The 72089-nt window shown below is 38.6% G+C and overlaps 1 long non-coding RNA gene and 2 pseudogenes across 1 annotated transcript; 1 reads left to right on the top strand and 2 right to left on the bottom strand.

The window, feature by feature from the left end:
- Positions 1-6698: 6698 nt before the first annotated feature.
- Positions 6699-7408, bottom strand: LOC101606574 (annotated as a pseudogene).
- An 8582-nt stretch (positions 7409-15990) lies between these two features.
- Positions 15991-21063, bottom strand: LOC101602601 (annotated as a pseudogene).
- A 15290-nt stretch (positions 21064-36353) lies between these two features.
- Positions 36354-66547, top strand: LOC123459567. Its single transcript, XR_006636339.1, has 8 exons — positions 36354-36409; positions 37462-37539; positions 51748-51864; positions 52230-52273; positions 53233-53338; positions 53909-53944; positions 54087-54196; positions 66467-66547. It is a non-coding gene; the product is annotated as an uncharacterized LOC123459567 (long non-coding RNA).
- Positions 66548-72089: the final 5542 nt, after the last annotated feature.

The raw sequence follows: 72089 nt of genomic DNA, 5'->3' as shown, positions 1-72089 counted from the left end.
AGAGATATTGCAGTACTGAGCACTCCTGTCACTTTTTTCCGGCACTGTGATGCCTTCTGAGTCATCCCAAGGTCAATGCCATCTGAAAAAGAGAAGATTCTCTACCAAAAGGGAGAGTTGCATTAATATAAGGGTATTAATATAAGGGTATTAAGAGAAGTGTTTACTGGGAAGTTTGATAAGCATAGTGTATACATTTAGCCATTGTCTGTTGATTTTTGATCTTGCATTGTTGCAGTCTTTCTTTACTATGCCCTCTGTTTGCAGTAAGAATAGTTACTGTGTGCTATTGTGTGTATGCAATTTGTGTTTTGATATAGAAGGCTCATAGTTAAGAGATTTTCTGGAGTTTCAGGTGAGACTTTGGAGTACTAAACAGTATTGCTATTGGTAAAGAGTATGGGGAATTTTTAAGTTGCAGAATGAGGTATGTTGCCTAGAGTGTGTAGGGATATTATAGTCTGTTCACATTCATGCTGATTTCTGCCATCTGCTGTAGTAAGTAAGAGATGATGTTTAGCCTCTGCTCCACTATCATGAAGCTTCCCATCAATACTGTCAGCCAAGATGTTTATCTAGGCTACTTTTGGTTGGTTGTATTCTTCCAGCAATGTGAAGGAAACTGCAATTGTTAATTGTTTGTGTTTAAAATACAATTGAACTCTTATATGATTATATGATCTGAATCACCTTTCTCACTTCTGTGTTCAGGATAGGCTACATTAGGTGCTTGTATTTTGTGCATTTGGATTTCAAGATACCTGGTCATCAATCTAAGCTCCTAGAGGAAAGACAAATACTCTCCAAGTACACATTACTATTTTTAACTGCATTTGCTAAGATAAGTACATTATTTCATTTCTCTCTATTTCCTCATTTTAATGGATACACTGTAGTTGATCATAATGTAGATACATTATAATCTATCATAGCGTATATTGTTAATATATTCCTTCATCACATATTATACATACACATATGCACAAACATACAAACACACACCTCTGGTGTTATACTAAAGAATGTCATCTACCTTTTGGTGAGACAGAGTCTCACATTGAACTAGTGCTCACCAGCTAGGCTACACTTGGTAGTCAGTGAGCCCCAGAGAGCCTCCCGACTTCTCTGCTTTCCCAGTGCTATGACTACAAGAGTGGGCTGCCATACCTGACACTTGTCTGTGGGTACTGAGAATCAAAATCAGTTCATGCTTTCAACAAAATTTCTTTATCCACTGAGCTATCTTTCTGGCCCTTTCTTTGCCCACTCTGCTTTCTGAAAGTTAAAACTTCCTACTTGCCTTGCAACATTCAGCAGAATAGGAACCTATGCATACATATGCACATAGCTCAAACAAGCACAAAGGACCCAGTGTCAAATCTCCAAGCAGACCAGGCTCACCCAAGCTCAGCCTCTGTGGGCCCTGCAAAGTAAATGCTGTTGCTTCCTTCTCTCCTTTGGAGCAAATTAGGAATTCTATTAATTTGCATAAAATGATATTTTTTTAAAAAGGTTTTGGCTCACCGTCCAAAAAGTACTTTACAGATTCAGGCTTTTCCTCCTAATATTTATTTTATATTGTCTGAAAATTCTTATACTTGAATATATTGATATAAGTCACATATCATCTACAATGAAATATATGCCTTTATACTGTGAATAATTCTTCCCTTCCCATGTTTAAAAATGTATTCTTTGAGATGGAGAGATGGCTTAGCAGTTAAGGCACATGCCTGTGAAGTCTAATGACCCAGGTTCAATTCTTCAGATGCCACGTAAGCCAGACACACAATGGTGGCACATACATCCAGAGTTTGTTTGCAGTGGCTAGAGGCCCTGGTGTGCCCATTCTTTCTCTCCCTCTCTCTGTCTCTAATAAATAAATAAAAAATAAAATCTTTTTAAAAAATGCATTCTTCATCATTTTCCAAACAATTTTATTCTTTGTAACCTTTTCTAATTACTTAATAAAAGGTCCTGACTATTTTTTTTAGAAGAAACAAATGTTGTACCTTATTCTTTCCACTTTTTCAGAAACTTACTTTTATATATCTTTTCTTTTTTAAATATTTTATTTATTTACCTGAGAGAGAGAAAGAGAATGGGCACACCAGGGCCTCTAGCCACTACAAACAAACTCCAGATGCATGTGCCACCATGTACATCTGGCTTATGTGGGTACTGGAGAATTGAATCTAGGTCCTTAGACTTCACAGGCAACCACCTTAACTGCTAAGCAATCCTTCCACCCCATATCTTTTCTTTAAAAGGAGAAAGAACACTCTTCTAAGTACCACAAGGATCAGGTTCATCTGCTTCCTGCTTAAGAATATGTAGAGATTAATATTAGTGGATGGCTAGGATTTTTAAGAGCAAGCTATTCAAAAAGGCTTTGATCTGAGTAGTCAGTCATCCCTGAATATAGAAGTAAGCCATGCTAGTACTGCACACATGTTCACATTGTCTTATTTATTCTTAATGAAATGATGTAGGTATTGGCTAACGTACTTCCATCTTATGACATTTTTTGTAGAGTTTGTCCGTGACATATGTAGTCATGCTTTTCATACTTTTTTATGAATGAATACTAAACTCATTTTAGTGGTATTAAAATACTACTTAAAAAGTGTACATGCATATGTTCAAAATATATAATACTCTAATATTTCCATGTAGAAAAAAACCACAAATTGTTTTTTACAATCAACATTTTTAGTATGCTACGATCTTCCCTTTCTTGTGTCATGTATAAATGATCATTTTAAATCATCTAGTCAATAACTGACCCCCATTTTTCTTTGTTTGTTTTTTGTTTTTGTTTTCTAAGGTAGGTTCTTGCTATAGCCTAACCTGACCTGGAATTTCCTATGTAGTCTCAGGCTGGCCTCACACTCTCAGAAATCTTCCTACCTCTGCCTCCCAAGTGCTGGGATTAAAGGCGTGTACACCACCATGCCTAAACAACCCACATTTTTATTGTTTTACTGATCTTTCAATATCTGTTGTTTTATGTTTAATCTTTGACAGTTTTCTACACTGTTTGTGTGTACATACATGCTGACTGTCTTGACTAGTAAAGATAAGATTCCTCAAACATAAGTCACAAGTATTTCCTCTCCCCAAATTACCAAGATAGAAAAGCAAGTTCAGGGCAGAAACAATTCAGGCACATTAGGGTTCCTGTAGGGTCTGAGGCATGGAATACATTGATGATTAACATGAGTGTGTTGAGAGAATGACATTTTTTAAATTTATTTTTGATATTTTCATATATATATATATATAAGGTAGGGTCTCACTCTAGCACAGGCTGACCTGGAATTCACTCTGTATTCTCAGGCTGGCCTCAAACTCATGGCGATCCTCCTACCTCTGCCTCTCAAGTGCTAGAATTAAAGGTGTGCACCACCACACCTGGCATACATGTATATTTTGATCATATCTATCTGTCTATCTATCTATCTGTCTGTCTATCTATCTATCTATCTATCTATCTATCTATCTATCTATCTATCTATCTATCTATCTTACCCTGCATTGTCCTCTTCCATCCTTGTTAGTCTTTTTGTTCTTATTTCTTACCAGTGCCTATACCATGGAAGAGAATAATTTCTCTTCCCCCTGAAACCTTTAACTGTCATTAGCTCATTAGACAGTGGACTGGCCTCAACCTCCCCCTTCTTTATATGACAGAATGCTGTCTGCCCTCATCACATGCAGGTCTTATGCAGGCAAGCATAGCTAGTCAGAATCCATGAGTGCAATAGTCTTGTAATGTCTGGGAGCTATAGTTCTTCCTTGTTCATCCCCATCCTCTAGCTGTTATATTCTTTCTGTCTCATTTGAGATGTGCTCTGAGCCCTGAAAGAGATGCTATATATGTTCCATGAAGGATCTAGCACTTATCAGTCACTTATGTTCAGTGCTTAAGTAGTCATGATTCTCTACATAAACCAGAGAGGAGCATAGGTTTGAGAGAAGGAAGTAGTCTTATAAATAAGTACTAGAAACCCAAGAACACCTGTCTACTATTTCAGTAGTGCATCCTGAGCTTTTACCATGGCCAAATTAATAGATGGCAATTTTAATACTTAATGGAGAGAGACTGGAGGAATTCCCATTAAGATCAGGAACAAGACAGGGTTGTCCTCTCTCACCTCTGCTTTTCAATATAGTACTGGAGGTCCTCGCTCAAGCAATAAGGCAAGAGAAGGAAATAAAAGGGATACAATTTGGAAAGGAAGAAGTTAGCTCCATTCGCTGATGACATGATTGTAAGAGATGCAAGAGACTCCATCTCAAAACTCCTGAAGGTGATTAACTCCTATAGCAAAGTAGCAGGATACAAAACCAATGCACAAAAAATTTTAATTTATTTTTGCCAGACAATGCTATACTTAGTGGCTCCAGCTTCTTTATTATATATAAAGAATTTTAAGGCCAAGTCTTAGAAAAAGATAGGGAAAAAAACTGAACATTACATTTTTATTCATTCTCATATTAGAGTCTGAAACAATTGACCACACTTCCATTGCACATAAAAACAATTCTATGCTCCATGCAAATTACACAAAGTGCAGCATGCATATAGTGAAGAGGTACTATGATTCAAAAATTTGCAATAGAACTGGAGAGATGGGTTAGTGGTTAAACACGTGCCTGTAAAGCCTAAGGACACATGATTCACTGTCCAGGACCCATGTAAGCAAAGCATACAAAGTGGCACAAACACATAAAATTGCACATGTGTACAAGGTGTGGCATGCATCTGGAGTTAAATTGCAGTGGCTGGAGGCCCTGGTGCACCAATTCTCTCTCACTCTTGTTCTCTCACATAAAAAGGCCAGTCTGTTGGCCTTTCCTCAAAAATATTCAAAAAATTTTGAAGTAAACTGGAGAGGAGTTTAGCAGGGTTAATAGTAGAGTGCTTGCCTAGGGTGTGAGCAGGCTTGTATTTGATCCTAAGCAATGTAAAAAATAAAATCAACCAACCCAGAAATATGTATTTAAAATAAAGAGTATATTTTGGGAAAATAGAAGACATAAACTATAATGTGTGTTCTTCTTCTTTCTTCTTTTTTTATTTTTTAACTTTTTAAATAAATACTTGCTATATTCATATCTTAAAACATAAATCAACTGTTCAAAGGCAACAATTAGATTTACAAAACATTTAACTTCCTAAGAAAAAATTATTTATTCATTATACAGCAGTTAAGAATAAACCTGCTTTAAGATTCCAAACTTGACAAACATGTGATAAGTTTTATAAAGTACCCAACCAAGATATAACTTTACATATAACAGAGACTTATTCCCTAACCTGAAGCTATTTATCATAAAACTTTCTCATTGTTATTCACTCACTTCCACCTCCAAAATAATCCCTGACAATAAAATAGTGGTTCTCGACTAGGGGTGACTTTGTCCACTAGGGGACATTTGATAATGTTTCAGTTGTGCTTGTCTTAGCAGAAAGGGGTGCTAAATGACATTTAATATGTAGAGGGCAGGCACTATCAAACATTCAATTCAGAGGATGACCCCACAACAAAGCATCCAGACCAAATGCTGACAGAGACAAATGTTTTAACTTATGTAGAGGACCAATCCCATCTTATGAGTAACATCTCTTCCACTTAGAGTTGGCTGCTAAATGGCAAATAGAATTTAAAATTCAACTAATTATCATTACCAAAAGTAACAGTTAAATAAATACTTGCTTGTTAAATTTATGTAGCAAAATGATTCCCAGTATAGTCAAGTACCAAAACAACTTAGAATGAAAGAAAGTAGGGAATATAGTTGGTCCACATCTAATAGTTAAGTCAACATATATTGAAAATATTTTAAAACATTTTTTGCAACTGTACTGTATACATGTGTATACTTTTTCTTGCCCCTCTCTCCTAAACAGCACAGGATAACAACTATTCACACTGTATTAGGTATTATAAGTACTCTAGAAAATATAGGAAGTGTAAAGGAGGATGTGTGAAGTTATATGCAAATACTGTCATAGTATAGAAGAAATTGGAGCATCCAGATTTTTTTTTTTGTTTGTTATGAAGGAACTCCTGAAATCAGTCACGTATGAAGACTGAAGGATGCTGACTGGATACCACTTACTCTCCTTTGAACCTGCTCTGCCTTTTCCCTTCTTTCTTAGGATAGCTGCAGGCACGAAGGGCATTCAACATCCCGTGGCTTCAGGCCTTCTAGACAACCACACTATCACTGAGCTACCTATGTAGCCCTGCTCTACCAGTTTAATTGGAGAATGAGGACTGTTTTGAAGTAGCTATGTAAACTGTTTCCTTTGCTTATTTTTCTAGGCTATAATAAAATTGAATAATATATAAAGTACCTAGAAATTGGTAAAATGTTCTGAAAATGTCAAAATGTAAATAGTTTTACTTATTTCTTCAAGTTTGTCATGCCCATTAATTTTCTACTGATTAAATTGTTTTATTTGCTGTATCCATTTTACAATAGCCCTTCAAATGTTTTACAAACAGCAGAGCACATATAAGAGTTAATACAAAATTATAAGCCAGTTGTTTTTTTTTTTTTATAATCCACACAAATTCTCATTGAAAAGTATCTGTATCATAAGAGGGACCCCAATATAAAACAAACAAAAAAAATCCCACTCTTATTAGGTAAAGAAATTTATCAGTAATCATTCCCTTATGCATTCACATCCTATGTTTTTTCTAATGACCAACAAACTGATTTAAATGGTTAAAGTTATCCCACCATTTAAAGATAAAAGTATCTACAGTAATTTTAAACCACGAACGTAACTTAATTTCACCACTGGCTGCTTTTTTCATAATTTCTTTCAGTTCTTCCTTTGACACATAGAAATAGCTTTTGATCTCATTGGAATCTGGATACAAGATTACATTCTTCCTCAAAAATAAGATATAATCAATTTCCTGTCACCCCAGATGCCATCTTATTGTGCCATATAGTAAATTTGCATTAAATCCTTCATTTCACCTGGATGAACTTCTTCCAAGGTTATTCCCAGTTTAACTTTCAAATACCTCTGTGCTGCTCAACTTATACCAATGCCATTATTTTCTTCAAGATGGCCTGGATTACTTAATGGATGACTACAGCAACTGTTGGTAAAACAACCTGGAAAGGTAATTTTAGCATCTGATCTCTGCTGTGCCAAAAGCTTATTTTCATTGTTCAGTAAAAAGATGCTAAAAGCTCAATGTAATAATCCTTTGTCAATGTTTTCATTTAGGTAACAATTCTTCTTGGTGCCAGCCACAATTTCATTGTCATTTTCATCAATAAGAATACACATCTCTGCCAGAAGTTGAACTTGTTGCTCATTGATATGGTTGGTATTTATTTCAGGCATTGTGACAAAATGTCTGATCTGTCCTAGAATGCTGCATGTCTGGCGCAAAACACTGTTTTCTTTTGATGATAACAATGTTCTGCTAAAAAAAAAAAAACATAAAGCTCTATTTAAATCACCTAGTTTTATATTTTGTTTGTCATATATGATGAAACAAAAAGATCTAGGAAGTGTAAGTCATTCTCTGATGCATTGGGTTTGGTCTACATGATTACTCTGCAAAGTTTCCTGCAACTGTCCTGAATATTATAATAAGTAATTAAAAGAAAGTATAAAAACCCAAGTTAATTTTTTTTTTTTTTTTGGTTTTTCAAGGTAGGGTCTCACTCTGGCCCAGGCTGACCTGGAATTCACTATGCAGTCTCAGGGTGGCCTTGAACTGATGGCAATCCTCCTACCTCTGCCTCCCAAGTGCTAGGATTAAAGATGTGCACCACCACGCCCAGCACCCAAGTTAATTTATAAAATATTTTTTCCTTGTAACTTCACCTTTTTCTTCTGGTCTCTTTCCATAGCACTGTGGCCCAGGTCTCAGAAGTGTTCCAGTTACACATGGCAACCTGTCTGCATGAGACATGACATGAGCACTGTCTCTCATTCATACCATAGGATGTGGTGTATGCTTTAAGGGAGTTGGATCATCTCATTCTTCAGAATGTCATGTACATCTTCCCAACTTTGATATGTGTCAAGATCCTTTGTCCAGCACAACCTGGAAACTCTCTGCATTAGTAAGTGCCATGACATGGTGGGTAAGAAAAATTTACTAAGGTCAAACAAAGACAAATAAATGAAATATACTGAAACAAAATACAAAGAGACAGTGAGTGAGTTTCCAAACAAAGGATTGCACCACTTTTATCACATAAAGGGAAAGTTATTTAGTGTTAACTCATGGGCCATATGTGCAGTCTCCATGTATGGATGGATAGATATTTCAAAATCTTATTAAGTAATAAATTTTCAGTGCAAGCTGTTTTTCTTGAGCCTTTGCTTATGGATTGAACACCATGGATCATTAGGAATTAGACTCCAAATTTTTATGTATGATATCATAATTCTCTGCAGTCATACTCTATGTAGTCATGATCTGGTTTAGTGTGGAGAATTTCTTTTATTTTTGCCTTTTGTGTGTAAAGATCATCAAGGTCAAGTCATTGATAATAGATGAAGATCTGTTTTCTGAAGGAGTTTTAGAGTTGAGTGGGACAATCAAGGGAGTCTAGGTTTGTATTACTCACTTGCCATAGGGACCACAAAGTATAAAAGACTTGAGTGTCATTGTAGAGAGTATATATAGGGGTTATTGTGAATGATCAAAGGCCACACTGTGCCTTGGATCAACAGGTAGTGATGGCTGATATCTCAGAAATAATCTGGAGCTTAATGACCTGTAGTCTGGAAGATATCAATATGACATAAATAAGCAAGGGCCAGTGAGGTGGATGAAGAGTCCAGTGGCTAGACTCAAGAGTGGTAGTAATATGGAAAGCCAGCTCCATGTCTCTTACATAAAATCCATTTCTCAGAGGCTTTCCCTCCCCTTTGAATCAGATGTCTACCTTCTTAGCTTTTCAACTCATCCCATTCTATCCCTGTTTGATGGTCATAGTTATGACATTCTTTTACCAAGGTCAACAGGTAATACCTTGGGGCAGCTTATTGGATTGAGAGATCAAAAAAAAGGGGGCAATGGAGGGCTTTGTTTTTAGGAGATACTTGGATGTTAACAGCAATGAAAATAAGGTAGCACCTGCTGGCCTAGTTAGCCAGAAGACAATAGGAGGCATGAGTTCTATATTGTTGTAGTTATCTTTCATTGCTGGGACAAAGAACCCAACCAAAAGCTTCTGATAGGAGGAAAGGATTCATTTGGCGTACAAACTTTAGGGAAAACTTCATAATGGAAGAGGAAAGTGTGGTATAAGCATAGGCTTAACATCACCTCCTTGCCACAGAAGGTGAAGAATACCAGAATGAGACTGACCTGAATTTTATTAAGGGGAAGCTGGCTATCATGCCTCTAAGCCCACCTCCAACAACACACCTCCTCCATCAAGTCTCCACATCCCAAATTGCCATAATCTGTGAATCAAGCATACAAAACACATAGGTTTGTAAGGGATAACTGACTCAAACCACCACCAAAAGGATGAAGGCTCCTGAGGAGTTAAGGTACAAGAGAAACTCCAGGGCTTGAGAAATGGCTTAGCAGTTAAACGCTTGCCTATGAAGCCTGAGGACCCTGATTCGAGGCTCGATTCCCCAGGGCCCACATTAGCCAGCTGCACAAGGGGGCGCACACATCTGGAGTTCGTTTGTGGTGGCTGGAGGCCCTGGCGCGCCCATTCTCTGTCTCTATCTGCCTCTTTCTCTCCCTCTCTGTCACTCTTAAATAAATAAAAATGAACAAAAAAATTTAAAAAAATAAAAAAAGAGGAACTCCAGGTAGAAAAATAAGTGGTTAGTTATTCCAAAAAAGTAAGGTATTTGAGATATGAAAATAGCTAATAGCCATGAACGGGTCAAAAATGAATTGAAGCTTAGGACTGTGGAATTTATGTACCAAGGCTGTTAATTTTCCTAATATAGGTAGAACTTTTGTTGGGTTTATTAAAATAAAATGTTGGTCATCAGAGAGGGAGGGGATTTAAATTCTTTTGAAAAGAGGCATAATCTTGCCAATAATATAAATGCAAATTCATTTCTCTTTCTTACATCTCCTTACTTACCAGTTGTGGGTACAGTCTTATCAAATATAATCCTCTTAATCCAGGATCCCTTATGCTAATACCATTGGCCACAGGAAAAAATGTTTATTCTTATGGTTACTCTTTCCTCATGTATCTTTACCTCTATGGTAGATAAAACAGAAATAATCTCTTTCTCTCTTTCCTTTTCTTTCCTTCCCTTCTTTCCTCCACCACCAATTCCAAGACAACCTACAAATGACATGGCATATACACATGATATGCCTGATAAAACTCCAGATAAAAACTCTTAATTCAATTAACTAGGATGCCAACTTACTGAAATCTATCTCCTTAATAATAAGAGGTCAGACTTGATGCTGGGTTTGTTCTAGTAGTGAATGATGGCCTTTAATAGTTTCTTCCACTAATATAACATGCCAGTATAGGAAATGACACTCTGTATCTATCAGAAGTCCAGTCTTGAAGATTGTTCTAATATAGAGAGGAGTGATGCAGAATATTAAAAGTACAGGTGTTGCTAAGTGGTTAAAGTTATTTGCTGGCAAACCCTAATGGCCTGCATTCAGTTCCCCAGTACCCATGTAAAAAGTCAGAAGCACAAAGTGGTATATGCATTGGGAGTTCATTTGTAGTTACAAAAGACCCTGGTGTACCCATTCTCAATCTCTCTCCACTTTCTCTCCTAGCTCATATTTCTCTATCTTTCTCTTAATTATAAACAATTAAAAAATAAAGGCCAGTTAGGGGCAAAGTAACCTAAGAATTCTGTGTTTCATGTATGAGTTATGTAAGAGATCATTTAGGAGTTATATTAGCCCTTTGGGATTTTCCAAAATTTTACAATACATACTGGTGTGAGATTAATATTAATTTTAGAAGGCATCATTTATATCCTGAGTGGTATTTTAAATGAAAGTCCAGCGATTATTAATATTAGTCACCAGGGTAGCCTGAAGCAAGGAATAATGTATTTCATGGAGAAAATTGTGATGTCTGAGCCTCTCCCTGTTTTAGTGAGGAATGATTTTATTCTTCAAGTGAAGGTATCTACTAGTACTATTAGATACTTGAAACCTATGCATGGAAGTGGTGTGTAAAACCTATCTACCAGTTTTCCCTGTCATAGTACAGATAGATGAATTATATAGCAAGATGGGGTTTGAAGGAACCCTTAGATTTTGCCTAACAAGTAGTATAAGCTTTAGAAATAGCTTCACCATCTGGGGAATTCTTGGTCCCATCAAGAAAGAGGCTTATAACAGTTGGAAGGCTTTGGCCCCAAAATATGTGGCTTGATGAAAATTTTTCAGGATCCTCCAGTGGTAGGATTCAGTGAATAATAGTTTATTCTGTAGCCTTTATAACCATTTGTGGTTGTTTGAATAAGAATGTATGTCCCCTAAAGCCTAAAAAATTAATTAATGTATTTATTTTCTTTTTTTTTTTTCAAAAGTTGTAGCCTTATATCCCCTTCCTTAAGTCCCACTTTCCCTGAAGACTCTCCTCAGTAAGGTTATTGGTGTTCACTACTGGGTAAATAAGGTCTCAGTCAGTTTGGGGGAGGGGCTGTGCCTTACGATATTTTTACCTACCCTGTGGCTCTTACAATCTTACTGACCCTCATCTACAATGTTCCATGAGCCTTGGCAGGTCTGCTATCAGTCTAGATTAATACTGAGTCCTCTGCAGGCTCTGTGTTTCTGATTCAGTGTGCTTTTATCAACCACAGTGCCTGTTACTTTTTGCTGGAACTGGTTGTCAGTCTAGCAGCGGGAGCAATAGTGGTGTACCACTTCCTCTATAATTTCTCTTGTGTTCCAGAAGAGGTGGTAGTGGTGGCACATCTTATGGTAGGCAATTGGCTATATGTTTTGGGGAGTGTTGAGGTAGGGTCTCACTCTGGTCCAGGCTGACCTGGAATTAACCATGTAGTCTCAGGGTGGCCTTGAACTCATGCTGATCCTCCTACCTCTGCCTCCTGAGTGCTGTGATTAAAGGTATGTGCCACCATGCCTGACCCAGCTGGCTATCTTTTCTTGTTGTGTTGATGGGTCTTGAGTCTTCTGAGATTTCCCTGGCATCTATAAAATAAAACAGATTCTCCAACCAAGATTGAGAATTACATGGAGTAAAGATATATGCATATTTATTTGAGAGTTTTTGGTATGTAAGCCCACTCTTATTCAGCAAACCTACTGTTCTCTGGAACAGATGTCTCTTTGGAATCTATGAGTTTCCTGGCCATGGGATTCTGACTTGGTTTCTTGTACCAGATATGAGTTCTCCCCCACTTATCAGGTCTCATGTCCAATCATAAAACAGTTGGTTGACCATGAAGGCTGTGTGTCACTATTGTATGAGTTTGTACTTCTTGCTGAGCTGGCTGATTTTGTAAATTACAGGGTCCCCTGCTTATTCATGCTGTCAGTAGCTATTGTCCCTCAGCCACTCCCATAGCATTTTCCAACACTTACAAGGGCTAGCCTGGAGGGAACTGGTTTTCTTATCACTTCTAGGGTGGTATTCCAATATCCTTTGACTTCAGCCTGAGGTATCTTCAGTAATAAGGTCTTACCTTTTAGCTCTGTAAAGTAATCAAGTGTCATAGCAAATGCCTGTATTGTTTGAGGAATCTCACTGGTCTCCCAGAACCAGGGATTTTTGGTTAAGTTTAAGAAGGCTGCTGGATCAGGTGTCAGTGGTGGTAGATCTTTTAGTGCAGCCCTACTGGGTGTGTAAAGAGTCAGTTTGAGCTCTGTTTGTGTTTGTTAGATGTTGGTGCTAGTTGTTGCTGACAATTGTATTTCTCTCTGCTGTGTGTGTTGAAGTGAATCAGTTTCCTCCACCATTGATATGTTTACATCTGTAAGTCGGAAATATACCCTTTCCTCCAATAAGCTGCTTCCGGTTGGATGTTTGTCCCAGCAATGAATAAGTAACTGAAATACCATCAAAGTAGAATGATAACAAACCCTGATATACATAAGACTTTTGAGTTTCTGGGGAGTGTTCTGTGGGCCCGGGAAAGTAACATTAGGAACTAAGGCAGAAGAGTAGAGTATCTAAACTGCCTGATTAGCTTATTGATATGCTTGGTTATAGCCCCAAGAAATGTTGGAATGATATTTATTATGGTTTTTGCTAAGTAAAACAGCCACTGGGAGTAGAGACCAGGTGGCTCCTACTATAGCCAAAATTTTATCTATGTTTAATCAGGGTACTTCAGGCAGTGAGGGAGCCCCTCCTTCAGATGGCTATGTGTCATATGAAAAGTATAGGATTAATCTGAATAATTGCAAAATCTTATTCCTACATTAAGATGAACAATCCTAATCACAGCAAGTAGTGGTGATATTTGGGATGATGTGGAATGACCTGGAAGGGCCTCATAGTTTATGATTTTTATAAAATGTACTATTGCACAGTCCAAGAATCTACGTCATATCGCCTTTAAACAGCTAAGATCTGTAAATAAGGTGTCCTTAGTAAGAAAATGTAGAATCTTATAAGCTTACTGCATCTCTGTGGGTATGGCCAGTTGTTTTTGAACATGAATGTTGTATAGAGATATCAGGGATAGGAAGTGGGAGTGTGGTAGCAGGATTTTATTTGATGAGGTTTTAATTTGATGAGATCCCTGATGAGGTAACTTTTTTTTTTTTTTACTTATTTTATGTTTTAAATTTGTTTATTTGAGGAGAAAGAGAATATAGGTAAGTCCTCTAGCCACTGTAAACAAACTCCAGATACATGTGTCACTTTGTACATCTGGGTTTACATGAGTATTGGGAAATCAAGTTCAGGCTAGCTGGCTTTGTATGCAAGTACTGTTAACCACTCAGTTATTTACCTAGCCTTAATTAACTTGCCTTTTAACAATCCTACAGATACAGTTCTATTTGGCTCACTAAACAACAGCATCAAATAGCACCTCTTGAAGCTGGAGAGATTACTCAGTGGTTAAGGCCAAGCCAAAGGATCCAGGTTTAATTCTCTAGTATGCACATAAAGCCAGAAGCACAAAATGGTGCAGGTGTCTGGAATTTGCAGTGGATAAAGGCCATGGCATGTTCTCTCTCTCTCTCTCTCTCTCTCTCTCTCTCTCTCTCTCTCTCTCTCTCTCTCTCACACACACACACACACACACACACACACAAACACACACACACACTGCCTTTCTTTTCTCTCTCAAATAAATAAATAAACAATTTAAAAATAGCACTTCTTCATGCCCAGTTTCTTCAGTTATGTCTGTCATTCCTCTGTTGTTTTCCATGGGACCTCATCTGCTAGCTTGTTTGAACCAATCCTGCAGGAAGTGATTTCCCTCATATTGCTTCAGATTATGCATATTTTTGAAGTAGGCTGTGGGTGCAGTTCCAATCTGCTGAACTGAATATTTACATAGAGAATGACAAAGAAATGCTGTCTCTAAGCCAAGCTGAGGCAATTAAAATGCCAGTAGGAGAGTGAGTGGATGTATGCAACAAGCTTTATTGTATGGCAACAACCATAATTATAACAAAGACACAAACAATCTGGCAGGCTTAATTACAAGGAACAACAGTAGCTGATGAGGGCTGAATTCAAAGGGTTTAAGTATGTTGGGTCTGTCTCTATCCATAACTGAGAGTGTCCTAGACTGAATGATTGTTTATTGAAAGTTTAGTAGTAACCCGAGATCTGTTGTGTTGAGGAAGGAACAGGGCAGGCTGATAACAGAAGCAGTGTTTAACTGTCTTGACTGACCACAGTGTTTGTGGATGAACTCCCACACTGGGTACTCTTAGATCCCCTATTCCCAGTCACCCAAGTATTTTCTCAGTCTCCAAGATAGCCATGCATTTGAGTAAAGTTTATTTACTATATAATTCCCAGAAGCAAGAGATTTCGCCCTAATTCCCTCTTTCATAATTTGGCCCAACTTCTGTTGGGGATTGGGTCGGCAAGAAGCCACAACCAGATCACTTGCACAGAGACCATGTGGAAGTGACCTACTCTGCATACAGTCTTATCCACTTGTTCGTATAGCCAACCATCTAGGAACTGCACAGATTGCTTAATAGTTAGACACACTTGTTCTGGTTTTAGAGGAAGGGGGAGGAAGTGGGTTAAGCCCTTTTGTTATCTTGGGTTAGAGTATTGTCATCTACCTGAGGATTTTCTTCCCTGTCTGCCTAGCCAAGGAAACTGTCTAACTCCTATAGTATTTTACCTTCACCCCAATCAGGGGCCACACTAATTGCTGTTAGGGAAATAGGTGGAGTGAAGAAAGTTTCTAACTGCTTCATTCTGAAAGAGGGTAATGTTAGTTCACAGTAGTCAGAGTTGTTCTGGAGAGTGGGCCATCTAAGAACCTATACTCTGGCCTTGTAGTCAACTTATAGGTTGTTGTATAAATCCTTATATTTTTTCCCATTTGGAGCTATAGCTGAAACAAATACAAGGAAGTGTTAGTAAAACCTTATTAAAAGATTGAAGCTCATTTCAAGTATGGAAGGTTTAATGTTGTGAGTTGAGGATGGTGTGCAGCCTTGTTAGTGGTGGCAAGTGATCAACTTCTTTTTTGTTTTTTAATAATAAGCATCCCTTTATTTGCTGACTGCCATTACAAAACCCGATTACATTAGCAACAAAAAAGTGTTTTCTTGAGTTGATGTCAGAGGCAGTGACTTCCCAAATGTAAAACAGTGTACAACATCAATATTAAAATGTTAAATTTTATGTTGACTTGGCCATTTTGATCTTCTGAACAATTTATTTGAGCAAAATAAGGTAAAGGATTACATTAATTTTATCTTCAGGAACATAAAGGTCTAATTATTCAAACAGTTTTATTATAAAACTAAACTCTGAAGGTGTCTACAGAGTTGGCTTTTTATTTCTTTTTCTCTCTTTAAATCAGTAGTCTAACAAGGATTAGAAAAGATAAAACTCTATTCAGTGTTTCTGACAAAGTAGAAAGGGTGAAAACGTAAATAAGGCTTTAATTTGGCAAAATATAATACAATGCCTTTTGTTATCCTCAAATGAACAGTTTCCCATTACTTTATTCCAAAATCTGGTAGTGTTACTTCTCCTTTGTGAGTTGTTGGTTTACTTTCTGAAGCAACTGCTGTAACTGTATTGAGGTCTGATTGAGACTTACTGACATTGTCTCCTTCTCAGAAGACTCCATTTCTGAGGAAACATCACTATTCTCAATTACAGTAGTGTCTCCAGTAGCTTTTACTAAATTTTTTTTTTTTTTTTTAAATTTTGAGAGCGACAGACACAGAGAGAAAGACAGATAGAGGGAGAGAGAGAATGGGCATGCCAGGGCTTCCAGCCTCTGCAAACGAACTCCAGACACGTGCGCCCCCTTGTGCATCTGGCTAACGTGGGACCTGGGGAACTGAGCCTCGAACCGGGGTCCTTAGGCTTCACAGGCAAGCGCTTAACCACTAAGCCATCTCTCCAGCCCTTTACTTTTTTAGATGAATAAGTTCCAGTGACTTTTGTGCCTTACACAAATCACCAGCTACCTTCTGTCTTTTACTTTGTTTACTTTTAAGTTTTTTGAGTGTCTCCTTTAACTCTGTCTTCAACCCTCTGACTTCTGTTACATAAGTAGATCGTTCAATTTCTGCCTTCTCTAGTTCCATTTCCAGATGCTCTCGTTCTCTTATCAAATTTTCAGTATCCTTATTTTCTCTTATTAATTGTTCTAGCTCTTGTTCTGAAGATGTAAGGGAGGACTGCATCTGTTTAATAGTCTTTTGTGTTTCATCAATCTTAATTTTCCATTTATTTTCTTCTTGCTCCACACTTCTCTTCAGCTTCCATAAAATCCCTTCTGTTTCTACAAGGACAGGTTTGTATTTTTCACATTATAGCTGTAGTAGTGTGTACATTTCATCAGCTTCTTTCAACTTGTACTCTAGGACCTTAACCTCCTCTGAACCTGAAATTCCAGCGGCACTTTCTTTTGCCTTCTTTTCAAATCTAAACAACCGTTCACTGTAACTCAAATTAGAAGGGACAGATACCCCCAGAGACAATCCTTTGAGGACTTTTTTAGCCTCCCATTCAACAGTTTCCACATGCTGTTGTCTTTCACTGTTAGTAACTCCTCATGGGTAGGGAAACATGATTCCTGTTGGTAGTTCTGCTTAAGTTGTTCAATGTGGAATTTAATCAATTTATTTTCATCTTGTACCTCCTGTAGTAGCTTGGTTTGGCTAGAAAGATCACTCTCTTTCTCTCTTAGCACACCTTCTATTCTCTTCATTTTATTTTCTTTTTCTTTCAGCACAATTTCAAGTTCTTCAAATCGTGCTGTAGAACATGCCTCTTGCAAGTTATGTTGTGCTACTTCTTGAACATGTGCCTTTAAAGATTTATTTCCTTCTCAAAGATCCTGTATCCATTTCTCTTTATCAGCTAGGTCTTTCTCCTTCTAAACCAGCCTTCATAGTATTCATCTGTTCCTCCTTTCCTTTTAATAAGTTCTGAAGCTCCTGAACTTGAGAAGTAGCAGATAACTGTTGAACCTTTTCAAGCTGGACATTTCCTATTTCTTCTTTTAGAGCCTCTATTTCCTATTTCAAAGCCTGAACAGTTTTCTCCTTATTAGAAACTTTGAGAAGTTCAACTTCTAGAAGTTCTTCCATAGACTTAATCGTTCCATCTTTCTCATGAATCACTCTCCTAAGTTCTTCAACTAGAAATGCAAAAAAACCTGATCATTTTGCTTGGCTTTCAAGTCTTGAATTTCTTTTGTCAAGGCTGAATTTTCTGTTCTTATGAAATTCAGTTCCCCCTCTTTAGTGGCCACCTGAATAAGTCCAATTTCAAGTAATTCTTCTACAGTCTTTAACTTTCCATCCTTTTCTTGAATCCATTTGTCCATTTGTTCCATAACATCTTTATTAGGCTGTTCAGAAACAAGAGTCTGTAGCTTCTGAACTTCTAACTTTAATGCTTTGTTTTGGTCATTCAGAATCTTAAATTCTTCCATTTTATTAGAAATTTCACATTGCCGCTGCTCTTCAAGCAACCTTATTTTATCATCCTTAGCATGAACACTTTTTTGTATCTTCTCCATTTCATGTGCTGCAGCAGCATGCTCATTTGTCAGGGCCTACAATTTTGTACTTCAGCTTTTAATAAGAAATTCATATTCTGTATATCCTTAAGTTCCTCCTCTTTACTTGTTAAGTGATCATGCTCAGTCTGTTTTATCTGCTTGTCCTTTTCTGCAATCACTTTATGAAATTCTTCTGCTAGAACTGAAGTGGAGGTCTGAACTGCTATCTGGGAATGGAATTGTTGAACTTGAGCTTTCAAAGCCTCATTCTGTTCCAAAATATCCTGAACCTGCATCTGTAGCGACTCTTCTTTGCTGGCCCTCTTGGGCTCTGACTCCATGAACTGCATCAGTCTCTGCTCCTGCTGCTGCTTTGACACCAGGGTGTCTGTAAGCTTGCTGTGCAGGTTCTGTACTTCATTTTCTTTAGCCACAAATTTACTCTGTAAATCTTGCTGTGCAGCTTCATGTTCTGCTGTTCTTTTCTGGATGTAACTCTGAACTTCTTCCCACCTCCTCTCAGCTTCTTGAAGCTGGACCTTCAGCTGTGAAACTGCTTGCTCAGCATTCTTCTTCTGGACTTCCTCTTGCTGTAACTTTCCTGTTTTCTCATTCAGCTCACTCACCAACCTACCATAATCCTGGCGTAGTTTATTTAGTTCTGCAGACTGCTTGCTTTCCAGCTGGTTTGTAGTGTTGCTGACAGCATCTCTCAGAATACCATTTTCCTGCTTCAAGTTAGCTATCTCTGCTTCCATCTGCTCCCAAACCTGCTGGAACTTCATCTGCATCTGTTGGGTCTCTTGATAACTGACATGCATTTTGTTCTGAAATACATTATGTTCCTTTTCTAATGTTCCAATCCGATCTTTCATCCTTGCTATAACTACACTGCTTCATTCTTTCTCTGCCAGCATCTCCTGGGTTAAAAGCGTACAGCGCTCCTTTGTAGCAGCAGCATCTTCCTTGACAGCAGGCAGCAACTGCTCCTTTTCCTCAAGCTGATACAGAAGTGCAGTCAACTCTCCTTTACTCGACTTTTTCAAAGCATCTTGTATCACGCCAGACTTCTCCTTCAGCAGGTCTACAACACAAAGTGCCTTCTCTTCAAAAAACAACATTGTCTTCAAGGACAGAAGGAAATCTTTAAGTTTCACTTCAGCATTTTCTTTGTCAGTTTCAATCTTCAGTTTTTTGGCCCCAGATTTCTGCATCCCTTCTACTTGGTCAGGTTTAATCAGATCAATAATTTCTCTCTTATTTGAGTTAGCATTATCCATTAAAGGAATATAAGTAGTGGCATGAATAAGGGATTCACCTACCAAGACATTTTCTGTCTTCTGCTTCTTTGATGAAACTTTCTTCTTTCCTGAGATACCATCTTGCTTAGTCTCTTGATAAAAGGATAATACTTCTTGCTTTTTTGAAGGTATAATGAGAGTTTCCACTTTTTTATCCTGGTCATCAGTTCAATTTTTAGACTTCTTCTGCCATGGTTTCTTCTTTGAGGCAGCTGCTTCAGAAGAGGGTGGGGTGGGCTGTTTTGTAACTAGGACAGGTTCTATGGTTTTGGCAGGAACCTTTAATATATCACTTTCTTTGATGGCCTGCTCTTCATATAAAGGCTTCCGTTTCTTTTCCTTATTTTTTCTTTCTCTAATACTACTTGAAGTTTCAATCTCATTCAGTGGAACAGGTACAACTTGCTCATCTTCTATGGCCAAAGGATCATATAATTTAAAGTCTTGAGGCATATTCTCAGAATCTGATTCATGGAGGTTCTAATTTTGGATTTCTTTCTTTTTATTCTTTTTCTTTTCTGCCTTCTTTTTATCTATTTTTTGTAGGAATAAGTTTTTGTTCTCTTTTTTGTTTTGCAAGAACTTCATCATATAATGTTTCTTTCATGAAAAGCCAGAAGAGGAAAATTACTGTAATAAACACTGAAGGAATAAGGACAATAAAATATGTTGACGTAAAACTCCATGGTGCTTTCTTAACATTAAACTATAAAACCCTGTGAAGCCCAAGGAGGAAAAAATAAAAAATAAAAAAGGAAGCCAGGAAGACACAGCAGCGCTTGTACCACACAGGCTGGTCAGCTCACTCAAGGCCACCGCCTCCGTCACCTCCAAGTGATCAGCTTATTTAGGGTTCCAATTAATATACACTTCAAGGCCTTAGATGGTGTTCCTGGGACACAGGTAAATGGAGTTAGACATTTTAGGTCTATCTGAGTGTAGACTGAGTATAGATGAGAGGATATAAGTTTAATATAATGTTTAAATACATTGTCTAGAAATCAACAGAGCTATTATTATCAGAAATGAAAGACTTCCTTTATCATAAATCTCCAGAAATCTATTTCGGGAACTCTTCATTAAATGGCACACTGGTGTCTAAATTGATCTGAACCTGCTGTTATAGATCTTGTGAAGCAGGTGAAGTATTAGCAGAATATATACATAGCACTTAACATTGATAATGACATAGATGTTCCTGAGTTGTCATGAGCACCTCTATCCAAAGTCACAGTCACAGTATTTTGTGCAGTTGTCATGCTTAGTATGTGACCTTTGGAATTAAGAAAGGAAAATTTTGAGTTGTTTTGTATAAAACCTTTTTTTTTTTTTTAGCATAACAACTTACTTTATTTGGTCCAATTCATCATTTCTTGAACTTTCTTAATTATAAAATTTATTTTCCAGTATTTATATCAGTTTGAGAAACTATGCAGTAGGAGTTATGGGAAATTCTAAACACAGAAACTCAACTAGTGCTCATAAGTAACACTTAATACACACAGACTGGAATTTAAAGAAAAAAAAAACTCAAATTGTCTTTTTGGCTAGGTCCTATAGACAGTCTCCTTCCTCTTCGCCCACCTCAGTCTCGGCCATGACTCCTCCACTGTGGATGAGTCTCCTTCCTCTGTCTGTTTTGGAGTACTTCTCTCTGCTTACCAACTCTAAGGAAATACAAGCGATTTGTTGGCATCAGGTAGCTTCTAAGGGCATCGCAGAGCTGAAGCTGTACTTCTTGGTTAAGGCACAAGCTAAATATTTATGTGCAAAGAGAAGCAGTATGAAGTCAGGACATAAGACTTCTCTCTTGAACCTGCTCTCCTGTTTCCTCCTTGGGGCCCTTCCATATTTGGCAGAAGAATCTGGCTCACATTCATAAATCCAAGGAGAGAAAGAGAGAGAGAGAGAGAGAGAGAGAGAGAGAGACAGAGAGAGAGAGAGACCACTAGCATCCAGCCAAGGCACACGCACACAAACACACACACACACACACACACTCACACACTACAGCAAGCAGCAGGCATCCTCTAAGAGTTCACACCTCTTGTATACCTTCGGGATGGAATTCGGATCCACCCCAAAACATACCTTTGGTTTGGACCCAAGGATATTCCACTGGTGACACCAGAGTCAATGGGGGACATACATTCAAACTACCACAGTATGCTCCCTAATTGCCTCTTTAAGTCTATGTAAGAAGAGCTTTTGGTCACTGATGATTAGCTTTCCCTGGATATGTAGGGTAGGGCCTAGAGGGAGTGGAAACCGTGGGGAACCCTGGAAGATAGTGAGGGGCTGTGAGTATTCATGAGGTATTGTGGGGAAATATAAGGTACCTGGGACCATGAAGAAAGTTATTAAACTTTGAAGCTTTAAGGAAGATGATGAGAGACCATGGGAGACTGTTGGAAGCCCTCTTCTGTGGGTATCCCTTATGCAGACACGGGGGATAGTTAGTGGTGGAGAGTAGTGTAATTGTAGACTCAGATAGGGCAAACAATTGTCGCTGTCCGTGGTTCTGAATGTGAGATTTAGCACTGTAGAGGTATTTGCAAAGATCAGTGTGTGCAACTAATATCTAGAAAGTTCCATAAGTTCATTCCTTCCTCTGTTACACAATCACCAGTGTTTTGTTTTACAGAGGTGAAACAAAAGCCAAGAGAGAGTAAGGGGTTTACTCAAGGAAACACAGTGTTTATGAGTAGGAGTGGAAGCAACCTCCATGTCTTGGCTCAGCCATAACTCAGTTTCTGGAGTGTTCCCTGTATAGAAAATTATACAGATCAAATAAGTCCTGCTCTGAGGCTTCATTTAGGTACTTTATAGGAAGTCCAGGATGTTGGAGTGCAACATTGGAGGATGCCTTCCAAGTCTCTGTTGTACAGGTACACCTCTGGGTGCTTTCTTTCCCACTGTCCTGCCCTTCCACCAGTTGCCTTTCCAAAAATCACCAGCAGAAGTGTATGCGCACACTATAATCTAAGGACCACATTGGGCCTGAAACCCAGTGTTTAAAGTCAGCAAGGTAAAAGGTTTTACATGTTCAAATAACAGAAAGATCAAAAATATAGTATTTCCTTATGAGTAAGATTTCTATGAAATTTCTTTTTCAACATAGTGAAGCAAATCATAGTGAGCCATTTATGTGTTAATTACAGCTGTTTTAATGACAATGACAGAGTCAAGTAGTTATGGCACAGGACATATGGTCTTCTAACCTTGAATGTTTGCTACTTGGCTATTCCCTTCTCTGGGAATCTTATACTTGTATTTACCTCAGGAACTTTGCCCTAGCTATCCTCTGGCCCATGCCTGGGATTCTACTGTTATGATGGGCACATTACCTGTCCCTTTCTTCTTGACAACTTCAGCACAATTGTTCTCTCCCCAGAGTGTCTGTTTTCACATCTGGACCCAGTTCCTTGGACCCTCTTAGGTTTGTGGCCCTATATAACTAGATTCTTGTAGACTTACCTCACCTGTACTGGCCTTATAGATTTATTTATTTTCATTTTTTTCTTTTACTTTTTCTTTTTTTTTTCTACACATGGTGGCAAATGCCTTTATGAGAGAGAGAGAAAGAGAGAGAGGGAGGGAGGGAGGGAGGAGTGGCTCACCACACCCTCCAGCAACTGCAATTTGACTCCTTGTGTATGCACCACTTTGTGCACATGTACAACCTTGCACATGTATCATATTCTGCATCTGACTTCTGTGGGAACTGGGGAGTTGAACATAAGTCCTTAGATTTAATAGGCAAGCACCTTAATTGCTATGCTATCTCTCCAGTCTTGACCTTCTAGATTTCTATAGACTAAACTGTCAGTTCCTTGAGGATGGTAAAGTTAGCAATCCTGTACTATCTGGATGTAACAGTGACCAGTGGTTTCACACATGGCAGGTTTATTGACTGAATAATTGATTGCAATATCAAAAAAGGAGCAATCCAGAAGCTTGGAGCAAATTTCAATCTCCACTTTTGTTCATTTTTCAAAAGTGTGAAATAAGTCTTGAGAAAGGACAAAACACTGTCATGAATTCCTTTGTGAATAGAATGCATGGGATAAAAAACAGGAAGGTATAAGCAGTAATGGTGCAGAAAATGAGCCATCTCCACCCTAAGCCTCATAGTGTCAGCAATCACAAGATGTCTTCACTCAGAAATAGCTCCCAAGGTAAAATGTAAATAAAGGTCTTATGGGTCAACCACAAGCAGTCAGAAGATTCTGTGATCCCTTGCCAATGTGACTGCATTAAGGTCTGGGTCTGTAACAAATTATCTCACATAGGTCAGGGTTTATAGTTGGGAACATGTGGGAGGATTGCTGAGATAATTCGTGTCATCTTGAAGGAAGAACTGTCACTAGGATGGCAGTAGCACAAGGTTAGGAGAATTGAAGACTGGTTTCATCATCATTCACCTGTGCTAGTTTTTCTGACACCATCCTCTACTAGACTTCCTGGTTTCATGGGCCCCTCACCCTTCTCTGCTCACCAGATTGTCTGTATTTTAGACTGGGTATTCTTTTTTTTAATTTAATTTATTAGTTTTCTTTTCAGCAAATAAAGGCAGTTTGGTACCATTGTTTAGGCTCAACCAGGATCTGCCCCCTCCCAATGGACCCTCCTTGTTGATGTAAATGGGTCGTGCATTGTGGAGTTAGCCCACAGTTATTGGTACGATAAATGTCTCTGCATATCAAGACCTAATATGTGACTCTGACATTCTTTCCGCCCCCTCATCCACAAAATTTCCCTGAGGCAAATTGGGTTCATTTTTGGTCTGCTTCAGTGCTGAGGTGTTGGGGGCCTCTGAGGCTCTGTCTCTCTGATTTGGTAAGAGTTGATTTTTCTCTGTGTTGGTCTCCTTCCCCTTTGTGCTGGTATCCGGTTCATCAGGAAAACAGCACCCTTGCTTGTTTCACCAATTTTCCTTAGTTTCAGTCAGGCCCCTTTTGAGGTATGTTGGGGCAGCTCTCTCTTTAGGATCTGCATCTATCTGAAAAAGAGAAGCAGAAGAAGAGTAAGTTAGCACCCGGAAAATTGAGAAAACACTTACTTTTTTGATAGCGAGTTTAATAGGTGTAGGCCCTTTTGTACCCCATGATTGATGGCAGCTTGACATTGGAGAGTGGGCTTATGTTTGGGTATTGTTCTGACTTGTTTCCCAGCTCCATATATGGGACTTGTACCACTGAGGGGGTCAGTTAGCCAAATCAAGAGTAGTTGGTTCCCCACCATGGCTGTGTGCCACTATTGCACTTGTGTGGGCATCACATCAGGTTATTTGTTGCTAATTAGGTTAGACCATGAGTTGCTTGGGCAGATATTGGTCATTTCCCCCAGTCGCCCATGTAGCACCTTCTGGCACTAGACACACTGACTATCTGGGGACTGACTCTCTACTGGCTTCCAGCCATGCCGTTCCATTTTACGTTAGACTGGGTATTCTTTCAGTGACCATCACATGTTCCTTTTTTGCTATGTGATGAGACATGGAGCTATAAACTCATGGATCTATGTTGTCTGCCAAGGTGAGCTTCCTGGTAACACAGTGAGATTGCATAACAGATGCTCACAGTATTTCAAAGGAAGATCCTTTGATATACCAGTGAGTTTCTCATTGTTGGGGAAAATTTCCTAACCAGAAGCAGCATATGGAAGGAAGGTTTTAATATGGTTTACAGTTCCAGAGAGTAGAGTCCATTGTGGTAAGAAAATCATGGCAGGAGTAGGAAGCCAGTGTTACATCATCACATTATTGGGTAGGAAGTAGAAACTGATGTATGCTGGTGGTCAGCCAGTTCTCTCCTTTATATATAGTCCAGACTGTTGTCTAAAGATATGGTTGCTCTTCACACCTCAATTTACCAGATGAAAAGCTTGCTCAGAGGCTAGCCTAATCTAGATAATCCCTCACAGGCTTTTAGGGGACCTGAAAGCTTGACAATATAAGCTAATATAAATAGATTCAGACAATTTCTGTCATGGGATTACTATAGACTGACCAATGCATATTAGCTATATGACACTTGAGATAAAGAGAATTAAGATAGAAACTCAGGTCTCCACTCTAGAGAATGAAAGAGTTTTAGAAGGAAGAACTATACCAGAACTTGTAGGCATTTAAAGCTACACACTCAGGCATCCAGGGCCCTGCTCAGCACAGAATGGCTGGCCAAGACTAAGTAGGATAATATGTTAGGATGAGATGCACAGAAACTTTCACATTGAAGGGTGAAAAGGAGAGTAGCTTAAGTTTTTTTATGACATCCCTGCATTTAATACAATCCATACCCAGCCTCCCTTTCTTTCACATTTTTTCACTGCTTTACAAGGACAATATGATCATGTGACCTTAAGAATAATTCCACTCATAGCAAGGCCAAAGACTTCCACAATTTCCACTCTGGAGACCTCTCCTCCTTCTTGGCTCCTTTTCCCAAGTAACATCAGAACCTCTGGAGAGATCATGGAAAGGGGCTATGTCCTCTGGCTCTTACACATCTGCCTGAATGCTTAGCTTTGGATAGCATCACCCTCAGTGACCACAGGAGGGGATGCGTGAACAACTCAGCAAATTGTATCTGAGGAAACATAGATCTGAAAGCTTGAAGTTCTATTGATGATGAAAGCATAATTGAAATGGCAAGGATGCAGAAGTGACCAGGGCCTGAAAGCAGCTCCCGAGACACACACAAGCATGGATATGGTTGAAAGCTCCTGTTCAGGTGGGAAATGCACTGAGTTTATGAGGCACAATGAAGGCCCACTATGTGCAAACCCCAGGAGTACAGAAAAGAAAAGGATGAGATCTGATGGGGCTGGTGTTACCAGGTCAAATGTAGCAAATAGACAAGAAGATGGCATTTGTTAATATCAGGAAAGCCCTAGTTTGGTTTCTTTGGGCAGGACCCGGGAGGAGCTGTGACTTGCTTATATCACTTTCCTTCAGGAGGAAAGACCTCTGGACTTGATATGTGCTTTTTGGCTGGCTACAGAAAGATGTTTATAGAAGATATAGAGCATCTGCAGTGCATGTGGAGGAAGGTGTCTTGGAGAGGTGAGGATAGGGCCCTATGCCTGAGGGCCTTCTGTGTGCCTCACCAAGCAGCCCATGGGCTCATTTGGCTGGATGGACACAAAGAGGCTAGGAAAATTTTGAAAGACACTGGTTTGAGACTCAAAGTAGGTATGTAGCCAGTAAGTGCATAGAGGAGGTAGAAAATGAAAAGGAGTCCTCTGAGGTGGAATTGTGAGGTGAGGGTGTCACATCAAGCATCAGTGTGGCATAGCCTAATTCTGGAATGCAGGACTTTGTCACTTTAACCTCCCATGGAGAGGAGCTACAGGAGTTGGTCAAGGAGTGACTCAGCTTTCTGTATGTTTACATTGAGAAGTTATGGAAGCCCACATAGATATCTTGGAAGAACTTGATCATGAGGATGAAGATGGTCTAATGGGTCAGAGCCAGAGTTAGTGAATCAGGTTAGGCAATAAGATGAGTGGAGGGAGTAAAGGAAGTTCATTAACTTAGATCACGGAGGTGAGAACTTATCATGGCGATGTCACAGGCTACTAGGTGTACCAGGATTGCTGAGATTGGAGAAGTCACTCTAAACAAATGATGGCATGATCCGCATGCACCTCTGTTTCTACTTTTAACCATTGGAGTTGAAGTTGCTAAATTCAACAGATGCCTCAAGGTCTGGTGTATAAGCTGGTAAGATGCCACCCTAAAGAATTACAAAGAACAGGGCTGGAGAGATGGCTTAGCGGTTAAGCGCTTGCCTGTGAAGCCTAAGGACCCCAGTTCGAGGCTCAGTTCCCTAGGTCCCACGTTAGCCAGATGCACAAGGGGACGCACGCGTCTGGAGTTTGTTTGCAGAGGCTGGAAGCCCTGGCGCACCCATTCTCTCTCTCTCTCTCTATCTATCTTTCTCTCTGTGTCTGTCACTCTCAAATAAATAAATAAATAAATTTAAAAAAAATAATTACAAAGAACAACAAGGTAAGCAATTGAGATAAAACTAAATATTTATACTCAAATTTCAAACTCATAAATATGCAGCCCACCATAGCCTTGGGGACGTTGTTGTTCTTTCAGCCTAGAACACAGTACAATATATTTCTAGCTCTCTCAACACCTTCAGACAGTAAAAGAGCTTCTGACTTCACATTCTCCACATATCACCACCTGACTTTTGTGATGTTTTGCTCATGGTCTTACAACTCCTTCATTTTGCTTCCAGCCCATGAGATTGGTAGCATCTCCTTGCTTTGCTCCCTGATTTACAATGGCATCTAAGCAAGATGGCTTAACAGGAGGCAGTTTTGTAAAAGTATGGGGAACACAATGACCACATAGATTGCATCAGCCATATAGCAAGTAGCATGGTTCAGGGGATAAGAAGATGAGGTGGGGCTGCATTGCCTGAGGGGGTGTAGTGCTCTAAGAGGACACAGGGAAGCCAAGAGGCCCAGGCCACACAGACAATGAGGCCACTCTAAGGATTTGCTCTGGTGATGCAGGATCCAGAGCAGAGGAGGTTAAGACTTTATGTCAAGGGTTAGAAAGTGGTGGTGGTGAATGATATGTTTATCGGGAGAATCTGCCTCTGGTACACAGAGAAGGCTCTTCTGGGAGGATGCATTGGAGATATCACCTTGTATTACTGACCACATTTCTCATTTCTGCAAACTGGTAGCTCTCCCTTGACATTACTTTCTCCGCTTTACACCTCCTCCTTCTTCCTGTTTCTTTCCTCCTCCTCATCTACTTCCTCCTCTCTGTTAGGTTTCATGGTTTGCAGTGGGGAAACAAGACAGTTTCATGGATGTAAGACTTTATTATAACAGGGAGAAAAATGATATATGTAGAGAGAAGAGATAGAGAAATGAGGAAGGGGAGAAAAGGGGGGCATGCAATCACCTGTAGTAGGAGAACCAGAGAGAGGCAGAGATAGATCCAGGAAGAAGGTTTCATAAGAGGACTGAAACTGCCTTTTGAGGAAGGGACTTTGCATGGTGGGCACAGTTAAATAGGAGCTAGTAATTGAAATTACCACACTGGGGGCAGTCTCAGAGTCTGAGAGAATTACTTTGACCAGGTGGTAGAAGGGAGTGAGGGAATGAATTGAGAAATCTTAAACTCTAATACTGGAGCATTTCTGTTTACACTTTAAAAAGAAACACAAAGGCCATCTTTTGGAAGGGAGAGAAGGGAAACATCATGGGGTGATGGATGGCTTGCTAATATCTCTAACTGCTTCTACCTGAAAATTGGCATTGTGCTAAGAGGGAGGCTTCCTCATTTTAGGGTTTCAGAGTCAGTATACAGATATGTATTCTCGAATCAGGAGAATAAAGAAGTCCACATGGATTGATGGTGTGGTCTGGATGAATCACCTGGTGGAGGTCTAGAGAGGGGCCTATGAATATATGAATTGAAATAGTTATTGAGGAAGTAACATTAGTTACTTCTAAAACCATTTGTAATTGTATATGCTGAAATGTATTGTATAAATTAAGTAGGCGAATTATGATTGAGGACATTAGACAAAAGAAAACTCTCAGTAAATATGAGGGGGCTCTGGCACACAAGAGAATGAGTCTTACCTTGGAGGAAATAAGCAAAGTCTTATCTCAATAAGAATATGTTTAGAAGAACTACAAGCCAGAACAACAGGTATTCCACTGCTCAAAGAGATGTCAAATCAAATGCCCAAAACACAGTAAGCTAGCTGTTTTCAAAGGCTAATGTGACCCAAAAGAAATTTGACTCTAGATATGTAACATTTAACTCTCCACAATTGTAGGAGTCCATGATTGATATTCTGGTGACACCAGTTTGACTTCTGGGAGCCTCAACTTTTGGTTCCCTCTGCCAAACATGGCACATTTTGTGACCACAGTAGCTAGTCAGCTTCTTCTAGGGCCTGTTATAGATGATGCTGAATAGGCACAGAGGCAGTTCTCTGGGAGAAAGAACAATCAGGACCATTAGTAAAGAAACTCTTGGATTATACTAAATCTATTAACCACTATGGTCTGGTCATTACATATCTACATCTGAATTTTCTCTATGTGATGTGACACTTACAGATGAGGCAATTATATTAAAGTTGAAAATTGTAACTACTGCAGGGAGTAGGTAAGAAAACTAGGAGTGTCAATTGTAGAATTAAGGAAGAAGGAGTTGATGGGCATGCTGTATACATTAAGATTACCTGCCACAATAAAGAATCCATGTAGTCACTACTAAATGTTAATCAACCAATGGAAAGAACGGTGTCTTACCAAGTAGCTATTAGTCATAGGGCCACAGGCAGATTTATCTAGGAAAGTGAGACATGTTGGAAATTCCAAAGGTGGATCTCAAGAAGTCCCAAAGAGAAAACCAGTGGAATTTGAAGTGTAGGATAGAGAACATTCTTTTTTATTAGACATGGGCATATTTAGTATGTAAACAACACATGTTGGTACAATCTTTTCCCTCCTCCCTACCCCTTTTTCTGAAGAGGCCTTCCTCATTGGGCATGTAGTTCAACCCTATGAGGATTGTGTGTCACACTATAGAGAGGGAGCTAGAGAAAATTTTTAAAGGAAGGTTTTATAGCTGTACTTTGAGCATAAACAGGTTAAGCAAAGATGGCTGCAATTTAGAAATACACTCTTGAAAGAAAGAGATAAAAATAAAGGCAAACTATTATTTACTGTGGCACAGTAAAGGAGAGCTGTGTTGTAAAACTCACTCTATAGGTCCTAACTCTGGAGCTGTCTAGCACCCGAAGGGTCCAACGCAGGTTTTGGGAATAGGAGGTCCTGGACCTCTGCCTAGTGGGGAGGTTGTGAGGGGAGAGTCTGGCAGGGGAATGTGGCAAGCTCTAAGAGCCTGGGATGAATCAAGAAGAGAGAACTGAGGGGAATTATCAACCTTGTACCCCTTTAAATCTCCTGAAAATGTGTAGGCACATAGAAAAGAGCCTTGAATTACAGGTGAAACATAGTTGCATATCTATTGGCTTCAGAGCAATGTGGTCCCAGATTCCTTATCACATTTTCCCAGCTAGACCAAGTAGTCTGCATGAAGGGATCTTTAAGCATGGTTGTTAGCCCAGTGATGTATACTTTAGGGAAGAAACAACAGGTGCAAAAGCAGGATGTGGGCTAGACATGTGGAAACAGACAGAAAGAGAGAGAGAGAGAGAGAGAGAGAGAGAGAGAGGGAGAGAATGGGTGCATCAGGGCCTCCAGCCACTGCAAACGAACTCCAGATGCATGGGCCACCTTGTGCATCTGGCTTACATGGGTACTGGGGACTTGAGCCTCGACCAGGATTCTTAGGCTTCACAGGCAAGCTCTTAACTGCTAAGCCATCTCTCCAGCCCTAATCTTTTGAGCTTAAAGAATATCAGCACTAGGGAGCAGTAGACCAGGGGAAGTAGCTTCCCATATGGTCTGCTAGACCATCTATTTCACTGATCAGACTTGAGGGACTTTGCTGGTCACCATAGGCCAAAGGAGTCCCTGAATGATAAAGAGTTTGCACACTTGGACTTGTCCCAGGGAAATGGTGGCTTTCATGATCTTCTTTAGGCTTTTTCTAAACTACAGCAGTGCTCCTTGCTGGGTTTCTACAACTACAAAGTCACTTCTTCCTAAACTGGAAACAACAATGCTTTGGAAACGTTACCATTGGACAGAGTTTCTGCCTTTTGCCACACAATCTTGTTTAACCTCTGGGATAGCTAACTCATATGCACATCACTTGATTTGGAGGAAGGGCTCATACTTGACTCAAGCCTCTATGAAACACTGTCCCATGCACCAGACAAGAAGTAGGAATCACAGGATGTGGTGGTGTACACCATTAATCCCAGCACTCAGGAGGCAGAAGGATTGCCATGAGTTTGAGGCCACCTTGAAACTACATAGTGAGTTCAAGGTCATCCTGGACAAGAGTAAGACTATGCCAAAAAAAAGAAAGAGAGAGAGAGAGAGAGAGAGAGAGGGAAAGAAGAAGAAGGAGGAGGAGGAGGGAAGGAGGGAGGAAGGGAAAAAGAAAATAGGTATTGTCACCATGGAGAATGAAATCCTTGTATCATGCAGTTAGAAACTCAGAAGCATAGTTAATAAGTTGCTAAACTCTGGGAACCCCAACCATGCCACTTATGACTATTGAAACAGTAACTGCACAGTCTAGTACACAGTATGTTATTAGATGATTGTGGTATTCTAGTCAGACAAATAGACAAATACCATCTATATTTTTCAATTGGTCTTTGTTCCAGTCAGGATTGCATTGCTGGTAGAAATCACCCAACCAAGAGCAGCTTGTGGGAAAAAGAGGATTATTTTGGCTTACAGGCTGAAGAGGAAGCTTATATTAATCTCATAATGAAAAATGCACTCAGTCCATTTTCAATAATCCCCATAGTCTTTAAAAAATATCCCAATTGTTCAATATTCCAAAATCTTTTCACAGACTTAAGGCATTTTCTTAATTGTGACCTCCTGTAGTTGTTTTTTTTTTAAACCAAGTTACACACATCTCACATATAATGGCACAGAGCATGCTCATCCCCATAAGGATGAATGAGGTTAGCAAAGAAAGATCATACCAAAGCAAGACTGAAACCCAGAAGAGTAAATACCAGATCCTGAAGGTCCATGTTCTGCATCTGGAGCTTCTTATAGAATTATCCGGACTCTGAAGAGCCAGATAGCCTTGCTCTTCCAGCTCTGCCACCTGAAGCACACATAACCTCACTGTTGGACCAAAGTCACCCTATGCCTACAGCTTTTCTCAGTGGCTATTCCATAATCCTGGCCTCTCCAATGTCCTGTGATCTCCATGAAACCCTAATCATATTCACAATATCTTTAGTTGCCTCTTACAGCTTCATTGCATGGACTCTGACCCTGGTGTCAGTGGATCTCATGAATCTTGATATAAGACTTAACTCCCCTTTCTCTTAAATTTTATATTCCTGCAATAGACCATGCTGCTATTTTCTTCCTGGCCCACTTGGACCATATTTCATTGGCCACTTTATGCTGACCATAGGCAAAGACTTACCTAGAACTGGCAAGGAGAAACTGTCTATGATACCCATTAGCCTGCCCCCAACAGTACACTCTCCAGAAGGCATTAATTCTCAAATCTCCATCAGCCTGGAACCTAGCATTCAGAACACCTAAGTTTATGGAGAACACCTGAATCAAACCACCACAGATAGGTATAGTCTTACCTTCAGGGTGTTTTTCCTATTTTCCCAGTGCAAACCAGTAGGTCTCTATTTAACAGCATAAATTTCTTTAACAGTTACATCTCTTGTTAGGGTTCTCTAGCAGAACAGAAACTATGGAATAACTATGTTTTATGAAGGGGATTTACTAGATTAATTTATGGGATATGATATGAACAGTCAAGTAATAGCTGTCTGCAGGCTGAGGAGCCAGAAGTCCTGGTAGCTCTTCAGTCCATGTAGCTGGGTGCTTCAGTAGTACCAATTTGGTATTGATGGCTTGGTGGACTACTGCAGAGCTTCTGGTCTTCAGTCCAGGATGGAAGGCTGATGAAGATAGGATGGTATCCAAGAAGGATAGCAGCAGCAGCAGCAGCAGCACTTCTTACTATAAATGCATTCTAAGACTCACCAAGAGATGTTTCTCTTTCTTGATTCCTAACCTGATGAAGTTGACAACAAAACCTATCATATACCTATTTTAAACCTACACTGTCTGTTTATCTAAAGTAGTTGATGGTCCTTTCTTCCTTATATCATGTATTTTCATATCTTTTTGTTCTACATATTACTCACTCTGTCCCATGCTGTATCCTTGAATAAAAGCAGTGAGCAGTAATTATACCATAGACTGAACATTATCCTGCTTTGAATGTCCCTCTGCCAAACTAATTAGTCTATTACTTTTGAATTCACTCTCACTCTGATTCTCATGCCATGGGAAGAATGAAGCTAGATTCTATGCTAGAATATACCAGTAATCTCTAGTCCAATTCCCAATAGAGACTTTGTTTATCTCTGAACCTTTATAAGCTGGGTCTCAACTCTGTGCATTTCTCTTAGCATAGCCTTGAGAATAGCCTGAAACTTTCTTGACACACCCTTGTAGAGGTATGCAGGGGTATGTTCCAGTGGTAACTCTATACTGTGATGTTGGCAGTAAAGATCAACTATCACAATTTTGTTTCTGAATTTAGACTATATCTTTCATACCAATGGGCTAAATCAAGTTCCCAGAATGCAAAGGAAATTTATAGACAGCTCCTTCCATTTTTGGTTTTGCAAAATGGGGAGAGGTATTCTTCTGAGAGTTTTATGCTTCTTTGCATGCTGTATTAGTTATCTTCTCATTGAAGAAAAAAATGCCTGACAAAAAATCAGTTTAATGGAGAAAAGGATCATTTCTGCTTACAGATTCAGGTTATAGTTCATCATGGCAAGGAAGGCATGGCAGCAGGAGCTTGAAATAGAGGTGGTCACATTCAGCCCACAGACAGAAAGGAAAAAGTGATGATTGCTCATGGCTAGCTAGCTCTGTTATTGTTACACAGTCCAGGAACTCAACCCATGAAATGGTTTCAGCAGAGGTAAGGTTAGCCTTCTCACCTGAATGAACCAAATGAGATAATCCCTTAAGGCATGCACAAAGACTAACCTAACCTACATAATCCTTCACAAATTGACAGTATAAAATATCATGTCTGGGGTACAGTGTACTAATGAGGTACCATACTAGTGGACTGTATGATAAAAGAAGGGCTCCTATTCTGTGAATAATAAAGGGAAATGTCAGGCATACTAGCATAGTTTCCCTTCTGCCCTGATATCGTCTTGTTCACAGGCAGATACTGTTCAGAAGGCAAGTAGGTAAAGGGGTGAAGTGAAGGCTCACTGGCTCAGCTATTTGTTGGAGAGGTAGGAGAATCTCTGGGGGATAGGCAAAGCACAATCCCCAGACAAATTCATTGAAATTAAATGGTATAGCCAAACCCTTAGCATGTCTGCTGTTGAAGCAGGAGATATACGGCCACTGTTACATCACATTTTTCCCTCTACTTTCTATGCCCTTTTATTTCAATACCAAGCATGAGTTCCTTCCTGTGAAACAAACCAGTGGGAACATCTTGCCTATTGAAAAAGTATTGCAGAATGCAGGATTTTCTACTTGATGATATCTTTTGGAGGGTTAAGAGACAGTTCAGAAACACAGATTTAGGCTACCCCAAATTTCATGCCCTGATGTATTAACAGTTTCATGAAGTTTTTATAGTTACAGAACAAAAGAAATACATGAGCTGACACAGTTAACAAATATATTGGCTGAAGCATCATTAGGTGGGTTACAGCACAGAAAAGCAGAGAAATCTCTACCATAGGCTTCAGATGGTATCTGATGACATTCATTGCCCTTGGCTTGGTGGAAGCTGGGGGTCTGTTCTTACGTTCCAAAAAGTATCATACCTGATGAAACTGATAGTCACCAGGATGCTAACATCAGACACAGAGGTGCACAATAAATTAGGGGATATTAAGGGGCTAAAGTAGCCCAAGATAATTAGGTTATGATACTATAATATCCCCTCTCTATAGGAGATCTATCAGTCCATTCAGACTTATCTAAGGTAGATGCAACACTTTACAGGTACTTTAGTTCAGTTTCCCATGTTGGCCAAGTATCACAATGTGCATCCATAGGTCAAATATTACTTAATGCTCCACGTTGCTAGGAAAGGTCATGTCAATGATCTGATGTAGATGGGAAGTGTTGTCTCACATATCTAGAAAGGATTATCCGTAGGGTGTGATATAGATGAGTCAGGAAAGTGGTGTTTATAAGAGAAGAGCTGCTTGTAGAGCCATTAAGAAAGGAGCACCTGGACTGGAGAGATTGCTTAGTGGTTAAGGTGCTTGGTTGTGTAGTCTAAGGACCCAGGTTCAACCAGAATCCATGTAAGCTAGACAAACAATGTGATGCATGCACACAAGGTTACAAATATGCACAAGGTGGTGCATGTTTCTGGAGTTTGATTGCAGTGGCTAAGACCCAGGCATGTCATTTCTCTCTCTCCCCACCCAATAAAAATATAAAATAAATAAAATGATTTTTAAAATAAAATAGCAGGAGCTCCAAATCATATCAAATTTGTTAGTCATCATGGTCTGGATATGATTATTTTTTATTCTCTGTGTCTGATATAACATGTGCATGTAAACATATAATAGGAATGTTATATTTAAAGTTAAGTATAATCAAGAATATGTCTGACTTTGGCCTAACAACTTAAGACAGCAGATGAGGAAAGTAGACATTTTAACCAACAAGACTGCATATGTGTCTGTGTGTGTGTGTGTGCATGTGTGTGTGTATTTAAAATTAGGTAGACCATATGTTTCTTCCTGCGTATAGTTATTAGTATTTTATGAAATACTTTATTTGATTTGAAATTTATAATGCTGAAAATAATTTATTATCTTTTAATTCTAGGTATTTATCTTTTGACCAGCTTGTTTTATTATCTATAATGTCTTATAGAATGGCTAGTTCTAATTTTATAAAAATTATTTTGAACATAAAAATTGTTATACCTCTTATTTTTAGGTAATAACTTGATCTGTACTATTAGCTAAGTATTGTTCTAAGTCCCCATGTGGGGAAGTAAATGGACAGTCACACCACAGAAGAAATAAGATAGTATTTTGCAATATATTGTCTTTTATTTTTCTTCATGGGCCAAATATTTTAATGACTGGAACAGAAATAAAAGGTTAGATATGTTACAAATTACAATTTGTAGGTTTTGTTGACTAAAGTAAATGTTATTTTCAAGTACTTAATAGAGTCCTTACTCTGTAGGTAGAAGTTGTTGATGGCATTTATTTTCTTCATCTCCCAGTTGCTCATAGTGGAAATGGTAAGCAATTTTGAATTTTTTATTACTTTAAATTCCTATAAAACTCTCTTTAATGGAGATATTATGTATATATATATTTTTCCAGGAATTTCCTTTGAAATATCTCTCATTGAAAGGGGAGAAATAGAGGCCTGTTTGGGAACCATAAGATAAAATTTGCTATGTGTGGCACAAGCACATGGGGAGGTTCCATCATATGGCTAATTTTATTTTATTTTGAACAGTTCACAGGATATGAAATTATGTAGACCAAACCGGGGACACCCTTTTTAATGACATACTATTTTGCTAGATACAAGAAAAACTTTCAGTATTGCTTTTCTTAGACAAAACCTATACACATTGAAGTCTAGAATTCCCCACCCCTCCCTTGTCTTTGTGAATGTCTCTATGACTTGTCCTTCAAGAGATAGCCTAAATTTGTTTTCTTATTCTTTGATGAGATATTGTTTTCATTTTTTACAGAGGAGTGTATTCTGTGCTGAGTTTTCCTTTCTAGGTATTGTTCATTGAAACTGTACTCATGATTTCTAACATGAAAACAGGGCTATTACTCTAAACTGGAGAGGTCTTAGGAGAAGAGGAAGTTGTAATGGAAAAAGACCATCCTAGGTTGGTGGATCAAATGCTTAGGGAGCTTCATGATTCTGTTTGACTTTTTCTATAACACTTAGACCCTTCTGCCTGGAAGGCCAGTTCCTACCCCCACAGTAAATAGTTTTCATGGTTTAAACTATTCAAAATGGTCTGATTATCATCATCTGCAGGGTGAGCTATCTTATCTGGAAGGATGAGAAGGTGACCTGCAGCTGTGCAATGAAGAAAGGACCTATTTGAGCTATTGGCACCAGCCATACCAGACACTAGACGCAGGTTCAGTGGAGTGGGATGAGAGCTGAGTGGAAGGAGAGCATACGATGTGAACATGATAAGAGGATAGTGGGAGATCATGTATGGAGCAGGGGACAGGCTGTGGTCTGGTTTTCAAGATATTCTCAGCATACTGCAAGCTTTTCCGTGTTCCCACTTTTTTATCTTTTCTTTTGGGACAGACTTCACTTGGTAGCCCAGGCTGGTCTGAAACCCACTGTCTTCTGGCCTCAATACACTCCCAGATGCTGAGATTACAGGTGTGTACTACAAAACCTGGTTTATATGTATTTTATATATTATTTAATACACAAACCCTTTTCTTTATTGTCTCAGACTGTAAAATTCTTTATATTACTATTCTGTTATATTTCTGTACACATTTCTATTACTATTCTGCTTTATTTTTTGTAGTGTATTTTTATTTTAAGTGTGTAACAATCATTACCTGAATTATCTAATCATAGGTGTATTATCTATAGTTAAATAATTTATCAATTTATTTTGATAGGAAAATAGTAATTGCATATTTATGTGGTATATTGTGATATTTAGATCTGTCTATATTTCAGAAAGTCTTAATTAAGGTAATTATGGACTCCATCAATACCAAATAATATTTTATTAATGACACAAAATATCAGTTTAGACATTTGAAAAAATTATTACAGTAAACAAATGAAATTAATTCTTGTTCCTACTAGTACATCTTCAGTTACTCATTTCTTAAAGTAATTTTCCTAATTTCATGTGTTTCCTCTCTGCAAACCCTTAAGTAATGCATCTGCTTGAAATATATTTGTTTTCCTTGTTGATTTTAGACAACTATATTCGCTAAGAAACATTAAGGTACAAATCATGAGATAATTTTGCATTCCTTGAGTTTTGGTTTATTTTATTTTATTTTTTAATTTATTAGTTTTCTTTTCAGCAAATACAGGCAGTTTGGTACCATTGTTTAGGTTCATCTATGATCTATCCCCTCCCATTGGACCCTCCTTCAGAGAAATGCAAATTAAAACAACTATGAGATCCCACCTTACCCCAATAAGGATAGCCAACATCAAAAAATCAAATGAAAATAAATGCTGGCGAGGATGTGGAGAAACAGGGACACTCATTCACTGTTGGTGGGAATGCAGGATGGTACAACCACTTTGGAAAGCAATATGGAGACAATATGGAGACAATAAGCTGACTATAGAAATACCAACAGACCCAGTTATACCCTTACTGGGCATCTACCCTAAAACCTTCAAACCACAGGCCAGAGAGATTTGCTCAACCATGTTTGTAGTGGCTCAATTTGTAATAGCTAAAAGCTGGAATCAACCTTGAATTTCGTTTTTATTCTGTTTATAATCCTGTATCTTTTCTTCACTTAAATTGAATTTAAATTGCTCTCCTTTTCCTGCTACCAAGACAGTGGTGAAACTGAGTCAATACAGTCAAGAGGCACTAGCAATATTGATACTTTTCAATTTCATAAGATTTATAGTGACTTTTTTAAATGAAAGCTTCAAACATTTTTAGGTTGGTTACAGGTTTACTGGACAATAGTAAATGCAATAGAGTGAGTTCCCATAGATCCCAAACATTATTTCATTGACTATGACATTCCTTCAGGTGTATGCAACATTGGTCACAATTAACAAGCCAATAAGATGTATTATTAACAGCTGCATTCCATTTATGTTTCTCTAAACGTCTTTCCAGGATAGCATACTATGTGTATACATCATTTTCCCACAACTATTTCATGGTGATAATTTGTCAAAAAATTGTTTCTTGTTTCTTTAACATTGGCAGTCCTTACTTGGGGCTTTTCTGATATTTTTTTCTCATGCTTATACTGGAATGGTAGGGGAAGAATGTTCTAGATATACAACATGAAACTCTTACCACATCATACCGTTGCATGCTGTCAGCATGCATATCTCTACTGATTGTAATGTGATTATCTGGATGAGGCCATCCATACCAAATTTTCCTGGTGTAAAAATCATTATTTTCCCCTCTCTATGTTGTATGATTTGAAAGAAAGTCACTGTGCCAACACACACTTGTGAAGTGGGAGTTTATTCTTTACCTCTTCTGGGCAAAATGTCTGCAAACATAATTTGGAATAATTTACCATGCACACATACCTATTCTCCATATGAAAAAAGGTATTTATTTTATCTATCATTTATATACTTTAATAGTTCCAGTATTGACCATTACAAAGTTGGCTCTTGTACCATTTCAAAGTAACCCTATGATTAATGTTTCATTTTAAGGCATCCTTTTACTGAAAATTGGAAATTAAAAATAATAGAAAAGTTAGTTTGCTTTTTTTGTTTTGTTTTGTTTTTGCTTTTTGCTTTTGCTACTTGGATGTTCATTGATTTGCTGAGTCACACCAGAGAAAGGGAATTCAATTTATAAACATATCTACATATATTTTGATATATGCTCATATGTATATGTACACACTTAAAATTCCTGCCAATGTCCCCATTACCACATACTCTAATCCAATAATAGATTATTTAATTTAATTATTCTCAATTACATATACAATCCATATCCTAAAATTAAGGCAGTTAAAGTAGTTAGCCATACTATTGAACATACTTTCCAATAATAAATCCATATGCTCAAAGAAATGACTTTGCCAACTAAAGGGCAATGCTTACGTGCAAACTTTGTCCTCTGGTATTAAACATCCACTTATTATCTTGGTGGTTTAAATCAGCCCTATCTCTTCATTCCCTCCAGTGTGACCATCTCATCTGTATTATTCTATAAAATTCCTTACCCTACCCAATAATGCTTAATTTGCAAAGCCTTTTGTTTGGTTGTTCTTTTATATTTTTATAGACTTTACATTTTATTTTTATTACTTTCTTATTAATTGGTTTTGTATTCAGCAAATACAGTCAGTTTGGTACCATTATCAGGCTCATCCATGACCTGCCCCCTCCCCATGGGCCCCTCCTCGTTGAGGTATACGGGTCATGAATTGTGGAGGTAGCCCATAGTTATGGGTAGGATAAATGTCTCTGCATATCATGACCCAACATGTGGTTCTGACATTCTTTCTGCCCCCTCTTCCACAAAATTTCCCTGATCCATGTTGGATTCATTTTTTGTCTGCTTCAGTGATGAGGTGTTGGGGGCCTCTGAGACTCTGAGAAGAGAGAGACAGAGGGAGAGAGGGAAGGAAGGAGAGGAAGAGGGAGGGAGGAAAGCTATAGATGATTAAGGTTAGTCTTCATCATACCCTCTTCAGTGTCTTGTGGCTCAGGTGTTCCCTCTAAGGGCCTGGTGAAGGTTCAGCCATTTGGTCTGCCTTTTAGGAAGTAGAATTTTATGGTACCATTGATGTTTGGGTCTAGATTGTGTTTTCCCCCTCTCCATTGCCCTCCCCTCCCTCCCCATCCATCCTATTGTCTAGTGCACGAGATGCTTGCTGGGTATGTAAGGCATCTTGGGTAGATTCAGGTTAGGTGCTGTAGATGAGTTAGACTATGTGGCATTTTTTTTTTTTTTTTGTGATTGGGTAAGATCAATGAGAATGATCTGTTCCAGGTTCAACCATTTTTCCTCAAATTTATTTGTGTCATTTTTTCTTACTGCTCTATAGAATTCCATTGTGTAGATATACCACATCTTAGTTATCCATTCTTCTAGAGATGGGCATCTGGTTGATTCCAGCTCTTAGCTCTTACAAATTGAGCTGCTATAAGCATGGTTGAGCAAATCTCTCTGGCCTGTAGTTTGAAGGTTTTAGGGTAGATTCCCAGTAAGAGAATAACTGGGTCTGTTGGTATCTCTATAGTCAGCTTTTTCAGGAGTCTCCAGATTGCTTTCCAAAGTGATTGTACCATCTTACATTCCCACCAACAGTAGAGGAGTGTTCCTACTTCTCCACATCCTTGCTAGCATTTATTTTCATTTGATTTTCTTTTCATTTTTATAAGCATTTTCCATGATTATAAAGAAAAATCCCATGGTAATTCCCTCCCTCCCCCACACACACTTTCCCCTTTGAAATTCCATTCTCCATCATATTACCTCCCCATCACAGTGATTGTACTTACATATATACAATATCAACCTATTAAGTACCCTCCTCCCTTCCTTTTTCTTCCCTTTATGTCTCCTTTTTATCTTACTGGCCTCTGCTACTAAGTATTTTCTTTCTCATGCAAAAGCCCAATCATCTGTAGCTAGGATCCACATATGAGAGAGAACATGTGGCACTTGGCTTTCTGAGCCTGGGATACCTCACTTACTATAATCCTTTCCAGGCCCATCCATTTTTCTGCAAATTTCATAACTTCATTTTTCTTTACTGCTGAGTAGAACTCTATTGTATAAATGTGCCACATCATTATCCACTCATCAGTTGAGGGACATCTAGGCTGGTTCCATTTCCCAGCTATTATAAATTCAGAAGCAATAAAGATGGTTGAGCATGTACTTCTAAGGAAATGAGATGATTCCTTCGGTTATATGCCTGGGAGTGTTATAGCTGGGTCATATGGTAGATCAATATTGAGCTATTTTAGGAACCTCCACACTGATTTCCACAATGGCTGGACCAGATTGCATTCCCACCAGCAGTGTAGAAGGGTTCCTCTTTTTCCACATCCCCGCCAACATTTATGATCATTTGTTTTCATGATGGTGGCCAATCTGACAGGAGTGAGATGGAATCTCAATATAGTTTTAATCCGCATTTCCCTGATGGCTAGTGAAGTAAAAAAAAAATTTTATATGCTTATATGCCATTCGTATTTCTTCCTTTGAGAACTCTCTATTTAGCTCCATAGCCCATTTTTTGATTGGCTTGTTTGATTCCTTATTATTTAACTTTTTGAGTTCTTTGTATATCCTAGATATTAATCCTCTATCAGATAAATAGCTGGAGAAGATTTTTTCCCATTCTGTAGGTTGCCTCTTTGCTTTTTTCACTGTGTCCTTTGCAGAGCAAAATCTTTGTAATTTCATGAGGTCCCAGTGATTAATCTGTGGTTTTATTGCCTGAGCAATTGGGGTTGTATTCAGAAAGTCTTTGCCAAGACCAATATGTTGAAGGGTTTCCCCTACTTTTTCCTCTAGCAGTTTCTGAGTTTCAGGGCTGATGTTAAGGTCTTTAATCCATTTGGACTTAATTATTGTTCATGGCGAGAGAGAAGAATCTATTTTCATCCTTCTGCAGATCTATATCCAGTTTTCCCAACACCATTTTGAAGAGGCTGTCTTTTCTCCAATGAGTATTTTTGGCATTTTTATCGAATATCAGGTGGTTATATCTACTTGGGCTTACATCTGGGTCCTCTATTCTGTTCCACTGATCTACATGTCTGTTTTTGTGCTCATTTGATTTTTTGATGTTTGCAATCCTTATCGGGGTAAGGTGGAATTATCATAGTTGTTTTAATTCACATTGCTCTGATGATTAAGGATGATGAACATTTTTTAAAATGTGTGTTTGTTATTTGTATTTCTTCCTCTGTTAACTGCCTTTTCAGCAATTTGCCCCATTTTGTGCTTGGGATGTTTGACTTTTTACTGTTTAGATTTTTTTAGTTCTTTGTAGATTCTAGAGGTTAGGCCTCTGTCAGGTGGATAACCCACAAATATTTTCTCCCATTCTGTGAGTAATCTATTGGCATTGCTTCTTGCATGCTTGTCTGTAAAGAAACTCTTTAGCTTCATGTGATCCCTTTGGTTGAGTAACTGTTTAAGATCGTGAGCTACTTGGGTTTTGTTCAGGAAGTCTTTTTCCATTCCTATATTGTGGAAAGTACTTCCTACATTCTCTTCCAGTAGTATTTGAGTTTCTGGCCTTATATTGAGGTTTCTCTCTCTCTCTCTCTCTCTCTCTCTCTCTCTCTCTCCATACATATATATATATATATATATATATATATATATATATATATATATATATATATATATTAAATAGTTTAGGATTCAGTTTGGTAACATTATTAGGCTCATCCATGACCTACTCCCTCCCCTTAGCCCTTCCTTGTTGAGGTATATGGGTTATGCATTGTGGAGTTAACGATAAATGTCTCTGCATATTGTGACCTAACATGTGGTTCTAACATTCTTTCTGCCCCCTCTTCCACAAAATTTCCCTGAGCCATGTTGGATGCATTTTTGGTCTGCTTCAGTTATGAGGTGTTGGGGATCTCTGGGGCTCTGGCTCTCTGATTTGATAGGAGTTGAATTTTCTCTATGCTGATCTCTTTCACTCTTGTGTTGGTATCTGGTTCGCCAGGAAAACAGCACTCTTGCTTGTTTTGCCAATGTTTCTTAGTTTCAGCTGGGACCCTTTTGAAGTATGATGAGGTGGCTCTCTCCTTAGGATCTACATCTATCTGAAAAAGAGAAGCAGATTCTCCAACGGAGAGTAAATTAGCACCAGGACAAATGAGATAACTTACTTTTTTTATAGAGAATTTAATAGGAGTAGACCCTCTTGTAGCCTATGATTGATGGTAGCTTCATACTAGAGAGTGGGCTTATGTTTGGATATGGCTCTGACTTGTTTCCCAGCTCCAGATATGGGTCCCATTCCACTGAGGGAATCAGGTAGCAGTTGTTTCCCACCATGGCTGTGTGCCACTATTGCACTTGTGTGGGCTTCACTTCAGGTTATTTGCTGCTAAGTAGGTTAGACCATGAGTCGCTTGGACAGATAGTGGTCATTTTCCCCCAATCGACCATGTAGCATCTTCTGGCACTAGATGCGCTGACTGTCTGGTGACTGACTCTCTTCCAGCTTCCAGCCATGCCATTCCATTTTATGTGTTGACCACATGAGGTGTCTTCATCAGTAGGGTGTTACCACTAATGTTTGGTGGGTCATCAAGTACTCTGACAGAAATCTGGCTGTTTTAGGAAACCTTGTAGGTCTCACTGATCAAAAACTCATTGTGGATGATAACCACATGCTAGTACTGGGATTCACAAGTAAATGCACACTAAGAGAAGGAGGAAAAAGATAACTAATATACAAGAGTTAGAAGAGAGGGAGGAAGAGGGAGTGGAGGGAGGGAAGATAGAGAACATTAATGTTAGTCTTCAGCTTACCCTCTCTGGTGTCTTGTGGTTCATGTGTTCCCTGTAAGGGACTGGTGAAGGTAAGCCATTTGTTCTGCCTTTTAGGAAGTAGAATTTTATCGTACCATTGCCATTTGGGTCTAGGTTTGGGTTTCTCGCCCCTCCGATGCCCTTCTCTCCCTCCCCATCCATCCTAGTGTCTAGTCCACCAGATGCTTACTGGGTATGTGAGGTATCATGGGGGGTAGATTCAGGTTAGGTCCTGTAGATGAGTGAGGCTAAGCGGCGATGATTTTTTTTGTGTGTGTGTGATTGGGTAAGTTCACTGAGATTGATTTGTTCCAGATTCAAAAATTTTTCCTCAAATTTCATTGTGTCATTTTTTCCTTACTGCTGTATAGAATTCCATTGCTATAGATCTACCATTTTTTAAGTGTGTGTTTGTCATTTGTATTTCTTCCTCTGTGAACTGCCTGTTCAGCTCTTTGCCCCATTTTGTGAGTGGGGTGTTTGACTTCTTACTGTTTAGATTTTTGAGTTCTTTGTAGATTCTAGAGAGTAGGCCTCTATCAGTAGGATAACCTGCAAATATTTTCTCCCATTCTGTGGGTAATCTGCTGGCTTTTCTTAGTGTATGCTTGTCTGTAAGAAACTCTTCAGCTTCATGTGATCCCATTGGTTGAGTGACTGTTTAAGATAGTGAGCTACTGGGGTTTTGTTCAGGAAGCCTTTTGCCATTCCTATATCATGGAAAATACTTCCTAAATTTTCTTATAGCATTATTTGAGTTTCTGGTCTTATATTGAGGTCTTTGATCCATTTGGACTTGAGTGTAGTGCATGGCAAAATGTGTGGAGCAATTTTCAGTTTCCTGCATATGGTTATCCAGTTTGTCCATCATCATTTGTTGAAGATGCTGTCTTTTTTCCAGCCTATATTGTTTGGGCCTTTGTCAAATATCAAGTAGCTATAGTTGCTTAATGCAAAGCCTAGGTCCTCCAGTCTATTTCATTGGTCTATACTCCCATTTTTATGTCAGTACCATGCTGTTTTTATTACTATGGCTTTGTAATATAGCTTTAGATCAGGTATGGTGATGCCTCCAGAGGTATTTCTTTTGCTGAGGATATGTTTGGATATGCGAGGCCTTCTGCCTTTCCATATGAAGTTTGAGATCATTTTTTCTATCTCTGTGAATAACACTGTAGGGATTTTAATTGGAATTGCTTAAATCTGTATATTGCCTTTGGTAGGATTGTCATCTTCACAATGTTAATTCTGCCTATCCAGGAGCATGGAAGGTCTTTCCATTTTCTCAAGTCCTCCTAAAGTTCTTTTTTGAGTGTTTTTATGTTTTCATTGTATAGGTCTTTCACTTCCTTGGTTAACATTATTCCAAGGTATTTTATTTTATTTTTTGTTGCTATTGAATATTGGACTAAGGAGATTTAAAGGGAAGAGAAAGGGAGGAGGGTACTTAATAGGTTGGTATTGTATATATGTAAGTAGAATGATTGAGATGGGGAAGGGATATGATGGAGAATGGCATTTAAAAGGGGGAAGTGGGGGGAGCGAGGGTATTACTATGGGATATTTTTTATAATCATGGAAAATATTACTGAAAATTGAGAAAAAAGAGAGAAAATGGGACTATGTCCCTTATTTCTTTCTCTGTATCTTTGTCATTTGCATATATAAAGGCTACTGATTTTTGTGCATTGATTTTGTCTCCTGCTACTTTGCTATAGGAGTTGATCACCTTCAGGAGTTTTGGGATGGAGTCTTTCAGGTCTCTTACATATATAATCATGTCATCAGTGAATAGAGCTATCTTACCTTCTTCCTTTCCAAATTGCATCCATTTTACTTCCTTCTCCTGTCTAATTGCTTGAGCTAGGACTTCCAGTACTATATTGAAAAGCAGAGGTGAGAGTGAACAACCCTGTCTTGTTCCTGATCTTAATGGGAATTACTCCAGTCTCTTTCCATTATGTATTATTTGGGCTTTCAGAGCTTTGCATATTGCCTTTATTATGTTAAGACATGAACAAGCCATGTCAGTTCTTTCCAATGTTTAGATAATGAAGTGATGTTGTATCTTGTCAAAGGCCTTTTCTGCATCTATCAAAATGATCATGTGGTTTTTATGTTTAAGCTTGTTTATGTGGTGTATTACATTGGCAGATTTACATATGTTGAACCACCCTTGTGTTTCTGGGATGAATCCCACTTGGTCAAAGTGGATAATGCTTTTGATGTGTTGGTGGATTAAGTTTGCAAGGATTTTGTTCAGGATCTTTGCATCTAAGTTCATCAGGGAAATAGGCCAGTAGTTTTCTTTTCTTGTGCCATCTCTGCCTGGTTTTGGAATTAGGGTGATACTAGCTTCATAAAAGGAGTTGGGTAGCTTTCCCTGTTCTCCAGTTGTGTGGCACAGTTTGAGAAAGATTGGTTTGAATTATTCCATGAAGGTTTGATAGAATTCACCTGAGAAGCCATCTGGTCCTGGAGTCTTCTTTTTGGGGAGGTTTTTTTTTATTATTACTTTTTCAATCTCCATGAGTGTACTGCATTCATTGAGGAGACTAATCTGCTCTGAATTTAGCTTTGATAGATGGTAAGCATCCAGGAATTTATCCATCTTCTCCACATTATCCAGTTTTGTGGAGTAGAGGCTTTTGAAATAAGTCCTGATGATTCTCCCAATTTCACTTACGTCTGTTGTGATCTCTCCTGTTTTCATTTTGAATGTTTTTAATTTGAAGCATAACTTTTTTTTTTCTTTTGCTTGATCAAATTGGCCAGGGGTTTGTCAATCTTGTTTATTTTTTAAAAAAAAAACAGCTCTTTGTTTTGTCAATTGTCTTAATTGTTTCCTTGGTTTCCAATTCATTAGTTTATGCTCTGATTTTAATCATTTCTTTCCTTCTGCAGCTCTTTGGGTTGGATTTTTCTTGCTTTCCCATTGCCTTTATTGGATGGTTAGGTTATTGATTTAGGATCTCTCTGTCTTTTTTATGAAGGAATTGAGTGCTATGAATATTCCCCTGAGGACTACCTTCATTGTGTCCCATAAGTTTTGGGATGATGTGTTCTCATTGTCATTCAATTCCAGAAATTTTGCAATTTCATTTTTATTTCATCCACTATCCATTTATTGTTTAAAAGTGTGCTGTTCAGTTTCCAGGTGCCATTGGGATTCTTGGTGGGTCTTTTGTTGTTGATTTCTAGCAATATAGCATTGTGATCTGATATCATGCAGGGAATTATGTCATTCTTCCTAAATATGTGGAGGCAGTCTTTGTGACCTAGTATGTGGTCTATTTTAGAGAATGTTCCATGGGATGCTTAGAAGAATGTGTAGTCTGTGGATTCGGGATGGAAAGTTCTGTAGATGTCTATTAGGTCTAAGTGATCTATGGTTTTGTTGAGTTCTCTTACTTCCCTGTTGAGTTTTTGTTTGGATGATCTGTCTATTACTGATAATGGTGTATTGAAGTCCCTATCTATGATGGTGTTGGTGGTTATTTCTGTTTTATTGTCAAGTAGGTTTTGATTTATGAACTGTGGTGCCCCTGTGTTTGGTGCATACAGATTTATGATTGTAATATTCTCTTGGTGGATCATTCCCTTGATAAGTAGGTAGTGGCCTTCTTTGTCTTTTTTGATTATTTTTGGTTTGAAGTCTATTTTATCCTATATTAATATAGTTGTGCCTGCTTGTTTCTTATTCCCATTTGCTTGGAAAATTGTTTTCCACCCTTTCACCCTGAGGAGGTCTCTGTCTTTAGTGGTGAGGTGGGTTTCTTGAAGACAACAGAATGAGGGGTCTAATTTTTTGCTCCATCCTGTTAGCTTGTGTCTCTTGATGGGTGAATTAAGGCCATTAATATTTAGGGTAAATGACTGTGAGATTTTATTTGATCCCTGCCATATGGTGATGGTATATGTGGGTTGGCATTTTCATGGACTTTGAAGTTTTTTGTGCCTACTCTGGGTTTGGTTATTGTGATCTGCTTCTTGTAGGCATTTGAGGTTGATTATTTGTTTCTTCTCTGTGGAGAATTTCCTGAAATACTCTCTGTAGGTTTGTTTTTATGTTCATATAATTGTAAAGCTGACTTTTGTCTTAGAAAGTTTTTCTTTCTCCATCTATTTTGAGGAATACTTTTGCTGGGTAGAGTAGTTTGGGTTGGAAGCCATAGGTTCTTAGACTTTGCAGTGTTTCAATCCAGGCCATTCTAGCTTTCAGGGTTTCCATTGTGAAGTCTGGAATAATTCTCATGGTGTTACCTTTGAAAGTGGTGTGCTGTTTTTCCCTAGCTGCTTTTAGGATTTTCTCTTTGGTGTCAATGTTTAGAGTCTTAATGTCAATATGTCTTCGAGAGTTTCTCCTTTGGTCCAGTCTGTTTGGCATTCTGTTGGCTTCTTGTATCTTGATGGGCCTTTCTTTTAAGAGACTGGGGAAGTTTTCTTCAATTATTTTGTTAAATAATTCTCCATGCCTTTGGTCTGAATTTCTTCTCCTTCTGGTATTCCAATGATCCCAATATTAGTACGTTTAAGTGTATCCCAAAAATCCCTCATGTTCTGTTCACAGGAACTTTTGAGCTTACTGAAATTTTTGAACACTCTAACTGTTTCTTCCATCTTGTCTTATATATCAGAGTTTCTATCCTCCACATGGCTGACTCTATTTTTGACAGCTTCTAGAGAGTTGTGGACTTGTTCAATTAGGTTTGTATTTTCTACTACTTTTCTATGTATAATTTCCATCCCTCTGTCAAGCTCCCTTTTCACATCATTTTCTGATTTTCTTGATGATTCTTGGAATTCATCCTTGCATTTCTTTATGTCTTCATTTAGCATTGTCAGCTGATTTTTGAGGTCTTATTATTTTTCACTGTCTTTCAAATCTCATAACTGTCTTTGAACTCCTTCCATTTTCTTATCTATTAGGTCTAGTTTAGTGATGGCAGCATCCACACAATTATTGGTCTTTTGCTGCTTTTCTGCATGTTCTACCAGTAGCTTGGTCAAGGTTGCATTGCTCATAGCTTCATTTTGGTGTTCTGATCCTAATAACTCTTCTAAGTTTTGATTAGAGATGTTCATTGTAGGACTGGGTGACTTAACTGGATTTTTTTTTGCATTTGAGTTTTCATGTTATTTCTTTTGCGCTGTGGTCTACCCATCACAGTGTATGGGCACGTAAGTGAGTGGATCAACCTGGGCTCAAGCACAATGGGAATCTGAGGCAGCCTGAGGCAGTTGCCAAGCAGCCTGGGCTTTGGCTCTCACTTGCCAAAGCCATCTGATCTACTGCCTGGCTGGGGTGCCAAAGTTGCATGATCTGTCAAGTGGTAATGCGCCAAAGCTGCCTGCGTTCGAGTTAGGAGGGCCACTGAGGCACCAAGCACTAAATCAGCCCAAACGCTGGTGTGGGAACACTGGAACCTAGAAGCAGTCTGCACTCCCCTGCCATAGGACAATGACAGCCGGCAGGAATGGCAGACAGGTAGGGGATGGCACCTGAGCTGGCACAAGTGGCAGACAGTCTGAGCTTGCATGGCAGTTGCTGGAGGCCTGGACTTGCTGAACATGCTGTAGATGGAGCAGTAAGTGGGTGAGTGGGTAGAGCAGTCTAAGCTTCCACACACAAGGATTGATCAGCACGTGGGGTGCCATGGATATGGTGGCTACTTGGGGGGATGTGTGGGCTACCCACCTGTGAGGGAATTAGTGATTCCCTGTTTTTGCCTGGACTCGCTGAATGTTCAGCAGTTGGAGCACTAAGTGGGCAAGTGGATGGAGCAGTCTAAGCTTCCACACAGGGATTGATTGACACACGGGGCATTGTGGATATGGTGGCTACTTGGGGGGAGGGATAGGCTACCCGCTTGCAAAGGAATCATCGATTCCCTGTTTTTCCCCTCTCTGTGCCCTCCAACTGGCAATCTATTGGAGATTGCTCTCCCCTAAAAGACCCAGTGAACCCTTAATGTCTTGCCTTTCTTTCCCTGGGATCTGAAGCACAGCTAGGCCATGAGCTCTCTCCAGAGTGTGGGACTGCCTGATAGTGGACTTTCAGCTTCTAAAGCTTCAAGTAAAATAAAAAGCCAGTTGTATTAACTAGCTTTCTCATCACCATGACAGACCACTTGGATAAAAGCAATTTAAGGAAGGAAGGATTTGTTTTGGCTAGTGCTATGAAAGGTTGCAGTCCATCAGAATAGAGAATGAATAGCAGCAGTTCTTTTCACTTCCATGCATCTTCTCATCATCCACAGGCAATGGAGAGAACTAGTCTAAAATTAGTGACAGCCTATACCTCCTGAGGCCCACCCATTGGGACCTACTTCCTCTGGCTAAGCCCCATCTACCTATAGTTCCACAACATCTATAGCACTTACCTTCAAATTTCTGGATAAAATACCCAAGTAGAAGCAAATGGGAAGAAAGGCTTTATTTTAGTCTTATAGTTTGAAAGGAAGTTTCAGCATGGTGGAGAAAAGCAACCAGCCCACATCTTCAAACATCAGTGGCATAGGGAGAACAGCAGGAATGGGTTAACTCTAAACACCCAGTAGACTATACCAATCAACCTTAAGGCCTGTCCATATCCTTCCAGCATATCCTTCAGCAAGGCCCCACATTAAAAGGATCCATCATCTGGGTACTTTGTAGGAGCATTAATCACAAACACTTGAGGCTGTGGGGGATATTTGACATTCAAACCAACAAAATCTTCCAAAGCATAACCACCAGCCAGGGACCAGATATTCAAATACAAAAGCCTTTATTGACATTTTAGCCTAGAAATTTTCTTATAGCAAGTGAAAAGAGACTGATGTACTTTCTGATAATAAGAATTTATTTAGCATTTCATTGATTTTTCAACAGATTGTATTGTTTTAAGTATATATGCATTATGCAGTTTATATTTCATCTTAGTTAAAAGGCTGAAAAGGATATTTATATATTTTGTTAAATATACTTCTGTTTTTTAAATGAAACCATTATATTAATTTTGTTCATTAAGATAGGATCACATGTAGCACAGGATGGCTTCCAACTCACTATGCAGCTGAAAATAATCCTCAACTGCTGATCATCCTACATTCACTTAGAAAGGTTCAATTGGAATGATTTCTCAAGTTTAATTTTTAATTAATTGCCCATGTATACTTATTTTATATACAAGCACATTATTGTGCATTATTTTGTATCTTGTGTTTTCTAAGTTGAAAAATCACTTTGTGCATTTATTGGACGCTGTATAATGTTTTCATATTGTTCACATTTTGCTAGAGCATTTGCAATTGTCTATACACAAATCAAATCATTTACCAGCTGAGATAGCCTCACTGTCTTTCTAACACATCATGTATTCATTTCTCTAGTTTAATTCTCTAAGTGACATCCTCCAGTGCAAAGATGAAAAATGACCCGACATGAGTGGACCCCCATTTCAAATTCTTGGGAGACGGGAAGAGGAAGTTGGAGCCCTTTGAATCATTGTTGGTATTACCTGTGTTTTTTTTTTTAAGTTTTTATTAGCATTTTCCATGATTATAAAAAAAATCCCATGGTAATTCCCTCCCTCCCCACCCCCCACACTTTCCCCTTTGAAATTCCATTCTCCATCATATTACCTCCCCATCACAATCATTGTACTTACATATATACAATATCAACCTATTAAGTGCCCTCCTCCCTTCCTTTCTCTTCCCTTTATGTCTCCTTTTTTTTAATGTTGTTCTTGCTTTCTTTAAGTGAAGAAAGTTTCCTTATATTCTAATTTGTTGTATATTCTCACCATCAATGGATTTTGGATTCTGCTTCTTTTGAGATGTTTACTTTTTGTCCCTTATTCTACACATAGGATGCATTGTACTAATCATGATAAACCAAATTTGCATTTAAAAGGTAAGTGCAGTTCATAGCATTTCATTTTTTATTCTGCTGAATTGTTTTTCTAGAATTTCCTTAGTTACATTTCATATTCATAAAGTATAGATTTTATTAGTTTTGTACTCAGTGCAGTCAAGTTGGTACCATTGTTAGCATCCTCCCTATCTTCCCCCCTCCACAAGGACCCTCCTTGTTGGGGAATATGGGTGTGCATTGTGGGATTAGCCATTAGTTATGGGTAGAAAGCATTGTCTCTGTGTATCATGACCCAACGTGTAGCTCTGACATTTTTCTGCCCCTTCTGCAAATTTCCCTGAGCCATGTTGGGTTCATTTTAGGTCTGCTTCAATGATGAGGTCTTGGGAGCCTCAGTGTCTCTGGATATCTGGCTTGATAGGAGTTGCGTGGTCTCTGTGTCTATCTCCTTTACCCTTGTGCTGGTACTAGGTTTGCCAAGAAAGCAGCACTCTTACTCATTTCCCAAATTATTCTTGGTTTCAGCAGGGGCCCTTTTGAGGTGTGATGGGCTAATTTTCCTGTGTTGAAATGTCATTCTATAGATGTGGCATTAGGGTAGATTTCATTTTCTACATTTGTTAGTATATTTTTTTATTTGTAATAACATGAAATTTACTGAATGAACAAATCACATGTTGACCATATTTCCCTAGTTATCCTCTTACATCTCCTTTCCTTGTCCCCATCCCACTGAGGGTCCTCCCCAGTGGGGTTATTGGTATTTCCTGTGATGTTATGAATGCCTCAGTCTCAGTGGGAGGGGGAATGTCTCAGGATACTCATCCCTACCTGTGGCTCTTAAAATCATTCTATCCTCCTCTTCCACAATGTTCCTGGAACCTTGGCAGGTATGTTGTAAGTCTGCTTCAGTTTTTGTTTACTTTTTTGAGACAGGGTCTTGCTAAATGGCCCATGATGTGCTCAAATTCTAGGCCTAACGGATCATTCTTTTTCAGTGATTACATTGAATCCCTGTAGACTTAGGAGGGGATTTTTACCCAACTGAGCCTCTGTACAGCAGCTTTGTCCATATTTACACATGGATTCCTGACCCAGGAAATGGTATGTGGGGTGTTTGGACACTAAGCTATGTTGTAAATTGTCATATGGCAATTAAATAGGAAATACATCTCAGAGTGAATATAATTTATTATCCTGGATTAGATTATGGAATAGAGAAAATCATATACTCAAAAACCTATGACAGTATAAAAGCCCTATAATTACATGTTATTGCATGTAATCAAATATTATTATAATTTTAACATTATAAGTTAGTGTATATAACACTTCCTTATTTTCATAAATCTAAAATTATTTTAAGTATTTTCTTTTACAGAAAGTATTAATTTAGTATTATTGATTAATTATATACTACTATTTTATTAATTTGCTTTTCCTTTTTAAAATATATTTTATTTATTTATTTGAGAGAGAGAGGGAATGGGTATACCAGGGTTTCTAGCTGCTGCAAACGAACTCCAGATACATGTGCCACCTTGTGCACCTGGCTTATGTGGGTTTTAGGGAATTGAAGCTGGATCTTTAGGCTTAGCAGGCAAGTGCCTTAACCACTGAGCAGTCTCTCCAGCCCTTAATATGTGTTTTTTTTTTTTCTGTTCAACATTTCAGAAGACATATAAATTGAGAAATATCAGGAAGAATCATGTAAGTGATAGTCCTGCATTCAGGAGAGTATTTTCTTGGGAGCTACTTTCTTTTCCTTCATTATCTCAAAAGATAACTATACTTTAATTCCTTTGAAAAAGTTCTATGGCAGCTAAATTCCTTTTCTTTCTACAATCTACAGACTCCAACTGAGATGCCTGAGAACCATGTACTTTGTTAACAGCCACACCATGGAATTGAGCTTCTCATTGTCAACCCCAGGCTATAGAGTGGGTATCACCACAGTCACAGGTAAGCACAGTACAGACAAAGGAAACTCCACAGATGATAGCTTAGGCTATCACACAGACCTGGAATTGAATCTTTTCACATTAGGATTTTGTACAAGTTAAGGTGAATGAAGGGCACTTATATGTCATAGGTAGACATAAAATCTTTGTTGAAAAAAAATGAAAATAACAAAAAAGGAAGCATGATGCAACACTCCTTCCACTCCCCATAAAGTCATTGAAGAGACAAGCAACTGTATGAGGGCTCTGTACATTTTCTTGACCAGACAAACCACTCCACAGAAAATAAAACTGCCCACATGCCCCCAACCAGCTTCCTGTTACCAAAGCTATGCCCAGAGACCATATCCTTAAATCTTGCAAAGTCACAGCAATACCACTGCACTTGCTTTTACTGTCTGAAATCCTAAACAGTGTTCTTCAAAACATGTTGAGAGCATCCATAAGGGTACAAGCTCCTTTGACTCAAATGAGCTCAGTGAGAAATTCAGTTCAAATCTGGACTAAACATATAACTTATGGGACAAGATAGTTAGCTTTTGTCATTTTAAGTGTTTATATTTCAAGAAATTGTGATATATCCTATTTCATTATTATAGCTTCATTTAGCCCATGTCTTAATACACAGTGGCTGTTACATTCATTTCATTTAGCTGGTGTTCCTATAATAAATCATTTCTCAGATCTTGTTTTTCAGTGCTTGTTGTCTAATCTGTCATGGTATATACTGTAAATGCTACCTATCTCCAAACTCAGGGGAAAAAAAACAGGCAGCATATGATATCATAAGTGAGTTACAGTCGTATTATTTATCCACTCAGTGTATATTTATGAGGGGATATTAAAATTAATTCACAGGCTGGAAAGATGGCTTTATGGTTGAGGCACTTGTCTGCAAAGCTAGAGGACCTCTGTTCAATTCCCCAGGACCCATGTAGTCCAGATGCACAAGGTGGCACATGTGTCTAGAGTTCATTTGCAGTGGCTGTAGGCCCTGGAGTGCCCATTCACTCCCTCTCTCTCTCTCTTAAATGAATAAATAGATAAAATTATTTTTTTAAAAAAAAAAGACAAAATTCATTCATGTATTTATAAAAACAAGGTCAGAGTTGGACAAAGTTGCAAAAACTTGTATGATGACCATACTGTACCTGTGTATTCAGGGACTGGTCATCTGGTAGTTGATATATATAATTAGAAGGATGGCTGAAAAGAAGAAAGAGTAACATGAAATATTTTGGATTAAATAGATTACAATGCAATCTTCCAAAAGTATTGGACATATTTCTAGAATTAAAAAAGAATTCTTATAATAATTTTTTTCAACGTCCCATGGCAAACTTAAATAATACTCTGAAATTGTAATCTTAGTACTCAATGTATCTCTTGAAATATTATTTATAAATTTGCCTCTCTGCACATCAAAAAAGTTCCAGTCATCCACCAATAAATCTAATATACACAAAACTAGAAGGAATGTAAATAGAATTTGTCATGATATGAATTTTCATTTATAAGAAAATGCACTTAAACATTGCTTTATCAAAGTTTAAATGTTCCCCCAGACCACAACAGATGAGCCACCATAATTTAACACTAAAAGCAGGCAGTTACAAAGACATGTAGTATATCCCCTTCTTTGAATAATGCAAATTTGCACATTTTTTTGAGGTAGGGTCTCACTCTAGTCCTGACATGGAATTCACAATAAGGTCTCAGGATGGCCTCAAACTCATGGCAATCCTCCTACCTCTGCCTCCTGAGTGCTGGGATTAAAAGCATGCACCACCATGCCCAGCTTACATTTGCACATTTTTAAAGTAGATATGCATCTAAAATTTGGCAGTATGAATACATTGTACAACAGAAGATAGTCACAATGTTATTATCTTTGTGTACAAGTGCATGAACTTTGCCTAAATACTTAACTTGGCATATTCAGGTAGTAGCATTAGCACCTAAGCTTCAGAAAGGGTATCAGTATGCTGGAAAGATAATCTCACAGAAAGTAGTTCCAGAATGTTTAAAAAAAAATGTGGCACTAACACAGCCTCTGATTAGCTGACAAAGCTGATAATGTGAGAAACAAAAGGACAAGGTGAGCATAAAAATGATACAGAATTTTATCTGCTGGAAATAAATTTTAAGATTAATTTTGTTAATGTATCTTCTTTCTATTTTCTATCTCATATAATCATAGAAGTCATACAAAACAAATATTCAAATTTATGTATGTTGAGAAGTCAATATGCCTTATCTCACTCTATGTAGAGAGCTGTTATGCCTTCCATTTATATTTCTTCATCATGGGTAGTTCATTTTAATCCTTGCCATTTATGCCATATTTATTCAGCCAGTACATTAGGTCATATAGAACAGTATATAAATCACATATATTTATTTTCTAATATAATTATCACATGTTTATCTTATAATATACTTATCACATATATTCATTCTTACATATTTTCTGCTCATTAGTGGGAATACGATGTGATCATAATTTAGTGGTTTTGATGTATGGACATTATACAATAAGTCTTACACAAGCATAAATGATAGAGGACAATATAATACAACATGCCATACTATTTTAAGTAAACTATAAAGTAGAAAAGTTATACTGTAATATAATAATAAACATAGGGTATACTCATGATATAAACCTGTGGTATAATATTTTGTCACTTCAATTATGTGTACTATATATAATATGTGGTATACTTTTATATCTATCAGCACAGTGCATTTATTTTTATCAATATCAACACAAGCTGGCCCCATTCTGCACGTAATCTTTCATATGCTAAAATGATATTTAAGCTTCACATGACATTGTAGTAATTGTTTGCCATCCCAGAACTTGGGAAGTGGACCAAGGTGATTAGAAGTTCAAGGTCATTTTTAGCTACATACTATGTTCTAGGCCAATCTAGGCTTCAGGAGACCTTGAGTCAAAAAATAATTAAGTGTTATATGAATATACTACTTTATTCTCTTACTCAAAGTATTCTGGTGTTGGCTACTGAGAGGTATTTCAGCAAACTCCTGTACCATTTTCAAACTTCCTCAGTGGCACTCTGCTCTGTGACTTTGCATGTTTGTTTGGTTTTCTTGTTGAACATTATCTTACTTTTGTGATTGGGAAGTATTGTAGTTTAATTGTAGTGACTCTTTACTGAAGCCTAGAGTTTATTATTATTTCATAAACTTAGACATGAATTACAAGTGTTGTAGCCAGTTCCACATTGCTGGGAAAAGCATTCAACCAGACACAGCTTATGAAAAGAAGCAGTTTATTTCAGGCTTTCAGGGTCCAGGAAACACCATCAATGGTGAAAGAAGTTGGCTTCCTTTCATAGGTCCAAGCAGAAATAAACAACTGCAGCAAGTAAACACCAACACTAGCAAGCAAGCAACACTAGAGCTCAGACTGTTCCCCACATACCTTTCTGGCTGATTCAAATCCACCCCAAACATACCTTAGTACCAACAGTGACTTTGTCCACTGGAAACTCAAAATTAAAGCCTAAATCTATAGATCTATAGGGTCATATATTCAAATTACAATAGATAGTAGTGCTGCTAACATCTCATGAACCTGGTCTAATAGCATATGAATGCATTCCCAGTTCCTACTATATATATATATATATATATATATATACACATATATATATACACATGTCCTCTAGTAAAGAGAAAATTGGCCTCATATACTTAAAAGTAAATATTAAAACATATGATAGTGGTTTCAGAATTGAACCATTTTTTATTTGTTTTCTTTGGTCTGTAGGCTCAGAATCCTTAACTTAGGCCAGTTCCTTTATCCTCACTCCCTTCAGTGAAGTTATGCCATACATTACATATAGTTATGTTATTATTCTGTATTTCTACCTTGGACCCTTGAAGTTACTTAATAACATTTTAACTTGTATCCATTCAGTTTTCATCTTTGTAATGCAATGCTCAAAAGGGTTTGAAAAATAGTAACTTTTGCTTATAAATGTGTATAGGAATATGCATGTGTGTGGGAGGAATAAGTGAACACATGTGTGTTGATGCATGTGGAGGCCCCAGTGGTCATATTAAATGTGTTTTTCAATTGCTTTACACTTTATTGATTGAAAGAGTATCTCTCATCAAACCTGGAGCTCACCAATTTAGTTAGCCTAGCTAGACAGTGTGCCCCAGGGATTCCTTATCCGCCTTTCCAGCATTGAGATTGCAAATGAACTCCATATTTCCTGAATTTTATGTGGGTGCTGGAGATTCCAAACCAGGTTTTCATGCTTGTGCACAGGCAACATACTAAGCCGCTTCCCAGCCCCAAATACAGTATTTCAAAACAATATTATAGTACACAGAAAATAATTTCACTGTCTGTCATAGTCCACTTCATGCTGCTGGGATGAACCTCCAAAACCAGGCACAGTTTATGGGAGGAACAGGATTTATTTCTGGCTTAGAGATTCAAGGGGAGCTTCCATAATGGCAAGAAAGAGAAAACCCACCACTAAATCAAGAGCAAAAACTAGCAGCCAAACAGCAGGGAACCTAGGAAGAACTCGGACTGCTCTCTGTGTACCTGAGGCTGGAATTCCAGATCCACGCCCAAACATACCTTAGAGCTGGACACTAGGATCTGCCCACAGTAACTACTCCTACAACCAGAAGGCTACAAGTAATGTTACAACTTTGAATACAGCTCCTGAATCTTTTGAGGGACATCCATTCAAACTACCACACTATCCAAAAGAAACTATCTGCATTTGATCTGTTACAACTTCCTCTCCCAAGCTCCAAATTAGCATTAACATTCTAATATATAAAATTTTACCTTTCCACAGTGTCATTTAGATAAAACTGCTGAGTCTAAGATCTTTTCGATTAGTTCCTTTTAATATTTTGGTTATGAGGATGATTTTATGGGCTGGAGAGATGGGTTAGTGGTTAAGGCACTTGCCTACCAAGCCTAACAACCCAGGTTCTATTTCTCAGTACCCACATAAGCCAGATGCACAAGGTAGTGAATGTGTCTGGAATTTGTTTGACATGGCTAGAGAGCTTAGCATATCCATTCTCTCTATCTGTCCCCCCCCCCCGTCATCTGTCTCTTCCTCTCAAATAAACAAATACACTTAATTTTAAAAAAATTATTTTTATATTATGGATATTATAATTGTGTCTCGTAGGTAATTTAAAAACATCTGCATTAATTTTGTTGTCTTCATAGCATACTTTTAATCCCAAAATTCTTAGTTTTTCTCATATATTTTATTTTAAAAATTTTTGTTTAGTCTTATTTATTTATTTGAGAGTGATAGAGAGAAATAGGCAGATGGAGAGACAGAATGGGCATGCCAGGGCCTCTAGCCACTGCAAATGAACTCCAGATGCGTACGCCCCCTTGTGCATCTGGCTAACATGGGTCCTGAGGAATTGAGCATCGAACCAGGGTCCTTAGGCTTTACAGGCAAGTGCTTAACTGCTAACCCATCTCTCCAGCCCATCATATATATTAATTTTTTCTCATACATTTTGACATCATTTCTTGAGAAAACTTATAAAACCACAAAAATTTATTTTCAGGTTCTTATCCAAGGGATTGGTAATCATAGCTTCTACATTTATCTTAGTGACTTTTGTAACATTTTGAGTAAGTACACATGTACATAAACACATGTATGTTATAAGAGTCCAACTTGTACATGTATGTCTACTGTTCCAGTAACATTTGTTGAAAAAATAGTTTATCCATATTGATTTACCTCAGAAACCTTGTAAAATCAGTTTACTATAAATGTATTAATTTAGGTCCAGTCAACTTTATTCCATTGTCATGTCTATCTGTTCTTATATTAATTCCATGTTGTCTTGCTTCCTGACCATTTGAGGCAAGTTTTGGAATCAACAACTATGAGTGGATTTTGTTCTTTCTTGGAAACATTTTTCATTTTCTAGAATAAGTTCATTTCCATAGGTATGTTGGATTTTTTTTGTTTTTCTTTACCTTTTGTTGACAATTTTCTTAAATGCATGTATTTAATCATAATCCCCATTTTTTGTCCCTCTCCCCATCCCCATGATATAGAACCCTTCTCCTTTACAACTAGTCATTCTATTTGTTATCTTTTTTTTCTTTGTCTTTCTCTGTCATCTGTATTGAAATGTAGATATGCTCAATATCAGGAAGATAACAAAAGAGACATTGGCTTGCTATGTAGACCAGGCTGGTTTGATTTGCAATGACCTCCTGTCTTTGCCTCCTATAGCAGACAGATTCAGGTTCACTGAGATAAACTTCCAGACCAGGCACAGTTATGGAGGAAGGGACATTTACTGAAGCCTACAGATCCAGGGGAAGTTCCACAAATGGCAGAAAAAGCTGGCCTGCCTTCACAGGACCAAGCAGAGAGAGAGAAGTATAAGCCAAAAGGTCAAAAGCCACAGCACACTTCAGAAACTCCAGCTAGGTACACTTTGCATATCTTCAGATTGAAATCGGAAACCCACCACCATACCTTAAGATCACCCAGTTACATTGCCTCCAGCCAGGTGGCTACAGGTGCAAACTACAAACAAATAAACAACTGAATATATTGGGGGCCATCTATTCTATTCAAACCACCACATTTCACCCCTGGCCCCCAATAGATTTATAACCATTACACATTGTAAATTGTACTCATTTCAACTTCAAAGGTCCCCACAGTCTTGACCAAATTAAGATATTAAGATCTGTAAAATCAAACAAGTAAAGGCACAGAGTAAACATTTTTAACTGGTATAAGGCATAGCAAGGAGAGACTAAAACAATTCAAACTCAACCACCATCAAACAAACATCAAACTTCTGCAGTTCAAGTCCAATACAACCAAAGACTGACAGTCTCCAGATTTTCCAATTCCACCCCTCCAGCTGGGCAGAGTAGCCAGGGAGCACTTCCATCTCAGGCCAACAGTGCACTCTATGGTAGCACTTGCATTATCCTGGTATATCCAAAACATCTTGAGGTCTTCATGCAAACCACTGTCCATCTTCCAAAGGCTCTTTCATCCTATCAGGGCATCATGCCCTGCCTCATGCTGCATCTCAGTAGCAGCTCCTGGGACTGTGTGCAATTCACGAACACTCCTTGCATTTTTCATGCTTCTGAAACCAATACCAGGTGTGTAGGACACAGCTATATTCTTAATTCACAGACAAAATAAATCATAACCTTGAAAAGCAGGTTCCTTTTCCAGTCAACTCTCCCCAAAAGTGTTTGCATTTCTATGATAGTTTTTCCTCAGGCATCCTTTCCATGGTAAAGCAATTGGACCATATTCCTTTAAGATTGCTAATGTGTTTGACAATAGCAGATTCAGTAATCTAAAACGAGTCTCAGTGCCTGTAATTTTAACTTGCTTGAGGTTCTACATCTTAAAATCTTAAATCTCTCAGCCCAATATCTTTAGCCAAGCACATCAGTCCATTACAAATTTAACCTTGATCAAACTCTCTGCGCAGGATGCAGTCAGCCCTTATGCCAGTAGCCCAGTTCCAACAAAGTCCTCTGCAGTCTTTCTTTCCCCTTAGAAAGATAAGTCAAGCCTCGAAGTTCAATGCTGTCTGTACTTAGCATTCTCAGACTCTCATTAGAATAGTCCATAAAATTTGGCTTACCACTCCAGAAGACATCTTCAGTTGCAAGTACCAAGTCCATGCCTATCCCTCAAAAACAAAGGTTCCAAAAGATCAACATCCACATAGTCAGGTTTAGCTCAGCCCACTCCTCGGTACCAAGTTCTGTAGCAGACAGATTCAGGTTTGCTGAGATGAACTTCCAGACCAGGCAGTTATGGAGGAAGGGATATATACTGAAGCCTGCAAATCCAGGGGAAGTTCCATAAATGGCAGAAGAAGCTGACCTGCCTTCACAGAACCAAGCTGAGAGAGAGAGAAGTATAAGCCAAAAGGTCAAAAGCCACAGCACACTTCAGGAACTCCAGCTAGGTACACTTTGCATATCTTTAGATTGAAATCTGAAACCCACCACCACACCTTAAGATCACCCAGTGACATTGCCTCCAGCCAGGTGTCTACAGATGCAAACTACAAACAAATAAACAACTGAATATATTGGGGGCCATCTATTCTATTCAAACCACCACACCTCCCTTGTGCCTGGCTCAATATACTAGTTTTGTTCATTAAATGTAGTTTTTTATATCACTATGTATCTAAATAGTACTGTAGTAAGGTGTGAAAATCTGGTTCTTATTTGTGAAAATTTAAGTGAATTTAAATATTTTTCAAAATAAAAATGTATTTAAAAGCTGGACGTGGTGGCACACACCTTTAATCCCAGCACTCAGGAGGCAGAGGTAGGAGGATTGCTGAGAGTTCGAGGCCACCCTGAGACTACATAGTGAATTCCTGGTCAACCTGGACCAGAGTGAGACTCTACCTCAAAAAAGAAAAGTATTTAAAAACCATTATTTGGGGGCTGGAGTTATGGCTTAAAGTTTAAGGTGCTTGTCTGCAAAGCCTAAGAATTCATGTTTGAATCTCCAGGTCTCACATAAGCTAATCACACAGTGACACAAGTGCACAGTGTCACATATACACACAAGGAGGTGACATGTCTGGATTTCATCTGCAGCAGCTGAAGGCCCTGGCACACTCATTCTCTCTCTGTGTCTCTCTTCCTCCCACTTCTCTTGCTCTCAAAATGAATAAATTAAGAAGCATTATTTTGCTACAAAAAATCGTATGTAACCATAAAACCATGTGTTCAAGGAATGAGCAAACACAGTGTGAAAGTTCCCAAATCACTATAACCCACCATTCTATACCCAGGCTCAACTGTTTCAGAAAGACAACATAAAGCTCCAGGGACTCTCCTCACCTCTCTCTCTCTCTCTCTTTCTCTCTCTCTCTCTCTGTCTCTCTCTCTCTTTTTACATCATACTACACATTATTCTGCAACTAGTAAAGACTTCCTCATGACTCATACTTAATCTACACATAGCTCAGAAATCCTCAACTTCAGATAATGACAGAGTCCTTCCATGGGATTCAACTAGAAACATTTTGGAACAGATGGCATCTGTTCATTAGAAGCCAAAAACACGGATAACCTGGAAATGGCAGTATTTGAGAAGATGAAAACATGATTACCCCTATTTGGTCATTGCATATTGTAAGTTGTTATTTTGTTTGTTAATTAATTAATGTATTTACTTACTTTTTCTTTATTAGTTATGTACGTACTTGGTGTGTAAACAGCACATGTTGGTACCATCCTTACCCTTATCCTGGCCTGCAGAAGGGACCCTCCTGATTGGGGATGCCAGTTATTTCCATGGCGGTTGTGGATTGTTCATTGTAGGGGTAGCCATCAGCTATGGGGAAAAGGCAATGCCCCTGTGTAGAATGCCCCAACTTGTGGCTCTTACAATCTTTCTGCCCCCTCTTCCACAAATCTCCCTGAGCCATGTTGGGTTCATTTTAGGTCTACTTCAATGATAAGATCTTGGAAGCCTTTGTGTCTCTGGATATCTGGTTTGGTAGGAGTTGAATGTTCTCTGTGTCTATCTCTTTCATGCTTTGTCTAATACCAGGTTCACCAAGAAAGCAGCTCTCTTGCTCATTTCCCCAATTACTCTACTGTTTCATCCAGCATCCTGATGAGGTGAGGTGTGATGGGATGATTCTCTCCTCAAGTTCTGTGTCTATCTGAAAAAGAGAAGCAAATTCTCCAATGGAGAGTAATATCTACTCTAGATAAATAGGATAACCATTATTAGTGTAGAGAGAATTTAATAAGTGTATGCCTTCTCGTAGCCCACAAATGATGGGAGCTTGATATTGGAGAGTAAACTCATTATTTGGATATGATTATAACTTGTTTCCTAGTTCCAGCTATGGGTTCCATTCTATTGAGTGGATCTGTTAGCCAGTCCAAGAGCAGTGAGTTAGCCACCATGGCTATGTGCCACTATTGCACTTGGGTGAGCATCATATCTGTTTGTTTGCTGCTGAGTAGCTTAAACCTCGAGTTGCTTGGGCAGATGTTGGCCATTTTCTCCCAGTAGCTCATGTAGCACCTTCTGGCACTAGATGAGCTAACTCTGGGGACTGGCTCTTTCCAGATTCCCGCCCAGTCTCTCCATGTTCCCTATTGACATCATATGGTGTCTTCGGCAGTGGGGTTGTATCATTGACCTTTGGTGGGTAATCAAGTGCTGTGACAGAATTCTGTCTTTTTTGGGAAAACCTTGTAGTACTCTCTGATCAATAACTCACTGTGGATGTTAACCACATCCTGGTATGGGGAATTATAGGCCAGTGCGAAGGGAAAAGAAGAAAGAAAAAGGTAATATAAAAGAGAAAGAGAGAAGAAAGAGAAACAGGAGAAAATTAAGGTTAGTCTTCATCGTACCTTCTCCAGGGCTTTTTGGCTCAGGTGTTCCCTATAAGGACCTGATGAAGGTTCAACCTTTTTGTCTGTCTTTCAGGATATAGGATTTTATGGTACCAGTTCCTTTTGGGTCCAGTTCTGTGTGTCCTCCACAACCCTTACCCTCCCATCCACTCCCACCCTCCCTATTTTCTAGTCCTTGAGGTGCCTATTAGGTTTGTCAGCATCTAGGGATGATCCAGGTTAGGAGCAACAGATGATGAGACCATAAGATTATTGTCTTTCTATGACTGGGTGAGTTCACTGAGAATGAGCTGTTCCAAGTTCGACCATTTTACTATAAATTTCATCGTATCATTTTTTCTTAATGCTGCGTAGAATTTCATTGTGTAGATATACCAAATCTTGATTATCTATTTGTCTTATGATGGACACCAATATTGATTCCATTTCATAGCTATAAACATAGTTGAGCAAATATCTCTGAACTGAGATGGAGCTTTAGGGTAAATACCCAGTAAGGGAATAACTGGGTCTGTTGGTCACTCTATAGTCAAAGTTTTTCAGAGTTTCCATACTGCTTTCCATAGTGGTTGTAACATCTTACATTCCCACAACCAGTGAATGAGGGTTCCTATAAAAAAAAAAGTTAGTGATATATGATATAAATAATATTTCTGTGTCCAGGAAATGTTTTCTGGTTACATTATTACATTTTTCATACTTCTTTATTTCCTTTTTCAAATTTCTTTATGTGTGTGAAGTGTGCATGCATATAAATATGATGTAGGCATGTGTGTGTGTATATACACATGAGGTTGACATTGGGTAGCTATCTTAGTTTCTTTTCACTTTTTATATTTTTTAAAATTGTATTTATTTATTTATTTATTTGAGGGTGGAAGCAGATAAAGAGAATGGGCATGCCAGGCCTTCAGCCACTGTAAACAAACTCCAGATGCATGTGTCACCTTATGCATCTGGCTTATGTGGGTCATGGGGAATCGAATCTAGATCTTTTGGCTTCATAAGGAAACTCCTTAGCCTCAAAGCCATCCTTTCAGCCCTCTGCCCTTTTTTGAGGCAGAGATTTATTCTAGCTTAGCCTGACCTGAAACTCACTGTGATTCTCCAACCCTAGTCTTTGCCCAAGTGTTTGCATTATAGTATGGGCAATCTTGCCTTGCTTACTATCTTAGTTTTGAGATAGGGTCTTTTCTTGAATTTCTAGCTCACTAATTTTGATAGACTAGCTAGACAAAAATCCCTAGGATCCAAGGATAGACCTTTCTCTACTTCCCCACCAGTGACATTGTAGGTGCATTCTACTTGTGTGCTGGACATTCAAATTCAGGTGTCAAGGTCCTGTTTACCCAGTGAACAAGTTTTGTTTTAGCTGAAATGATAACAAAAAAAAAAGTACATGTTAGATTGGCATGCTTCTACCTTGTTTCTTAACTGTTCCTTGAAGAATTGTACTGTTAATTTTTTGAAGTCAGCTGTGGTGGTACACACCTATAATCCCAGCACTTTGGACATAGACACAGGAGTTTTAAGCCAGTTTGGGATACAATGATACCTTGAGAAAAGAACAATTTTATTCTTAGGGGTGTATTTTAAATTTTAGCCAACTGTCCTGTTAACTTCTGAATGTACTGCTAACATGAGACATAACTGATAACATAAAGTTTTGAAAACATCAAAAAAAAAAAAAACAAAAAACTTTCAGGTGTCCATGTTTGCATGGCAAGCTTTTATTCAGTGACTCTCCTTTCTACTTATACTTTTCAGACTTTTAAAAGACAAGTAAACTTTCAAACTTTTGATAAATCTAATTTTAATTAAATGCTTTTCTCTCTACAGACATTACACTAAGAATTATTGAATTTTAGTACCTACAGCCTGCCAAAAAGCCACAGGATAGACAGTGAATGTCATGGCCCAAAGGACAAAGGTATTAAAAGAATTATACACACTACATTAAATACAGCCTTGAAAATAAACAATAGACAATTAATTGACTTACAAAGGAAAGTAGGTGATACATGCATGTGGTGCAAAACTGTAGCAAACAAACAAAAGAACAATGTGACATAACATGCTCAGAGCCTCTGTGCTGTGATGCAAACATCAGCACAGGGTGAGTGGGGAACTACACAAAAGAGCTGAGTAAGCAGAGAATCCTGCAACAGAGAGGACCATCTCCTCACCACTCTTATCTCCCTGTTCACACCCAGCTCTCTCTGCTGGGCAGCACGAGGATTCTGTTCAAGAATGCTGCCTATCAAGAGAAAGCTAAGTAACCATTCAGTGAAATCCATGAAAGAGAGTCAAGATTATTGAATGTATAAGCCATAATCATTAAGTATTATAACAGTACATTCATAGCTTCAATGAGAAAACTATCTCCTCTGCCCTGGAGATCTGTATTCACATATGTTCCGGACCAAACTTCTCACTTCTGAGATGAGGGAAGCAGATATTTAAACAATGATCTATGAACATTTGTTATTCAAGACCTTTGCCTGAACAGAAGCTCAGAATGGTCTCTCAGAAAAGATGGGAATGTGGACAACAGTGTAAAGCCTGCACCTACACAAAGACAATGGGGGAAGATCCACAAAGTTCATGTAGACAACAGGGTAAATCCCTCATATACTGCACACTAATAGGGCAGAATCTCCAACAACTGATGGGCTCAGTGTTTACAGACTGCATGTAGACAATAGTGCAGGAGCAACACCATATGTGGGAATTAGGGAGGAGCCTCCACATAACATATAGAAATCTTTTTTTTTTAAAGATTTTTATTTTTATTTATTTATTTGAGAACAACAGACAGAGAAAGAGGCAGATAGAGAGAGAGAGAATGGGCGCGCCAGGGCCTCCAGCCACTGCAAATGAACTCCAGATGTGTGCGCCCCCTTGTGCATCTGGCTAATGTGGGTCCTGAGGAATCGAGCCTCAAACCACGGTCCTTAGGCTTCACAGGCAAGCGCTTAACCGCTAAGCCATATCTCCAGCCCTCTGAAATGTTATTGACTGCAAGATGCACCAATACTTATTTATTTATTTATTTATTTATTTAGTTTAGTTTAGTTTTACACATTTACATCAACAAGGAGGGTCTAATGGGAGGGGGTAGATCATAGATGAGCCTAAACAATGGTACCAAACTGCCTTTATTTAATAAAAAGAAAACTAATAAATCAAATTAAAAAAAAATAAGGATTAATCCCAGCACTCAGGAGGCAGAGGCAGGAGGATCACCGTTGAGTTCGAGGCCACCCTGAGATTCCATAATGAATTCCAGGTCAGCCTGGGCTAGAGTGAGACCCTATCTCAAAAAAAAAAAAAAAAAAAAAAAAAAAAAAAAAACTAAACATATAGAAATCTTAAGGATGAACCTTCACATACTTTCTGCATTACATAACAGCCCTCAGGCGACACATCCTGCAGGTAGACACTAAGACAGAAGAACCATATTCTACCATATTTGGACACTAGGGCAGAGCCTGCCTCCACATATTGTATGAGAAAAAAATGCAGGAGACAATAAATACTGCACTTTTTCAATGGGACATATATTCCACATATGGTACACAAATAAAAAGGTAGGGCCTATGATACTGCCAAAGTAATATAGGGAAGAGCATAGACTAACTGCAAAAGTATAATAGAATAGTCTATAAATACTCATGCACATGGATACTAGGGTGGACCCTCCACATATTGCATGTGGTCAGTAGGGCATAAAGCCTCCACATACTGCATGAAAAAAAGGGCAAGACCTACATATTGCACATTGGTAATGAGTAGAACTTAACAAATTTTAAATGATAAATAGTCCAGAGCCTCAACATACTATACTTGGATAATAGGGCAGATGCTGCAAATGCTGTTAGTGAAAATAGGGCAGAGTCTCCACATACACCACAAGAACAATAAGAAACAACATCTATATATTTCAGTAGACAACACGACAGATACTGCACACACTACATGTGAATAAGGCAGTCTCCAAAATTTGCATAGAATTATAAAACTCTGTTTCTGTGCACTGCAGAGGAAATAAAGGCAGACATACTGAATATGGTACATGATACCATGTCCACATAAAGCATGTATACAATATAGGAGGTTCACCATATAGCATGTAGATAATAGTGTTACACATGAGAGGCTGGGTCCTGGGTGAGTTTGGAACCCCTGACCCAGTGGCTCTCAGGTCTCAAGTCCTTGATCACATTTAGCAAAGAATTGAAAGGTGCGGACACATAGAAGGGTAAATTATGAAAGTTGTATTAAGAAAAAGTTAAAGGTAAGGGAGAAGAAAGGAAGTTGCCCAAGCTAGACTGGGAGGTAGTAGGGGGAACCCCCCCAAAAAAATCTCATCTTGGGACTTGGATCACGTTTATTTACATAAATCAGGCATCAAATTAGGGTAAGTCTCATTGCCAAGATCAAATGTATATGGAGGGTCGTGATTGGTTGTTGGGTTCAGCTGGAATGCTGATGTGGGAAGGGCCTGCCCATGGGTGCTAAGCCTGGGGAAGTTCAAGGAAGAATCAGGAAGAGCTAGAAAGCTGCTACTGCTGCTCACCCCCATCTTGGATGAGATGAGGGTTCCAGGGCAAGGAGGAGTCCATGTTCCTTTGGGCCTGAACTCCTAAACTGACTACATTCAAAAAAAGGCTATCTTGTTCATAATCCATATCAATACTGTAGTGTAGAGGGCTGAAGGGATGGCTTAACAGTTAAGGTGTTTGCCTGCAAAGCCAGGGACCCAGGTTCAATTCACCAGAACCCATGTTGGCCAGATACACAAGGGAGTGCATGCGTCTGGAGATAATTTGCCATGGCTGGATGCCTTGGCATGCCAATTCTCTCTCCCTCTTGTTCTGTCAAATAAATAAATAAATAAATAAATGTACAGCCTATACCTCCTGCAGGTGTACAACAAGAGAGAATATTTTCATACAACACAAAGACAACAGGGGACAACATCCACATAATTTATTGTCAGCAGACCATACCTTCCACATGCTGCATGTGGATAAGACAGTCTCCAAACACTATGTGAATTAAATAAGACAGTCTCCAAAACCTGTGTGAATTCTAAGGATCCACTTCTATATAATGGTTGTTGAAAATATGGCAGTTATTCCATCTACCTTATGTGGGAAATAGGGCATAGGCACCGCATATTGCATGTGCATTAGATAACAGTGCTTCATATAGTGAATATGGATAATAGGGCAGAGCCTCCATACACAGCATAGGAATATTAGAGGAGAGTGTTTACATATTGCATATGGAATTTAGGATAGAGTCTCTACACACTATATGTGTAAGGAAGGGCCTTGCAGAAACCTGTTGTAAGTGGGGATGTATAGGCACACCGCAGAGCATACATGGACAGTATAGCAGAGCCTGCTCATGCTGGACATGCACAATAGGGGAGAGACTCCTTATCCTGCATGTATTAAATAGGACAGATAGTAAACCTGCTGCAGTTGTCTCTGCACCCATAAATAATAGTAAAGAACATCTAATAACTACAAGTGGATAATTGAACATGGACAGACAATACTAATGCATATGGATATTAGAACAGAGCCTCCACATACTACATGTGTTCAATAGAGCAGAGCCTCCATGCACTATCTGTGGATTGTATGGTAGATACAACATATAGCACACATTATGATAGGGTAGACCCTGCACCTATGGAAGATGGAAAACAAGGCAGAATCTCCAAATACAGTAATAGAACACGAGGGGAGAACATTGACCCAATTCAGATAGTCAGCAGGGCATGCCCTCTATATACTGCATGTGAATTGACACAGCTTCAAGAACTGCACATGAATTAAATGTTGAGATTCCACATACTACATGAAGATATTAGAAAATTATCTCTGAATATTGAATGATGACCTTAGTGTAGAACTGCCACATGCTGCATGCACAGGGTAGGGTTAAGCCAGCACACAGAGCATAAAGACAACTGGACATGTCCACCACATAAGTGGGTAAGGGAGCAGAACCACCACGTGCTGCATGAGGTCACTACAGAGGAGCGTACACAAACACTTCAAAAGTAATGCAAAGCCTCTATGTGCTAAACATGAAAAGGACTGTTAGAATTTTCTCCCACTGCATGTGAATAATAGATCACTACATGAGGATAGGAAGGCAGAATCTATGCATACAGCACAGGGACTAAGAGCAGTACTTCCAGATAATTCATGTAGAAAATAGGGCACACAAATATGATGGAGATTTCAAATGCTATATGATAGTTAGAGGGCTATTAACAGACTTCATGTGGACAATAGACACTCCACATATCATTTATGTGCATTAGGTCAGAGTAGAGAAACTCCAAATACTGCAAGTAAACAATAGGATAGAACTTCTGCATAGTGCATTTGTAAGACAGGACTCAGTCTATACCTGCTGAAAGCAGAAAATAAGACAGACACATCATATAATGTATGCAAATAACAGGGCAAAGCCTCCACATACCACATGTGGATAATAGGACGGACCTTTTACATATTGCTGGTGGTTAATAGGACAGACCCTCTAGATACTGCACAAGAAATATGGTGAAAATCACAGTGAGCACCAGTAACCCTACTGAGTAAGGCACTCAGGGAAATGGGGAATGTGAGAGAAGAAATATAAGACTATAACCTATGTAAATAAAAATAAATGAAAAATATTAAATGCAAATATTCATAATTTTAAAAGAAATATTATAATAATCTTCTAATAATTGCACGTGGATAACAGGAAAGATACTAAAAATACTACTGCCCATGGAAATTAGGACAAAATGTCCACACACTCCTTATGGTCAACAGGGTAAAGCATCCATGTGCTACATGCACATAAAAATACAAGTCTTCCCCAAGAACAAGCAATAAGATTCATATGGCTCCTGATACTGCACATAGGTTTTAGGTCAAACTGCCACATGCAATGATGCAAAGTGGATACAAGACAGAGCCTCCACATAACTACAAAGAGATATTTACAGCGTTTACACGTACTACATGGGAATAATAGGGTACAGCCTCCACATATGGCATGTATACAACAAAGCTCAGCCTACACATACTGTGCATGGTTAACAGGGCAGAGCCTCCAAATACCGTATGTGAATAATATAGCCAAGACTCCACAAACTGCAAAGGGACAATGGAGAAAGCTTAACAAATTACATGTGAAATATACTGCTAAGCCATGACATATATTTAGATAATAGGGCAGTTATGACACATTCTGCATGTGGAAAAGAGCGTGTGTACTCCAAAATTGCACATGAACAGTAGGGGAGGACTTCCAAGAAATTCCTGTAGACAATAGGGAAGATTCTCCACACATGGCAATGGAACATTTCACAGTCACTAAATATTGCATAATAATTATAGAGTTTAGCTTCCATATACTGCATATGAGCAGTAATACAGGCATT

Source organism: Jaculus jaculus, chromosome 3, assembly GCF_020740685.1.
Source record: "Jaculus jaculus isolate mJacJac1 chromosome 3, mJacJac1.mat.Y.cur, whole genome shotgun sequence".
NCBI classification, from domain to species: Eukaryota; Metazoa; Chordata; class Mammalia; order Rodentia; family Dipodidae; genus Jaculus; species Jaculus jaculus.
This window is presented reverse-complemented; position numbering and strand designations above follow the sequence as displayed.